General features: G+C 40.1%; 2 protein-coding genes across 2 annotated transcripts; both read left to right on the forward strand.

Annotated features, from left to right (window-relative positions):
- Positions 1 to 3498: 3498 nt before the first annotated feature.
- LOC145989219 (scoloptoxin SSD14-like) lies at positions 3499 to 30299 on the forward strand. The gene is made up of 10 exons (XM_083124526.1): positions 3499 to 3581; positions 6692 to 6871; positions 9842 to 10062; positions 12019 to 12211; positions 13466 to 13666; positions 14159 to 14384; positions 16011 to 16198; positions 27683 to 27923; positions 29101 to 29214; positions 29930 to 30299. The coding sequence occupies exons 1-10, from the start codon at positions 3538 to 3540 to the stop codon at positions 30086 to 30088; spliced, it is 1767 nt and encodes a 588-aa protein (XP_082980652.1). The 5' UTR covers positions 3499 to 3537; the 3' UTR covers positions 30089 to 30299.
- Positions 30300 to 62842: 32543 nt separating this feature from the next.
- On the forward strand, positions 62843 to 63304 carry LOC145988980 (protein CFDP2-like). The gene has a single exon (XM_083124282.1). The coding sequence runs from the start codon at positions 62843 to 62845 to the stop codon at positions 63302 to 63304; it is 462 nt and encodes a 153-aa protein (XP_082980408.1).
- Positions 63305 to 72089: the final 8785 nt, after the last annotated feature.

The raw sequence follows: 72089 nt of genomic DNA on the forward strand, positions 1-72089 counted from the left end.
ATTTGAAACAATTAAAATATTCTTCCATACGTGTAGTACAGTAAACGTTGTAAAGTATGTATTTAAGCAGCTCCATTGTTTTGTACCTAATAACGTTTTATACGAAACGTTATTCATCTCGGTTGAATAGTTATCGGCTTTTAAAAATGTGAAGTGATACATTGTTTACATCTCACGCGGCCGCCATTACAACTTCACTCGTGACCTAGAGGTCGCTTCTGATTGGTTATGCTACGAGAAATGCTACGGAAATAGGACGGGTTCTATCCTTGAATTTTTTTTCCCGAGTTGGTGTTTTAAGTCCACTTTATGCCAGTAAGGCTAATCGGGACTGGACCTAGAGTTTCAAATGGGATGCGAACCACTTGTGCCTCTACCGGGTATCGAACCCGGGACCCCTTTCCGTTCTATCCTTGAGAAATGCCATGAAATATGCCATAGCATCTGAAAAGCCATAAGATTTCTCACTTTACGCCATTTATTTGCAGGCTTTCAAGAATATTAATTTAATGGGGTGTCGATACTTTCTTAGGATCCACAGATATTTAGTCTTTTCCAGCTTCTCTTTTGGTACGTTCCGGGTCGAAAATATGTGGATAGCGTATCGCTAAATACAGTCCCCAAAATTTAATGTTCGAACTCTCTCTCCACTACAGAAATTTCTTGACAATCTAAAATTTAACACTTTAAAAACAGCTTTCTATCTCCCCCCTTTAAATTTAATACTCAATCCTACCACAAAAATTTCCCTGCCAATTTTAGACTTACTGTTGCCTCACCCAAAAAATTAATTCTCAGTCTCCACACCGGAATCTTCGCAACAGTATAAGACAACAGTAATGCACAAGAATTGGATAACCCCCTCAATGTAATGCTCAATCCCCTCTAACTAAAATACACGCCATAATCGGAAGGAGCTTATCCCTTATCGGCAGCCGCCATCTAAAGACGAAAAGGTTGGGGGAGGAGTAAATGCTCTGAAGATGAATTTCTCGGCATATTGCAACTTACCATATACAAGATGTTTAATCCTGTTAATGAAGTAAATTTAATTACTACTACACATTATTAAAATCAGATATTTGTAGGATTTCGGGAAAGGACTGCAGCCCCCGAGCCCCTTCCCTGGGTATGTGCCTGCTTGTATTAGTTCTTAAATTTCTGTGCTGTTCCAACATCGTGAGGACAATTTGGGAAGTACTTGAAAGCGATATGGAAGCAAATTCTGCTCTCGAAACTATGGGACTCGATGTGATGACCACGCGCAACCGAATGAAAGAACCCTTCGCAGGCCTTGTCTCTCAATATTAATTTTACTGACTAATTGTAAGTTATTTTCGGCCTCCTCGATGACGCAGTGGTAGCGTCGCCGTCTTGTAATCAAGGGGTCCCGGGTTCGATGCCCGGTGGAGGCACATAGTGGTTCGGATCCCCGATTAGCCTTACTGTGAATACAGTGGACCTAAAACACGAACTCGATAATTGGAAGGTTTTTGTAGAACCAAACATGGCTTTTGTGCATCGTACAACTTTCCTTCTTTTCACCCTACTTTTACAGTTTTTCTTCCTAAGAATTCCACTCACTATAACACGCTACGAAACCAGAGGTCCAAGGTTCGGACATTGGACAGGTATGCTTGTATCATGTCTGTCCCATCGCCCTTCCTTCCGCTTATCATTCATCTTCATCGTCTCATTTAACCTAAGAGGTAGAAAAGCGGCGTAATGTAGAAATATATAAATGATTGATTTGGTTTATTTTACTTCGCTTTTCTGACACTTTTTGGCTAATCGTGAAGATGAAGATGACAATGAGTGATGTGAAATTGATGAGAGGACCATCATAAAGAACACATACGTTCATACCTGGATTCGAACCCAGGACCCCTGGCATAGTAATGCACCTTGTTAACCATTGCACAACAAATAGAAAAAGAAAATGCTTGATAAGTTATTTGCTTTTCCAGAACTCATGATTATATTATGAGTATTATTCGCTGTATGACTAGGGATTAATTATATTTGTATGTCTAGCCAACCTAGCCACCTAAGCAGCAGCAGCTTCTGCATTTGCAGGTGGAGGCTAAATGAAGAAAAATTACAGAAAGTCAGAAAGATATACTTGTAACATAATACTTATAGAGCATGCAGACGGCTGTAAAAACAATTGCTACGTACCTAGTTTCCTTCCTTAATTGAAACGTGGTTTATTCTCCATTATACATGAGATCAACCACCCTGGGAGTCGAACCCAGAATCTTGTGTGGTAGTCGGACTCTCTTTTAGAATGCCAATATGTTGGATATTTGGTCGATCAGTCGATCCTCATCCATTGTTTCCAGAGGAAGACGATCTCGCAGCATCTCATTCGACATTTCACTCGCGATGTAGGAAAACGAGATCTCAAATACTTCTTGATGCTATCTTCTCGCATTTACAGAAGTTTACCACCGCTCGGACCACAAATCCTACTTCAAATTATCTGACAGATATCAATTTTGTACCAAATCAACAGATGAACCGACCGCCTCGATGTTTCTCCGAATTATCAAAAATTGGCCTTTCCCTCCTTTGCAGGACAGGTCATTAGCAGGAGGGGTGAGTGCATGTGAGAAGAACCACTATGTCATTCATTCCCGCGCCGAAAAAGGGACAAGCAATAGAATTCTGTTCTTGGAATTTGAAACGCGTCGGGATATCTTTTCTGAACTATAAAATAATTAACCCAGAAAGTTCTAGCCACCCGTAGCTAAATCTTCCTGTTTGTGTCGTCCTTTCGGCGACCATGGTGCCAGTTCAGGACCAGATGAAGAGAAAGTGCTGGTTTTGGGGGGATCCTGGATCTTGTGTGCAGCAGGGAGGAAAAGTGCATTTTCAATAGGTCTCAGACTTCCCTGACCGAGGCGGATCACAAAACCATTAACTGCATCCCCTCCCAATACATTTGTTTGTGTTCAACAAGCAAGAAACAGGGAAATAAGAAAGAAATGCCTTGCTTGTGTTCGTGCTACTGAAAATTGAAGAAGTGTTTCAAACTGCAAGCAAAATTTACTGAAGAATTATTTTGCAATATTTGTCATCCAAGTAAAATTTCCAGCAAATACAGAACAGTTTCCGGGGCCACGTAGACGTTTGCCGGGACCAGTGCCCCCGCGTGCCCCCCGTAACGACGTCCCTGGCTGTGTTCAGCAAATATTGGCAGAGATCTGCCAACACTGCACGCTACTAGTGAGCGTTGCAAATAACTTCACTACAGTGATCGCATCTAATTCGTCATCTATAGAAATAGTTCTTATTAATAGTAGATGAAAAGGGTCATGGAAAAAAAAAACACAAGAGCACGCCACTTCTAATATGTTCTGCTTGGGCGCTTTTCAAATTAAACCGTTATTTTTATGAACAGCAGCTTAGTTTAATATCTTTCTCGTACCACGTGACTCTAGTTTAACTACCTTGTATCATATTGTATTCTTTTTACGATTAGGATATATTTTTTGTGTTGTCAGTGTTCGATGTACGTAGCACAACTTGAAGAGAATGTTCGGAGATTCTGGAGAGATACGTCATTTCCTACAATTTAGGCAAGTTAAAATATTTATTTTTACTAAACACGATCAGTGAAGCACAGCGCGCTACGACGGCAGGGGTCCCGGGTTCGAATCCCGGAATGGGCATGGGTACTCTTTGTGAGTGTATCTTTATCATCTTTATCGTATCATCACTCATTCTCATCGTCGCGATTAGCCAGAAGTGGTAGAAAAGCGAAGTAAAATAAACCAAATCAATCATTCGTTTTTCCATAATGATAAAAAGAATATGCTATTTTAAGAGATGGGCTTGCTGGTGTTCGTTTTTTAAATTAGTGGCGATCTTATGAACTAGTGCATTCACTGTGCGTTCGTTTACTGAAGAAATCAAATCATGGTATTGACTCTCATTCACAACTCCACAGCACCAATTTGCAAAATCGCCAATAAAATTTAACCCTAACCGTCTCTTTGTTCTATCGTAATCTTCAGCAGAAGGTGAGGGTTCTATGTAAGTATGATTTAAATTAAATACAGGGTGCTCGGAAATTCACCTTACAAACTCCTAGGGCTAGTAGAGGGGACTGAGAAGACAATATTTGGAATAGGAGCCCATGTCCGAAATCGTACCGTTTCCGTGCTACAACCATGACAATGTGTCGGGTGTGCCTGTGTTGGGTATGCAACCGGGTAGGCAGTACATGACGTCAGAAGATCACCTGATGACTTAGAGTGTAATCATTTATTACAACCATGTCAGAAGAGGTGTTACGTAAGGCGCAGAAGTCAATGACGTGTGACTCAGTCCATAATAGAAACTAATTTATTTGGTAACAATGCCAAGAGAACAAAAAAGAAACGTACTATACATTGATAAACACCTGTATCGACAGTGGAACGCAACAATTTGTTTCTGTCTTCTGCACTGGATGTGTCGCATAGGCCACTGCTCAACTACAAGTGGCTCGATGTGACGACCACCAACGTCGTTGCACACATTGTACCGAAGAATCATGTTCCAGTACACTCGCTTCATCACACCTGGTGTCCCGTCAATCTCTTGTGTAGCGAGCATAACTCGTGCCAGCAGCTCGTCCTCTGTCTCTGCAGGAGTCTCGTACACCATACTCTTCATACGACCCCAATAGCTTTAAATCCGGCGATCGTGGGGGCCACGCGGTTGGACCACCTCGGCCTATCCATCTTTCCCCGAATCTTCGGTCAAGATGTCTCCGGACGTCACGTGTAAAGTGACGCGGTGCGCCATCGTGCTGAAACCACAGTTCCTGACGGATGTTCAATGGCACACCATCCAAGAACAGGGCCAATACTTCCTGTAGGAAGATCAAGTACGCGGCACCCTTTAGCCTGGTTGGAAGAAGGTACGGCCCGATCACATGACCGTCCAGAATACCTGACCACACATTGATAGCAAATCTGTGCTGGGATCCCCGGACATACGTCGCATGAGGGTTTTCGTCTGGCCAGACGTGGCTGTTCATAGAATTGAGAACACACTCCCTAGTGAATTTACATTCATCTGTGAACAGAACTCGACGTGGAAACTGGGGCTCGTCGATGCAGCGGTGCAGAAACCACGTGCAGAAGTTAACACGTGGTACAAAATCGGCTGGTCTCAAAGCCCGTTGCTCATGCAGAACCTCTCACACGATGCTGCGAGAAACACCCATTGCACGAGCAATTGTTCGCGTACTTGTTGACGGGTCCTGTTCAACGTGGTGCAGTAAAGCACCTTCCAATTCGGGCGTGCGGCGTCTCTTTGGAGCACCACAGACCTTCCTGTCAGCGGTGAAGGTATCTCGTTCTCGGAGCCGTAATGCTGACAAAAAGGTTATGCGATGGAGTCGCACGTTGTGGATAACGCTCTTGATACAGCCGACGAGCTGCTCTTCCATTCCCTTCCGCTGCGCCAAGGATCATGTCCGTGTATTCTGCAAACGTGTATTCAACCATGTTCATCGGAGAAGCACAGGCACGTGAATGGGGCTCCAGGCAGAATACCGCGGGAGGGTAGATTTCACGTGCCATCAGGTGATCTTCTGACGTCATGTAATGCCTACCCGGTTGCATACCCAACGCAGGCACATCCGACACATTGTCATGGTTGTAGCACGGAAACGGTACGTTTCCGGACATGGATTCCTATTCCAAACATTGTCTACTCAGTCCCCTCTACTAGCCCTAGGAGTTTGTAAGCGGAATTTCCGAGCACCCTGTATAAACAGATTTTGTAAGTCGCTTACTGTTCCCTCCAAAGTATTAAATACCTGGTACTCAAGGACTCATTTAGTGGGGGATTCCAGGGTATCTGGACCCCCCTCGAAAGACTTACTAATTTCAAAAATTAAATATTGAAAATAATGAAATAATAAAATAATTAAAATTATATAATGAAAATATGCTTGTTCTTTAATAGATGTTTATTTATTTCCGCCAAACTTATTGGAAGGGAAGGATTATATTGTAATCATACTTCTTTGAATGACAGGGGCAAGGTATATAGATTTATGCAAGATTTATTACTACTTACAACCTAACATTTAAAAAATATCACTAGGAACTTTACTTCTCGTCAACTGGACCTAATAACCTTTTCTTATATTTAATAAATATTCAAATCTTTATCTATTTGACATTAATTTCCTTGCCAGTGCAGTTTGTTTTACAAATTTTTGCCGACCTTAACTACACGTAAGCTAGATAATGAATACGTGCTGTTTAATCACTATTGTTTACCATCCTTTTACCTATTCATGTAATAAAATATAATATTAATTAATTTGAATATTTTAATTAATACTATTATAATTAATTTAATAAAATAATAATTCTTGTTTAAACATTATTATTATTATTTTGAGACACTTGGTTCGGACCCCCCCCCCCCTCCGCCCCGAAACATATTTCTAGATTCGTGCCTGCTGGTACTCGTGGATTTCAACAACGGAATTGACCTTATCTCCTCATTCCGCGTCCCGTAGGGACTGGTCCACTGCGGTGGGTGATACAAGGGCCTCTCTAAAGGACAGGGGAACATTTTCTAACAACCAAGGTACCAACCAATAAAATTTAATGTGCAATATTGATTATAATAGTTAATTTCTGTTTGTAAATATAACTCACAGTAATTTATGTTTGACTAGATTCACAATCCACTGGCGATATATTCTACTCTTCGTGTTCAAGATCGTTGTTTTATCACGATGTGCAAAAGGACATTGTAATGATTTCCAATCACTGCAAGCGAAATACTGTGGCATGTATGGGAACTACTCAGAGGCTGCAATTGCTGCGATGGGATATCCTTGTGCCACAATAGGAAAGTAAGTGGAGTTAAAACTGTTTTAGTACAGTGGAATCCGTTAGTATTACCGTGCAAATTGTCCGTGACTATTTTCATAAATTTTTCTCTTACATCCTATGTGTTTTTAAGCGATGGATTCTTATGTATGCTGGTGCAGAAGTTGTCAACAGCTTGTTTTGAGTTTTCGTTTAATTCTTGAAGCTCTTGTTGGGTCAGGCCTCCCCGATGGCGCAGTGGTAGCGTCGTCGCCTTGTATTCAAGGGATCCCGGGTTCGATACCCGGTGGAGGCACATAGTGGTTCGGATTCCACTTTAAACTGTAGGCCCAGTCCCGATTAGCCTTACTGTGCATAAAGTGGACTTAAAACACCAACTCAAACTCTTATTGGGTCAAATAAAGTGCACGAACATGGTGATGGACAATTTGCACGGTAATACTCATGGATCTCACTGTACGAATGATAAGTCTCTGGTTGTAAGAATTTCACTTGTGTGATGCACAGTTATTTCTCGGCAAATTGTCCATGACTATTTTCATAATTTTTTCTCTTAAATCCTACACATTTTTAAGGATTTGATCTTTTACGTTTTCTGGTGCAGATGTAGTCAGCTGCTTGTCTGGTGTTTTGTTTCACTTCTTCAAGTTCTCGTTGGGTAAAACAAAGAGAATTAACATGGTGGTGGACAATTTGCTTGGCAATACTTATGCATGCCACTCTACACGTATTATTTGCTTCTGTGCATGTACTCTCACTCTCTCCTTTCTAGAGATGGTACCGAGCTGAGGAATGCCTCGAACTTATCTCGAATTTCGAGACAACTACGATATCGCTTTAAGATTTGTCCAGACTAGGCCTAGACTTTAGTAACTTAGTCTATGAAAATTCCATCGTAATCAAAATCGATTTACTATGAAACAATGCTGCTGTATGATTATTTATAGATAGGAAAGCTATACGTGTTCTTTCTGCGAAAACTTAAGTTATTAGTATGTTTATATTACTGTACTTCTCAAAATTGTGTAATTTTTTCTGATACTCGGTACGAAATCGAGGGTTTCCCTCGAGAAAAAACTGCACTTGGTATATAGATACAGGACCGAGAATGAGACAAATGTTCTCCTTCGCAACACGAGATGAAACTGTAACAACTGTCGTCTCAATACCATCTATAATTTTGTTGTTTTTTCTATCGCTATTATTATGTCGATGGTGTAGTGGTAACGTCGTCGCCTGTAATCAAGGAGTCCCGGGTTCGATACCCGGTAGAGGCATATTGAAGTGTGGTTAGGATCCCAGTTTAAACTGTAGCTCCAATCCCGATTAGCATATCTGTGCATAAAGTGAACTTAAAGCAACATTTCAAACAAGCTATTATGGTGTCATTTAACGTGTTCTTGCTGTTATTTAATTTCTCCATATTCTTGTGTATTTGTCCCTTCAATCGGCAGTATGTTGGATCATTCTGTTCATAACATGTTATGTATTTTGCTTTCAAAAAAATAGAAACGAGTTTAAAATTATGTGATAGACTTCATAAGATAAAATGATTTCCTTTTTTTCTGCTGACGGTGTACGTGTCCCGTACGTCTTCTATTTATGTATCCGCGATGTGTGTTTGTACGCTATAACGAGACTATCAGTTAAAATCGGGTGGTTTCGGAAGTATTCGGCAGTGCGTGCACGCCCCAACGAACGGTCGGAATTAGAAGACAGAAAACCCACTTCGAGCGATTCGGTGTTGTGCCACGCATTACAAGTGGGTGAACGCTGTGCCGAACCGAGCCGAACTGCACCGAATAAGACCGATTTGTGCTGTTCCAAACCGCGTTGATCGTTCACGGATTTCGGCGGGGAAACATCGAAAAATCCGGCAACAGAACTTCTGTCGTCTGCTTCTATTGAAATCAAATGGCGTAACGCTTTCTACAGGGGAACGTGCGGAACCGAAGCACGGAATTTCCGGCTAGAATTCTGCAGGTTATCTTCAGGGTTAAGGCCCACTGCGACGCCGGAAGCGAAACTGTTCCGTTGTGTTGCCGCGCTTCCGGCGTCTCAGTGTGCGTCTCAGAGGATTCAGTCTGGAAGAGCCAACATATAAAGCCTGATGTCCACTTGTTGCAAACCAGCGTATCGCATCCCCGTGCCGTACTAATCATTGATACGATACGGATCCCGAATTGTCGCGTATCATCACTGCGTTCCGTATCATCCACCCTGGAGCACTATTGATGCGGGAGTGCGATACGGTTCACGGTCTGGTCTCAAATGACGATGAGTACACCGCAGCAAGTGGCAGCAGCCGCATATATTTTCATTAATTACGTTTTATCGAAAAAAAACAAAAAAAAAACAAAAAAAAAAAACGCAAATCATCACGTTGGTGGATGACAAACATGTATGCGAACCGTGAACTGTATAGTGGAAGCAGCTTATTGGCAGACTTGCGGTTCCAGCAGATCAGCGGATTATACAGAAACTTTACTTTATATCAACAAATACAATAGGAATTTTCTTATCCCACTCCATAATAAAGAATTGACAATGGGACGTACTGTCATTCACAGAACTCACTACACACTGAAGGATGATGCAACAAGGCAACGGAACGCGCGCATGTCCGTCCACACTGCCCCTGCACCGCGTATCGTACCCTTCCTTTGATGTGACGTGGAAAAACCGCCAAATAAGCGATCGGGTCCGTTGCGTATGTTTTCTCACATTTTGAAACGGAGCGTTGCAAGTTTTCTCGAATAAATTGATACGGAACGGGGATAAGTTACGCTGGTTTGCAACAAGTGGATACCAGGCTTAACGCCCCCCTTGCTCCTCCTTCCGGACGTCCGTAAGTCCATGTACGTACAATGGTTGCATTAACAGGAACTTGGAACTTAAAACACTTTAAAGTAAGACTTCAAATGATGCTCGAATACTTCTTACAAACAACTTAAAGAAAAGTTTTTTTCTAAAAGTCTCATCTCTGCTTCCAGACATATTTTACAAAATGGCGGAAGCGCCGTGGATGCAGCAGTGGCGGCGACATTGTGCATGGGAGTTGTCGCCCCGGAGAGCATGGGGGTGGGAGGAGGATTCTTGATGACCGTATACATAAGGGACAGACGGAAGGCCTTTGTTCTCAACGCAAGAGAAATGGCACCGCTTGAAGCCAACGAAGCCCTCTATGGTAGCAACAAAGAGTTAGCTAGTAAAGGTATGTAATGTTTGCATTCTTCTCTGGGTTTCGCACTATATCATCCAAAACTTTCACAAAGAATGGGTGTGTGTGTGTGTGGGGGGGGGGGGTTGGCTCAAGACGAATAGTTACTTTTGTTAAGGAATTATATTTGTAACTAGCTACTTTTAAAAGTAAAAGCTCTGTTCCAGAGTTACTATTTTGCAATTGAAGTGACGTTATCAGCACTTAACTTTACAGTCACTTCCCGACACTTAAAATGTAAACTTGAAAAAATTGCAACTATGTGTCATCTCTGGATGCTAAGGTGAAGAGATTTTCGTGGAACCGCCTAAAGCAAAGAAGTTAGGCTTCGTTGTGTGCCATATGTAGAACATCCACACTTATAGCAATTCGTAATTTCTAATCGGTTGGATTGCTGCATTCGTTTGAAATGTGGTAGCCGAGCTAGAAGGAAGTCATTGTTGAAGGAACGAATCTTCTTTAGCTTAGAATGGAAGCTAAAGAAACTGTTGCAAATTGAATTGATGCCATCACATGCACAGTCCCATGGCGGACATACAATTCATTATTCGAATTAGAATTATTAAAGCAAAGTTGACCCCATGTTCCATCATTTCATTTGTTGTAAAAATATAAATATATGAATACTAATATACCAGAAATAAATAAATGAAACAGATGTAAGTCTCTATATATTGATTTGTTTTTACAATTAATGATTATTGCTTGCGTGTAAATTGTTTGCAAGGATTGTCCAGTAGAAAGTAACTGTTACTGTTACTCAATTACTTTTCAAATGTAACCTTCCGAACAGTAGCACAAGTTCACGGTTGCCATGCCACTTACATGATTTACGTTTTCCTTTCAATAATGCATTTCTCAACAGGTGTAGACATCTAAAATTATATTTAATTTCCATCAAATTATCATTAGCCTCATAGATTTAAATATGAAAATATAGAGGTCCAAATCATTTGCCCGTAACAAATGTTTACATGAAAATTAATATTTTGATTAGAAGTAACAATAATTATGTTCATTTCTTGTGAAACGCACAGAAAAGTAACTCTCAAATTAACTCATAATTTAATTTTTCGATATCTAACAAACAAGATAGTCCCCACCGGGGAACGCATTTTCTTTTTCCAGTCAACTTGTGAATGCGGGTTCATTTCTTGCTCTCTGATTGGCTGTTGGAAAGTTACGGTGCTGTCATTGTGAGAATATCTTGTTTGCGCTGTACGATAGGTTAGGTTAGGTTAGGTTAGTTTAGGTAAGGTTAAATTAGATTAGAAAGCAGCTAATTTGCGTTAAAAATAGGAAATAAGACATTCTCACAATCACAGCACCGTAACTTTCCAACAGCCAATCAGAGAGCAAGAAATGAAACCGCATTCACAAGTTGATTGGAAAAAGAAAGTTCGCCACCAGGGAAGAGGGTGGACCCTAGCCCAGCTTCTGTCCATCCAGAACAATTTAGAGTAGTGCAAGAACCGGAGATAAAAAGAAAGAGAAAACAAAGTAGAGAGACTTCTAGTATCCACTGTTAAACATCTGCTGAATGTCAAAATTAATTCAGAACTTTCATGTTGTGAATTTTATGATGTTATTAAAACAAACAAGTCATTTCTGAAAAAAAGTCATGTCTAGTGAAAAGTTCAACTGAGTCAACTAACAGAACAGTGAACAGAGAGGCTTCCTAAACATCAGTCAATGTATTATTCAATTAAACGTTTGAAAATGAAGCGATTGACTTTAGAAAATAATGTTAATATTTTTTTTCTTGTACAATTTATAGTTTAATGTTCCAATAAAATGTTAAGGCTTTTAAGTAATTTCAATTTATTTTTGTAAAGAAAACTGAAATTCAGCAGTAACGAGTTGATCGCAAATATGTCCTGGGTTGGACCCCAAAAAAATATGGTAAGCCTAAACAAAAGTCGATGTGATGTAACTTATCCCTTTTCACAGGTGGACTTGCAGTTGGAATACCAGGGGAATTAAAAGGCATGTGGGATGCACACAATCGATTCGGGACACTTCCATGGAACGATCTTGTCCAACCAAGCATCAAGCTCTGCAGAGAGGGGATTCTTGTCTCGGGACATCTTGCAAAATCTTTGAAAGAAGTTGAACGCGATGTTACGGGCACCGAAACATTGAGGTAAGATCTACAGAGTCACATCATTGCACTACTTGTTCCTTTGCTGTAATGTAGCTTCCCACTTCACGAACTCTCCCTCAGAGAGTGCCTGGACATAAAACACAAAACAAGGAAACTTTCCACACTGCAACTCCCAGGCTCTCACTCGTTCAAGGTTCTTTATTTCATGGGCTTCCTAATCAGTTTAACAACATCTCAAACCAAATAGATATTTTCAGCCGTCGTTAGTCCTTTATCATCAACTTACAAAGAAATTTACATAAGTAATGCTAATTGTGAAACTGGTCTCTGTTTTTCTTGGTACTGTTTTGTTTTGTCTGTTGTTGTTGTTATTCTCAGCATTAGTTTTACTGTTTTGTGTTTTACTATTCACTCTTTCCGGTTTAAAATAGCTTCTGCTCTCCTGGAATGTCTATGGTGGCCGAACTTCAAACCTCCCACTTCCATTATATAAATTATCATCACGTTTTCTAAAAAGTAAGTTTGTTCGTTTGTTTGTTGGAAGTTCACTTTATGTTCAGATAGGCTAATCGAGACTGAATTCACAGTTTAAAGGGAATCCGAACTACAATGTGCCTCTACCGGAAACTAAACACTGGACTGTCTGCCACTGAGTTATACTATATCAAGCTACAACGTAACTCCGTTCGACTTGCATGTGTTAGGCCTGTCGTCAGCGTCCATTCTAAGCCAGGATCAAACTCTCAAATTTAAATTTCAACCTTTTATAGGTTGCTTACAAGGCGACAGCATTAACGTTATACCAAGAAGGAGGCCCACGTAGCTTACTTCAAAGGGTGGAAAAATATTGCACAGACTTGCCATAAAGGAAGCCATACCAATGCTAGGATTTAGGTGGGATGGGGCTCAGCCCTCGGCTTCTATATGCAAATAGGGATTTACTAGTGGGGGCGGGAGTGCGGGTACTTTAAAAGGAACACAAAATTAAAAAAGAAAATGTGTTGAACATATTTAAAAAAAACAATCCGTTGTAATTGAAAGGGCCAGTGAGAGCTTATGTTGTTTGCCACGGATCCAATGCTCATATCCCCATACTTTACAAAATTCCCTTCCCTGAACTTAAGAGTCATTTCAGTGGTTCACACTTCACCTTTAGCTCTAGGCCCAGCCCAATGTCGACACTCCCCCCCCCCCAATGTCAGCCAATACGTTACCCTACCGCCTTGCAAAGATGTCAGTACTTGATAATCAAATCAATATTGACCCTCAAAACACATTCTCTTTGCTTTTCAGGGAGATATTTCTGAATCCAAGTACGGGAAAAACATGGAAGGAAGGAGAAACAATGCTCCGACCAAAATTCGCCGAATTTCTCGAACGAGTGGCAGATGAAGGAGTAGATGTATTTTATAAAGGAGAATTGGGCAAACAGTTTGCGAACGATGTGCAGGAATTCGGTGGAATCATTACTGAGGAAGATTTGGCTAAGTATTGGTAATATATTCTTACATAGACTCACACACAAATTTATATGCAGGGTGTCCAAAAGCAACTTCACAACGGTTGGCTGCTGGTAGATATCATTCAAGTAACTATTTCTTGTGAACATTATCTCGAAAGCGTTTAGTTTATCCGTTATAAGCGCTAAAAATCAACCCAACACAGCAAACGACCGCTCTGACGTTATTTCCAGAGGCGCCTGGCAGGGTTGCCACTAGCATCTTTTGTTAAGACAGAAAATGATATTTTAAACTTTTCTTTAAGTTATTGCTTTCATTATTCATCATAATAAATTCCTGTGTAAGAACGCATAGATGAAGCAATGTGTGACATTCCCCTAAAAAGAAACCTAAACGTTTAAATCACATACTCTTGCTATGTATTAGATCTTTACGTGTTCTTTACATGGAATAATCGATGAAGATTGTAGAACAGCGCATGGTTTTGAACTCATTACGACGTAATTGTATTTTCTTGTACTTCTAGGACAGACTGGCAAAAACCGGTAACCACCAAGTTAGGAGATTTCACTTTGTATACAACTCCCCTTCCTGGGTCAGGACTTATCCTGTCTTTCATGTTGAGAATTTTGCATGAAATAATCCCCGACGAAGACCCCGTCGTTATGTACCAGAGGATTGTGGAGACCATGAAATTCTCGTATGCTAAAAGATCTTTCCTGGGTGATGACAATATCGTCGAAGTCAGTGAGGTTAGTACATGACTGATTGAGCACTGTGATTGGTAATTTTCGTGTGACGTATTTAGAAATCACCATAAATCAACACAAAATTACGATTCTAGAGAACCTTTTTCACAACTAAAATTTTACAGGGATATTATGATGCACATGCGAGATCATGATTGCAAAAAAAAGATAATTAATGATAGTACTTTTCTTCAGAACCTACACGTGATGACGTCATCTGCCGGAAGTTGTCGAATATACTACCTTTTGTGCGTGGAATATGGTTACTACATAAACAAAAGTTTACTTTACAACAATGATTTCTACAATTCCTTGGCTTACGAAACTTTTCACGGGTTCCTAATAAGAAATAAAGTCACTTAGGCCAAATGCATGTAATATTAAATTAAAATTTTCTTTCAGAATTAGGGCCGGCTCCTGTGGCGGAGTGGTTAGCACATTGCGCTACGACGCCAGGGGTCCAGGGTTCGAATCCCGGCCTGGGCAACGATGTTTGTGAGTGTGCATTCATCAATTTCATCATATCATCATTCATCCCCATCTTCGCAAATTAGCCAAAAGTGGCACAAAAGCAAAGTAAAATCAATAAAAAACCAATCTTTCAGAATTAGAGTAATTTGATGTGTTCATACATACATACATACACACACACACACGCACACACACATACACGTAGCCAACGAAAAAGAAAAGGTATAAGGCATTGAACACATTTTTTTTAAATAGAGTAGCAATTTAATTTCCAACAGAGGCAATAATTTTTTTATCCTTAAAATTCAGAAAAAACATGAATTATTGCATAAATTAATGTGAACACGTGTGCTGAAATCTTTGCTCTTTTAGCTTTAGTTCACACCAAACCGTCGAAATCGGCCATTATTTTTCACACCATTCTCTCTCTCTCTCTCTCTCTCTCTCTCTTCATCAATTTCATATCATTATACTCATCCTCATCGTCGCGTTTAGCCAAAAGTGGCAGAAAAGCGACGGTAATTAACAGATTAAATTAAATGTATGAAAAGTTAATTCGCGTTTTGCCGATTTTCTTATTTTACGTGCAATAACTTCATAGCCTATATACTTGCCTTTCTTGAATTTCTAAATGCTATATGCTAATTAATTTAACCAATATATTGAAGTAGCGAAATTATAGTAAATGGAAGTAGATTGTCATTATGTTGAAGATGTTTCTAAGTTTAAATATAGAAAACTGAAATTCGGTGGGTGTAGTGTTCATGCTAAATAGAATATGTTCAAATAACGAACTACTAGAAAACCTAAAACAGACTGTCACCATTTTGAACTCTTACAATTTTGAATATGGCGAACTGAAATTTAGTGTTGATTGCTTCTGCTACAAAGGATGTGACTACCTCTTTATCGTCCGCTTACCGTTGTGATTATAGCGATGAACCAGCGTCGTTTGAATCTGTTGTAAGTCTACTTTATGCAAGGACTGGACCTCCAGTTTCAAGTAAGATCCGAACCACTGTATGTGCCTCCACCGGGTATCGAACCCGGGGCTCTTTGATTATAAGGCGACGGCGAAAGAAGCCTCGTAAAAGAATGATGTGGATAGAAATGCATTCAGTGTTGCCAATTCACACGGAGAACCCTTGTTCATTTCAGATTGTTGCCAACTTGACATCGTCTGACTTTATCAGAAGCATCATTAATGACATCAGTGACACGGAGACACATAACGATCCAAGGTTTTACGGAGTGTACTATAATGAAGAAGATCATGGGACAGGACATGTGTGCGTGCTTGCTCCAAATGGTGACGCGGTGTCCATCACAAGTACCATTAATTATTTGTAAGTATCTGCAGTGTCGGGGCGAGGTGGGCCGTTCGATGTCAAATCGACAAGGTCCTCAACCTTACATTTTTGGAAATCTGGTAAACTGAAAGGACAACCTGAGGTAGGAAAATATGCAAAGTTGTAGATCCATATCTTTTGCATTTCCGAAATTACAGAGGAGCAAAATGTGCGATTTTGACCCTTTCTTTCCAACATCTTGTTAACTTCAAATTGCAATATTCGACAATCAGGGAACCTATAGAAGTGATTCAGACGGTGTCGGAAAGGACTTGAAGGGCTTTTCCACATGAGGTATTACATGCCCATGTGAAGGGGAAAAAGTGAGGGCAGTGTAAAGAAAATTTTGGTTTTGGTAGTAACTTCTCAAAAACGGGTCTTTTAATTTTTCAAAAAAAAATTATATGTTATGTACACATTATTACTCAATAGCTGTACAAAATTTAAAAATGGGATGCGAATGGGAGTTATGTCAGATTTAGGTTAGGTCAGGTTAGGGTAATTTAGGTAAAGCATGATAGCATATTTTGGTAGACAAATTACTACAATTCAAATGTAAAAGTATAACAGAAATTTCACACAGTGTTGTTTGAATAACGTGCAGTGGGATCCATGAGTATTACCGTGCAAATTGTCCATGACTATTTTCATTAATTTTTCTGTCACATCCCATGTGCTTTTAAGCGATGGATTTTTATGTATGTTGGTGCAGAAGTTGTTAACAGCTTGTTTTGAGTTTTCTTCTAATTCCTGAAGCTCTTATTGGGTCAAATAAAGTGCACGAACATAGTGATGGACATTTTGCACGGTATTACTCGTGGATCTCGCTTTCATGAAGCTGATATTTACATTCACATCTCTGTTATTAGCGTGCACATCGAAAAATTGAAAGAACGGAAAGTTGTTGGAAGTTGGTGAGTTTCTCTCTAAAGCACTGGCGTACACAGAGGGGGTTGATGGGGCTATAGCCCCTGCGAAATTTTCAGATAATCAATATTTTCAGAGACAAGAGTGGGGAACTGGGGAATACCACAGTGGTAAAATCAAACCCCTCTAAAAATGACCACCCATTGCCATTTTTGAGGGTAGAAAACTCTTAATATACGCAATATATTGTTGTGTATACCGCCCCCATAAAATATGTACTATCTATCATAGCTATTATCCACCTTTACAATTCCAGCCCCTCCCGAAAAAAAAATCCTGCACACGCCAGTGCTCTAAAGGGCTTGACTTTATACGTAGCATGCACCGTTCAGGCTGTGCACATAGACGAAGATATCATATGCTTGACCCGGAATACTGTGGCCGTGTCCGAAAGGTGTAAGACCGTACTTGAAGCGAGCATACTCCGAGTATGGTCTTGGAGTGCGGTCTTCAAGTCGTGGACTGGTGAATTGCACTTCGACTGCAGCGCCAAATACGATCAGTAGATAAAACTGAGTACTCGTTGTTTTCCTCGCGTTTTAAACACTTATTTTTCACCATAGAAATCACATAGCATTTTCAAATGTTCGTACACATACATTTCCACACATTAGAAGAACTATAACCAACAACATGCTGGCCATAACGTATATCTACCTGTGTCGCTGGCTTTCTACCTCCGCGATTTTAAACAAATGAACAACGAGTGCGGAAACCACGTGACCTAGTCACCAACCATCTGTACTGCAAGCTGTGCACTTGCGTACTTCTGTTCTTGGCGCTTTCGAACTGTACTAGGTGACGTCACTTCCGCCAAGACCATACTTCAAGTCTGTACTTTGTACCTTTCGGACAGAGCCAGAATGTCATCCCAATACTATACAGTACTGGGTAAATTAAGAATTGATTACGATAGTTACTGGTAACGTAAACAAGTAAAAGGCGTGAACATGTGACGAGCACTCCCTCCCGTCCCCAGACCATTAGAAAAGGACAACACACACACAAATGAGAAACACGCTACAGTACATGCTTCAATGAGCATCAATCAACTACTGCAAGATATGACGTCACTTCCGCCTAACTCGGAATGAGTTGAAATTCCGCGGTCTTTGTTGTTAATGAAACGTACGGGAGAAGTAGAATGTCAATACGGAAGCCGGGAGGATCCGGAAAAAAGAAATAGCTCTAATATGGGAGACTCCGGGAAATGCGGGAGAGTTGGTCATAATTTCGAATTATATTTTAGGGCACATTGTTACCTTCCTTAAATTCAGAGTGAGACGTTTGTATCAATTTTGCCACTGGTTTCTAAGACAAGCTTATATGTCTGTTGACGTATTGTTATTTTTGTGCATTGTTCACCAGCATCAAATTCTTTTAGTAATTGTGCGTGTGTGTCTAGAGGTGCCAAATAATTTGGTGAAAATTTCCAGATTTTTTATTATGGTTACAAAAGATCTTTCAAAAATATTAGTTAGATTCTCTTGGCATTTTTATATTCAAGCAATTAATTGTATTTTCTTGAAAATAAATTTTAATTTTAGATTGATATTCGTGAAAAACAGCTTGCTTGCAGTTATTAGAGTTTTAATTTATCTAGAATAATGCAAATGTAAAAGTAACTTATAGTTGCGTACAAATAAACAGTAACTATAACGGAGTTATTTTTCAAAGGGACTAACTGAAACCACACATAACATTCCCAAATTTTTCACAAAGGCCTATTTTTGTTCTAAATTTATCCACCGGTGATAGAAAAGTGTGGTTAAACCTCTAAATTTAACTGTAAGAGAATTACATTTTGAGTGAACACTGAACTGCAACTCTGTTACTTTTGAGAAGTAACTTTTCACAAAGGACTGGCGCAAAGTTAATCTGTTGGTGGCATCTATTTCCGCCGTCTCATCTAAGGTACTTGAGTTCGGTTATACGTCAAAACATCGACGCAAAAACATCGACAACAAAAACATCGCCTACATTTCATCGACAGCACAAAACATCGACAGTACAAAACATCGACAGCACAAAACATCGACAGTACAAAACATCGACGGCAAAAACATCGACGGCAAAAACATCGACGGCAAAAACATCGACGGCAAAAACATCGACGGCAAAAACATCGACGCCAAAAACATCGACGGCAAAAACATCGACAGCAAAAACATCGACGGCAAAAACATCGACGGCAAAAACATCGAAAGCAAAAACATCGACGCCAAAAACATCGACGGCAAAAACATCGACAGCAAAAACATCGACGGCAAAAACATCGAAAGCAAAAACATCGACGCCAAAAACATCGACGGCAAAAACATCGACAGCAAAAACATCGACGGCAAAAACATCGACAGCAAAAACATCGACGGCAAAAACATCGACGGCAAAAACATCGACGGCAAAAACATCGACGGCAAAAACATCGACGGCAAAAACATCGAAAGCAAAAACATCGACGCCAAAAACATCGACGGCAAAAACATCGACAGCAAAAACATCGACGGCAAAAACATCGACAGCAAAAACATCGACGGCAAAAACATCGACGCCAAAAACATCGACAGCAAAAACATCGACGCCAAAAACATCGACAGCAAAAACATCGACACCAAAAACATCGACGGCACAAAACATCGACAACAAAAATATCGACGGCAAAAACATCGACGGCAAAAACATCGACGGCACAAAACATCGACGGCACAAAACATCGACAGCAAAAACATCGACGGCAAAAACATCGACGGCAAAAACATCGACGGCAAAAACTTCGACGGCAAAAACTTCGACGGCAAAAACATCGACAGCAAAAACATCGACAGCAAAAACATCGACACCAAAAACATCGACGGCACAAAACATCGACGGCACAAAACATCGACGGCAAAAACATCGACGGCAAAAACATCGACACCAAAAACATCGACGGCAAAAACTTCGACGGCAAAAACATCGACGGCAAAAACATCGACGGCAAAAACATCGACGGCACAAAACATCGACGGCACAAAACATCGACGCCAAAAACATCGACGCCAAAAACATCGACGGCAAAAACATCGACAGCAAAAACATCGACAGCAAAAACATCGACAGCAAAAACATCGACGGCACAAAACATCGACGCCAAAAACATCGACGGCAAAAACATCGACTGCACAAAACATCGACGCCAAAAACATCGCTATTTTTTGTCATTAAAGCCGTTAATTTATAATGCAGTCATGTTTTATTATTATGGGAGGAAGGCGGAAAGTAAGAGGAGCAGAGTAGAAAGACTGGGGTGAGTAACAGAATGGAAAGTAGAGGGGCTCTAAAACTCCAACTCGCCCAGGTGAAATTTATATCTTGATTCGCTCCATGAATAGGATTTTGTGTTGTGATAATAGCATCATGAACTATAGCTCTTCTTTGTTTCGACCAAACATGCCTACATTCGTCGATCTTTTTTTAGATTTCTTATCAGCCATGGTTGTTGTGCAAGAGCGGCATTTTCATTGATTCGATTATTTCGCGCTGCATGCGCACCTTCTGACATCAAAACAATATTATTATTAGCACCTGATTCTTGCCTCAAAGCTCAAACAATGGAATCGTAAACAATGCGAAGTGTCATGTTTCCTTCTGCTTTCTAGCAAGCTGCTTTTAACTTCATAGACGGGATAGTTGAATGCTCGTTATATTGTGGATGTGGAAGAAATGTTCTTTTATGACTATGGTACGAACCGACTGAGGGCACCTTTGCTTTACCTCCCCTGCCCACCTTCACATAGCAGACCCCTTGTGACAGCCACTGGACAGAAGCCTTCAAAACATCGTCTCTCACAAACATCAGGGTTTATCCGCAACTGATATCAATTCTGCAATTCACACCAGAAGGGTTTCTAGAATTTTTGTCACAAATGTAGATTGTGCATGAAGGGTTTTTAACAAACAACGTGTTTTATTTTTTAAAATACACAGCCTTATATGAACTTAAGAAAATAAGGAGAATAATTTAGCTGTAATTTTTTGCTAGTAGTTTGTGTTAGACATAAATATACAGGTTGTCGCCATACACATAGGCGGATCTAGAACTTGCTTCTGAAATGATGTCCTCCTGCATCCACATATTTATAGGAAATTTTCACTATCTTTTCAGTTCTTACGTCGTGCGGTCTAGAAGCTGGCAGGGGAAGTGGGGAGCGGGGAACATGCCGCTGACCAACCAGAGAACAGACCACCTAGCGGTGGAGCCGAGAGTTAGGCAGTTGCGGGAGGAAGCTGCAGCGCTAACTTCGTTCTGCACGTTGCTGTGTTGCCAATTCACCGCGTTGCTGATGGTCTTTTGCCCCAGTGTTGATTCCTGTTTGTTATGAGCGGAATGTAGGAATAACATACGTGGGAGTAATTGTTGTCGCGTCGTGTATTGCCTAACTGCATTGTTTCTTCGATAAACGTGTATGTGGCATGTGATGTTACGTTTATTTGTACTCTCGCTGTTCCATTGTGACGCGAACTGTGCAGCATATTGTTAGGGAAGGCAAAGACAGTCTTGAATCACCGCGCAAACGAATCAAAAGGAACAGTATCACAAAGGCAATCGACGGTTGCGATAAAGATATAACAAGAAGAATTATCCTCGGGTATTATGTAAAGGGTGAATATCCAACACTGAACAAGTTTTCGTTGATTTGCATACATTAATAAGCTTTCAGTGGGGAGTTTCGTCATTGTGAAGGATACTGAAGTATATGGGGTTCAAGTACAAAAAGAGCAATGACGGTAGACGATTTCTGATGGAGAGAGCCGATATACGAGTTACAGCCAGAGTAACGTTTTTGAGAAAAATGCATCTTCTAAAAAATAAGGAACCTTTGCCCTATATAGGTATTTCATTTAGATGAAACGTACATAGATCAGAATTACGCTCCAACAAAAATCTGGCAAAATAAAGAGGGTACAGGGGGTTTAAAAGTGCCCGTGGGTAAAGGTGGGCGCATTATTGTTTGTCACGTAGGTTCCAGTCACACTGGTTTTCTACAGGCATGTAAATTATTTTTCAGTGGTTTTTGCAGTTTTTAGATACGCTTGACGAAAGGAATATCAAAGACGCAGTGATTGTAATGGACAATGCTAGCTACCATTCGGTACAGTTGGAAAGAATTCCTACAACGTATATACTACCCTTGATATCATACACTTATCGGTATTCTACTGACCACAAGATGGGGATAATACGCATTCTCAGGCCATACACGAACAATGGGACGTCTGTATTTCATGGTTCTTTCGATTTCAACTCGCCTTTCCCGCTACTCTGGCAACGCTGCAGTCTCTCTCTCTAACCGGCCTGTCTCGTTGCGCTGGATAGGTCGTTTCCCCGCTCTCCACTTCCCCTGCCAGCTTCTAGAGCGCACGCCGTAACAACTGAAAAGAGCTATAACACGTATCACTTCCTCTTTCGAAATGGCTTCAATTTATTTCTTCATACTTTCTTTCGATTCTTCTGATATATGGCTTCCGGTATAAAAGTTTGGCAGCTCGCAACGATGACGTTAGAAATATGTATGTTTCTTGGGCAAGGCATCGGAGAGATTTCTGAGGAATATGTTTCATTCGTGTTCCAACGTAGTCTAGTTTATCCTCAGTAAGCACATGCCGTTTTATCTTAACAAGAGCAGACACTATTTTCGTAAATTTGTTCACAAGTAACAGATCACTCTGTCTGTGTGAAACAGGAACATGTGGGAATTCTGCTGCAAAACGCCTTCTGACTTCCCTACAAGAATTCGTAATGACATAAGAGTCGTATATAAAAATTCGTTGTTTAAAATTGTACGGATAGCGTGGCATTATTAGACTGCAGAAAGAACTGGCAATACATAAAATAAAACAAAACAATCTAAAACACTTGTTAACAATTTAACACTTCACAAACACGGCAAACTTGACAACAGCTGTCTGGATACTGAAGCACAGACGTGCCTAATGTCAAGGTCAGCGTACAGTTGTGGGTTTAAATGCCGGCAGATGTGCTCTTACTTTCCGACGCGCTAGCCGCCGCCCAACGGCCACCTTGGCCGTGAAAGGCAGTGTATACGTATATCCTTATCGCTAAAAATTCCGAGAGAGAGAAATACGACGTTATGAAATCAAGGAGTTAACAAACTATGAATTAGAAACATTAAAATTAAGCTCCACACCCAGGTAGTCTGGCAATAAGACTGTTGCCTTGTAACCAAGTGTACCCGTGTTCGATCCCTGGTGGGGGTACATTTCATTAAGTGGCTCTAATTCCACTATAAAATACTGCAATTTGTGCAAAAGTCAGCACGCTTGGGCAAGTTAATGCTCTTCGGAGTGTTAGGAGTAGCTATGCCTACATTCCCCAAGCGTGCTGATTTTTGCACCGTATTGCAGTATTTAGTTGGTTGGATTTATATTAACCTCATTTCTGAGGTTAGAAAATAATTTGTGCACTGTCATAGTAGCCCATTTCGATTCCACCATGTGAAAGCAGAAGAGCTACCTGTGAAGAGAATATTAAAATTATGATTTATTAATTTCTAAATTAAGGGAAGGCTTTACTAATTGTTAATTGGATTTGGCCGTTTCAATTCAGAAAGTTCCGAATTTAAGAACTACGGAAAGCTGAAACGTTCAAAATTGCCTTTAACGAACTTTATAAGCTTTGTGTTATTCATTAACAGTTAAATGCAGTGGAGGCGATTGGGTTACAAAACGTTGGGTGGGGGGGGGGGGCAAGAACAATTTACTTTCTCTTCGTACATACGGTTTAGCATAATGCCGGGGCAAAAGCGGCAAAAAGTGTGTGTGGGGGGGCATCTGCACCCCCGTGCCAACGTAATCGCCGCCACTGCACTAATCGAGAATCAAAAAGTTGTTCCATCCCTTAAAAATAATATCCAGGACTATTTTGTTAAATAACTGTTACATTTGAGGGAATAAATACAGCACTCAACCTCCAGTTACCAATCCCATTACGAAGGTAACCCATGATTTGCTGCAAAGTAGAAAAATGTTCTTTCACATTTAACTAGTGGCGGAGATTATGGGGGCGTAGGGGACAGTTGCACCATCTCATACATTTTGCCACATTTTCTCTCGCACTATGCTAAACCTTATGTACCAAGGGAAAGTAAACTGTCCTTGTCCTCCCTCCCCCCCCCCCCAGTTTTGGAAAACAATCGCCGCCACATTTGGACATCATTTTGCCACGAATTATCTATTTTTTTTGTTTGACAAGGAATTTCTCTATCCAAGTTCATGGGCGTAACTTGGAATCTAACTTTAGGGGGATTAAGTTTTTTGGAGAGGATTAAAAAGTTTTCTAGGCCATAAAAATAGCGTCCAAGATTATTTTTATTTTGTGAAACAACTGTCACATTTGTGAAATCATAAAAATTGCTCCTCGGGCCCAAAGGTCAATAAAAGTACCATTGACTTGTAAATTTTAATAAACCTGAAAATTTTAGACGGCCAATGGCCCCCTTGCTTCCGCCATTCTCATTTGCAAAAGCAGTCCTTTTCTATTGCCTTTACTTCAGTTACTTTTGTGTTTGAGACTATTTCCTGATGTCAAATATTTACAGAAAGAATTTATGACTGTCGTAGCATTCACACAGCAAACCCATCTTGTTACAGATAGGATCGATCCTTAAAGGATTAAGTTTCTATCCTGCATCTCTTAAGATGCCTTCGAAGATACCATGCCTCGTTGGACTACTTGCAATTAAGCTATATATGTATTGCATTATTAAAAAAAAAAGATCACACTGTTTAAATTATATGTGACTTTAAATTAATCTCTCAGGTTCAGATTCAAAACAACTACACATATAGTATATACACAATATATACTGAGCTTGAGCCTCGAAATCTCTTGGCTACAGTTAAACATGGAGGTGGTGGCGTTATTGTCTGGGGCTGTATGTGAGCCTCAGGTGTTGGAGAACTCGTCTTTATTGAGGAAACTATGGAAAGATTTGTCTATTTGGATATTCTGAAGAACAATTTGCAGCAGAGTATCGATCATTTGGGTCATGGGAATGATTTTTACTTCCAGCAGGACAACGACCCTAAACATACAGCTGAGATTGTCAACATTTGGTTGTTATATAATACTCCCCACACACTCAAAACTCCACCTCAGTCCCCCGACCTTAACCCCATTGAACATCTTTGGAGCCATTTGGAAACCAGACTCCGAAAACATGACATAACAAGCAAGAATAGACTGAAAGAGGTCATTTTGCATGAGCGGCACAATATTACATCTGAAATAACCACGCCTCTTGTTCATTCTATGCAAAAGAGACTGACAGCTGTTCTCCATAACAGAGGAATGCATACTAAATTCTGACAACATGGTATTTGTTTCTTTCTTTTCTTCAAAGTGAACTTTTATGTTGGTGTATGAATACTTTTGTCCAGCCAAAGAAGCGGGTATTGAGAATGTATTGTATTTTATTTTTCTACAAGCAGCATCTGATATTTATTTTTGTTGTCAATATATTTTTTGGTGCATACATGGTACAGCATTAACAGTTTTGACTTCCTTATTGGTTTCCTAGCTGCTGCAATTCGTCCTTTCGTCCTTTCAGTTCCACTGTATGATTACTTTTGTCCATCACTGTATATTAAGAGCCCGGTCTCTGGCACCGTGAGCGATCAACAATGTAATTATTCTCGTGTGACCCACGAAGGGTTAATCGGAACTGAACCTATAGTTTAAAGAATCCATACCACTGTGAAACTTTACTCCACCGGGGATCGAACCTCGGACACCTTGATTCAAATACAACAGCGGTACTGATACACAGTGAAGGCGCTTCGTCGTGCGACACCCGGGGAAAATGTCTGGAGAGGAAGGGGGCAAGACAATATTGCGAGGGGGCAATTATATTACTTGCACACGTTGTATACCAGTGCATGAACCGAAAGAAAGTCACTACGGAAAAGTCAAGTTGTATATTGGTCCCTTCGGTCTCCTGCGTCTAATAAACAAGGAATAACAATAGTCGGTGGGCTTTTCATCTTTCACACAGAGGAGCCTTCCTTTCCCTTCCCCCGACCACAAACGCTGCCGACGAGAAGTGATAAATGGTTACCAGAAACTAAACAATCACGTTCACAGCGCAATCTCATTGTTTGTAATTTTATCAATAATAATAATAATAATAACGTCTTTATTGAGAGGTCGTGTTTCGGCATCGCGGACCGTTCTTACAACAATGACCATTATACATTGGCAGCATGGTTGCACTATAAGTTGGCAATTTGAGTTCGCTCATTACACATTGTTCGTTTCACTGAAACACTTTATAATTTAGGGTAGCCAATCTCAAAATATTCGGGATTAGATCTGAATTCATTAGTGTGGAAAACTTTGTCAAAAACTGATTTTCCCGTCGATGTTTTTGGTGTCGATGCTTTTACCATCGATGTTTTTGCCGTCGATGTTTTTGCCGTCGATGTTTCTACCGTCGATGTTTTTGATGTCGATGTTTTACCGTCGATGTTTTACCGTCGATGTTTTTGCCGTCGATGTTTTTACCGTCGATATTTTTACCGTCGATGTTTTTACCGTTGATGTTTTTGGTGTCGATGTTTTTGCCGTCGATGTTTTTGATGTCGATGTTTTTGCCGTCGATGTTTTTGATGTCGATGTTTTTGCCGTCGATGTTTTTGATGTCGATGTTTTTGGTGTCGATGTTTTTGCCGTCGATGTTTTTGCCGTCGATGTTTTTGATGTCGATGTTTTTGCCGTCGATGTTTTTGATGTCGATGTTTTTGCCGTCGATGTTTTTGATGTCGATGTTTTTGCCGTCGATGTTTTTGCCGTCGATGTTTTTGCCGTCGATGTTTTTGATGTCGATGTTTTTGCCGTCGATGTTTTTGATGTCGATGTTTTTGCCGTCGATGTTTTTGCCGTCGATGTTTTTGCCGTCGATGTTTTTGATGTCGATGTTTTTGCCGTCGATGTTTTTGATGTCGATGTTTTTGCCGTCGATGTTTTTGATGTCGATGTTTTTGCCGTCGATGTTTTTGATGTCGATGTTTTTGCCGTCGATGTTTTTGGCGTCGATGTTTTTGCCGTCGATGTTTTTGATGTCGATGTTTTTGCCGTCGATGTTTTTGATGTCGATGTTTTTGCCGTCGATGTTTTTGATGTCGATGTTTTTGCCGTCGATGTTTTTGATGTCGATGTTTTTGCCGTCGATGTTTTTGGCGTCGATGTTTTTGCCGTCGATGTTTTTGGTGTCGATGTTTTTGCAGTCGATGTTTTTGATGTCGATGTTTTTGATGTCGATGTTTTTACCGTCGATGTTTTTGTCGTCGATGTTTTTGCCGTCGATGTTTTGTACCGTCGATGTTTTGTACCGTCGATGTTTTGTACCGTCGATGTTTTGTACTGTCGATGTTTTGTGCCGTCGATGTTTTGTACCGTCGATGTTTTGTTGGCGATGTTTTGTCGGCGATGATTTGACGCTACACCCTTGAGTTCAAACCTTGACCAATTGTCGTACTTTTTTGTTTCTTCCGTAGTTTCGGGGCCAAGTTCCGATCCAGAAGCACGGGTATAATTCCGAACAACCAAATAAATGATTTTTCTTTCTCCAACTTCCAAAATGCTTTCGGAATCCCGGACTCGGCAGCGAACTTAATCGAGCCTTTGAAGCAACCCCTATCCTCCATGGTGCCGTCCATTTTGGTGGACGACGACGGAGATGTTAGACTGGTGGTAGGAGCAGCCGGAGGGTCAAGAATAATTAGTACTGTAGCTACGGTGGGTATTATGGAAGTTCTCCGGACCCTGTCTTGAAGTCTTTATCAAAATACAATTTAATATGCGTACATATGCTTTAGAGCTGACTTGGGCAACTCGCATGACCTTGTGAGGGCTGACGAGCGCTCTGTGCACGCAAGGTTCAAGCATATGCAATGCATCCCAAGGTCTTCTTCCTCTCTTCCTTCCTCGTCCCTCCTTTCCGCCCCTCTGCAACGCTGCATTAGCCTTGCTCACTCCAAAGGAAGAGAATAAATGAGGAGAGAAGGGAAGAGATTGATTGTTTTGGCTAATTGCGAAGATGAGGATGAACGCGAAGAGATGAAATAGATGAAAGGACAATGACAAACATACATAAACATAATACAGAACAAAATCATGTAATCTGTGTTTTATTGTCAAGTTTTCGATCTAACGTAGTTTTTACTTCAGTTATTCCATTCTGAACTTTATTTATGTTGTTTGCCCATACAAGAAATAATTTCAAATTTAACCTTCCACTCTGCAACACACAGGCATATCAGTCGTCGTTTTCATATTTTGCTGCAAAACTATGGAGTGCCCTACCTAAGACCATGTCGAGCATATCTAAAATAGAATCTTTTCGAAATGAAGTAAAGAATTTGCTTTTGGCAGAGCAGAGATTGTGTTCAAATACTATGATGTAACTTGTATGTTTATGTTATGTATTTTGTCTACATCTTTTTTTTAAAAAAATATTTTTATTCATTTTTTTTATGTTGTCTTTTCACAATTTTTGTATCATTTTATTCATACATTTGTTACAATTACTTTATCAATAGATCTTGTAACTAAATCATACAGTTTATTGTACACTGTATTAATACTGTAATAACATATGTATAAAAAATTTCAATTTAAATGTAATCGATGACACGGTTTAGGTGGCAGAACAGCCTCAGGCTGAACCTCGCCCACGCAAGTAAAGAATTTCAATTTAAATTTCAATTTGAATTTGAATAAGAACAAGCTACCTGATTTTGTAACCTGAACGATGCCAATTTCGAAGGGGGTCGATGAATCTCCTTACGCCAAGGCTTTAAACTGTGTGCAGCATTTAGAATAAAGCATTATCAATCAATCAATATTACAAAGATGGTCAAGTGATCACTTGGCCTTCCCCGTGGGTGTGACAATGTATTTAATTTCATTTCAGATTATCATCAATCATGTGTGGTTTAATCGGTCGCTGAAAGATGCTGTAAACACACCACGTCTCCATCATCAGTTGCTGCCCATGAAATTATTCTACGAGGAAGGATTCCCCAAGGTATGCTGTATGTTTTGAAGTATTATACGAGGGCAAGTCAATAATTACTGAGCCCGATTATGTTACGAAACAGTGTTCAAGGTAGAATTACATGAGATATAAATTTATGCAGACCAAGCCTTGAGAGAGATAAAGATAGAAAAAGAGAAGAGGATAGTGGTTTTATGATCCAAAAAACACCGAAATATGCAAAATACAAATACACTTGTGACTAAAATTTGCATAAACATATAAAATATAAAATTCATATCTAGCAAAAATATGTCTTTAGAATTAATTTTCTCATGGGGTGAACTATTATTATTTATGTAAGAATAACATACAGAAGGTTAACTTGTAAAAAAATATGAAGTTCGAAACTGTATGTGAACCTGTTTATTTTATTCCAAATATAAATATCATAATTGTTGTATCACGACCACATAGTAAGCATGAACACCCGCCTTGAGTAATTTCATAGACACACACACGTATTACACACAAACTAGAAGAGGGAGATTTTCTTTCATACGATCCTCACTTCCTTAGTACTTTGTCAGCTACCTTTCAAACACCTGTTCATAAACACTTGTTCAGTTTTATTTATGCAGCCTATTCTAAGAAATTACAATATTTTATGTTGACCTCCAGTGTTGTAGACGAAATTTTTTTCACCCGTCAGAATTAGTAGCCGTGTTTCAAACTGCTTAATTTACTAACATACTTTTTTTTTCAGGAATATGTAGAAGGTTTAGAGAAGATTGGCCACAAAACAGCAGAAGTCAACCTTTATTCGATGACGTCAACTGCGACTTCGATTAGTCGAGAGGAGGGTAAAGTCTATGCAATGGGAGATGCAAGGAGATTGGCTCCCGGAGCTATCGATGGTTTCTGAACCACACTTGTCGTCTGCTGAACGGAACTTCCCATATTTCCGTATCCTGTCACGATAGCGCTAGTGACGCCGCGAACGTGACGTCACACGATTTTGTCATACGTCTCCGTAACTGTTACTGCAACAGCAACCTGTGTACAAACGTTGAAGCATGTGTAAAAAAGATGACAAGAGACTGTATTGCATCCAAGAAATTTGAATATAATATAAACGATCGGAAAAGCAATGATACTCGTTATTTATTAAGTACCCATTGCTTCCTTATGATAATATGCTTAAGATGGTTAAATTTTCTTGAGATAACCACCGCGTACCCAGGAAGGTAGACTGAACTGTTTTTTAGCAGTCCCGCATTCGATTTTTTTTATTTTTTTTAAGAAAGCTGCACGAAGGAATACGTCCCCACCAATGCACCCCAGACACTACACTGACTAAATCAAGTACCTACATAAATACTCAGCTGGAAATAGTAACAATAGACAAGGGCGTCCGCAGATGGGGCCCAGGAGGGACACTTACTCTCCCCTTGAGATATTTGGAAAACGTTCACGTAATTCAAGTTTTGAAATCGTAGCGTTATTTTATTACAAAGAACATTGTTTTCTTCGATATAGCTACAGGCTGTAGTTACAGCAATTAATTGCCATGTCCAACAATATAACGAGGAAATGCTTTAACAAGAAACAGTGTAGTCATGTTGAAACAGTCGTGCAAGGTGTAACAATATTATCAATACATTATTCATGAACAGCATGAGACTCTATAATAGTAAACAAATGACACTTCTCAGATCACGGAAAAACATTAAGATTTGTAGTCAAAACAAAACTCAGAACTTAACTTTGGAAATATAGATTCAGGAATATATTTCTTTATTTCGATTATGCCGTTAATATTTCTTAAAAATTCAAAATGTACATGGGTGTACAAGGGCAAAATTATATCAATAAAATATATCAATTCAAACTGTCTGTCGGTGAAATAAACGTACCATGACCAAAAATGAAAAAGTAAAAACTTTAGGATATATCACACACCGAGACAGCGTTCTTAACAAGGATTTAGGGTTCGAGACCCGACAACAAGAAATCTAATAATTTTGAATTTCAATTTGAATTTAAAATTTTGGGTGCGTCAGCACTAAGGCTATTTTGAACCCGTCACATTATACGGGGTCCAGCCCCTTATCGTTACACATAACAACTCTAACGCTGCAGAACTAAAATCATAAAATCTTCTGACTTTCGTTAAAAGCTGAGGCTGTAAAAGAGCACTCACCACAAATAAGAACAAAACACAGGACAACACAAAATTATACTGGCCATGGGGCCAGTCGCCAGAGCCTCGTTAGTCTGCAGTCCAGGGTGTACTACGTGGAAGTGAGGTTGACTATTGGGTGCACTACGTGGAAGGAGCACCCCTTACACCCCAAGAAATCTAATAAATTCGTCATCTCAGACAGGCACTTATCCAATGGGGGGTTAGGGGGCTCGAGCCACCCCGAACGTTTTCGGTTTACACTAGATAAAATGTGTTTTTTTCTTGTGGTGTGAAATAAAATAATGTGAGGATAATTTAAGGAGAGAAATAATAATCGAAGAAAGATGGAGAATGTTTTGAACCCTGTTATTGATAGTGGCGCATATCCAAAATGGGGATCAAGGGGCTCGAACCCCCTCTCCCAGGAAATTTGTCAGTTTACACTAGATAAAATTAAGTTTTTGGCTTCTTGAATAATGTGACAATTATTTAAGGAGAGAAATAATTATCGAGGCAGAACGGGGAATATTTTATAACCTTGTTATTGTTAATAGCACGTATCCAAGGTGCGGATCAAGGAGCTCGAGCCCCCTCTTCAGGATTTTTTTCCGTTTACGATAGTAGTGGAAACCTATTGGTTTTACGCAACCCTTGTAGGTATGCCTAGTATTTAACCTCAGTTGTGACATACTTTGATGATTTTGATGATTTTTTATGGATTTTATTGCGTTCGACGATGTTCTAGCCCTATTTTTTGCTCAATCTTATTTTTGGAGCCTCACCTTTGTAGGTATGCCATGATCTTACATGATATAACTTAACCTATTCACTTTTTTACAGCCTTTTACGGGTTAAAATAATCTACAAAGTGTAAAATGGTTGTTTCTGTTATTGTTGTAGGTGGGCCTAGTATTTAACCTCAGTTGTGACATATTTTGATGATTTTGATGATTTGTTATGGATTTTATAGCATTTGACGATGTTCTAGCCCTATTTTTTGCTCAATCTTATTTTGGGGCCTTATTTTTTTAGGTGGGGCCCTCAACGTAAGCGCCTACGATGTATTTGGGGGTCTTATCTTTTTTGTAGATGGGGGGTCCTCAGCGTAAACGGCTACGATGTATTTTTTATGATGTGTGAGCCCCCTTTTCACGATGTATGTCGTGGCCTTTTTACAATGGGTTCAATACCCCCACTACTTTTGGAGGGGCCACAGTGGGGGCACGCAGTGTTGCCAACTTACTCCACAAAAATTTCACCATATGATATTTCACAGGCGAAGCTAACCTACAAATAGAAGTTGGCACTACTCAGTATTGCCATACATTTCTATAGTATAGTGATTTTTTTTATGTGTGAAGAATGTTTGGATTTAAGGTCAGTGTAATTATTATAGAATTATCCAATTTTCTTCTTGTATCTAAAACTGTTCAGTCACTCTTTCATTCTTGACATCATACACAAAAGTTTTCTCTGCAATAAGAATGACGCTGCATAGAGTATCGGCAGGCAAGGCGTCATGGAACTCGCACACAATTTTGATGTTGGTACGATCGTTAACAACCACCTGCTTTCTCTTCGATGTGTTAATGACGAACATGGGTCTGCGAGCTATGAACTCATTGGGGTTGTAGTACACGTCCACATTGCCGGAGGTCACTCTCTTGTAAGTTGTGTATGCCTCGTACAGTTTCAGGTAGTCGTTGTTTGCAATGTTCAGGTTGTAGTTCTCACGTGGGAATATCTCGTTCCTGCCATTTTTGAGGTAGATGTTCTTGATCTTACAGTTGTCGAACTGGCTCGAATTTTTTTCTTGGTTGTTGTCCTCCCCTGTCTGGAAGAGCACGACCACAAACTCTGGCATATCGTATCGGATGCTGTTAAACTGTGTGGTCACGTTAAATTCAAAATGGTTGCCGGAAGCAGGTTTCTGCACGCACTGGTAACCGTAAAATTGGATGGGTACTTGGGGATTCTTCAAAATGTCTGCTTTGTACTTGAGAGCGTAGTTAGTTTCGTATTCCACTACGGGCATGCGCAGCTCTATGGACTGGATGATTCACTTGGCAGGATCGGGTAGCGTGTTGGGAAGTGCTGAACCGTCTGCACTCAAGGTGCTGTAATGCATCAGCGCATTGTTGTCGTTGGCGCTTCTGCGAAAAGTGACGCGCAAACCACCCTTTCACATAATCTCTGTGTAGTCGGAGAAGAAGCCAGGAAGCAGGCGCATGGGAAACAGTACTGTGTGACTTTTGAGTTTTGATTTTTGTACCTGCTTCGAATCCCCCTGCTTGGTAGTATGCTGCATCGGTCCTGGAGAGTTTCAGTGTTCCCACAGCTGTAGAGGTAATCCCGGGGTAGTCAACCCTTTCGATGACGGTGCCATGCTTTCTAACTTCCACCTGCGAGAACAGGTACGGCACAAAATTATCTACAAGTCTTAAATTTGCATTGGCAAGGAATGCTTCGCCGTTGTCTCTCTTCACAACATCAAACTTGATATACAAATCAGCTCTGTGAGGGTGAATGAACCCGTCCCCAACGTCCACGTCGTATTCTATCTCTCGATTCGCTTCATTGAGGTTCGCAAACGTGCGACGATTGGGTGGGAAGGACTGCAACTCGTAACTTTTGATTTGCTCCATAATGGTTATTTATTATATGTTAATCTCCACGACGGCAGTGGTCGTGGCTCCTGCAAAATCAACCACCTCTCCCTTCTCGTTGGTAATTTCCAATTCTATGTTTTCTATGCGATTACGAGATACAGGAAAGTATATTGGTGGGGAGGGTGTGTAGATAATTGGCTCCATGAACTCAGAGTTTGGTTTGAACGTAGCGATAATACCTATCTGCTTGTGACTCCCTGGGATGCCGTCCGAGGATTTGGTGATCATACCTTCTGCCACATTGCAATGTATGTTCAGAGTCTCGATGGCTAGAAATTTAGGAATGTTAGCACCGATGTGCTTGATGCCAGGTTCGAGCTTTGTGCTGTTCTCGAATCCCAAAAGCTCTCCGATGGTACCCAGGTCTACGGTTTCCGTGGCAGACACCAGTTCCACCCTGTGAGTTACATAATTTTGCGACAGCAGCACACTTCTTGGCAATTGAGCCTGCAAGGTAGACAGGTTGTACTGGCCAGGGGGTGATGCTGATTTTTTCGCTGCCAATTTTGATGGTATTGTTGTGTACCGTCACATTAGGTATCAGGTACATGCTGTAGAATGCACGAAGAGCAATAGATTTAGGATAGATGATATCGTCATGCAATGCGAGTTTCAGAAGCGAAGTCTCGCTTGTGAAATGGAATACTCCCATAGTGCTTCAGGTACCACAATGCTTTCTGGATGCGTTCGTCATTGTAGTAGAGGTTGACAACACTGAGATATTTTACCAACCCAGCAGGTGGCATGCCTCCGAATGAATCGAAAACAAATGCTTTGTTGTTGTTGGCTTTGAGGTAGCATATCCAATGTGTACCTGGATTTTCGTAACCGTCTAGGTTAACCACACCACACTCATTTTTCTTCACAACAGAGGGTAGAGAATCAGATATGAAAACGCCCCTGAAGTGCTTGATCCCCAACGATTCGATCAAAGGTTCAATATCGAAGTTGGACAGGGGCTCTTCTTTCTTTAAAACTTTTTCAAAGCTTCGAGGTTGTTCTTTCGCTTTTTGGTCACACCTTTCCAGTGGCGAAGCGTCCTATGAGGCCAGGAGGCCGGGCCTACCCACGCCATTACTCTTTGAAAGGTGTATTTACTTATTTTGTCAAAACACATGTAATGCAATGGAAAAGTTTGGAATTTTCATTTATGATAATTACAAAAAAATTCTAACCCTGTCCAGTATACGAACTTTCCACGGAGTGAGGCACATTTGCTGGGGCCTCTTCTCTTTACATTCCGTCGTACGGTCGTATATGCGGGAAGCCTAATCTTACGAGTACTGTACGTATGCTTATAACGTGCTCCTGAGGCCGGCCTCGCGGTGTTACCCACTAGGACGAACAGAATATCAGCAACACTGCATTTCCGCCAGGGTTGGAAATTTTTGGTGTACAGGCATTTTTTGTAAACATTAGCCTGTGTTCGTGCAGAGATATTTCTATTTCATTGTACATTATCCATATTTTGTACGAAACTTAGGTTTTCCTTCTTTCATCGACAAGTGTAAGTGAAATTGAAAATTACGGAGTACTGTAGTTCTGACTTCGTTTTCTGGTCAGGGTGCTGATGGTCTTGTTGATTCAGCCAACACCGTAGCGTAAACAGAAAGTCTAAAGAACTTATATGTGTAAAGTAAGTCTTCATACCAAATAATGTAAATTAAAATGCTAGTTACGTCTTATATTTACAAAGTAGTTTTACTTTCACTGGAAATAGAATAATTCATTTTTATCGTGAACGGGGATTCCCTCGTTCGTTCCCTCTCTGTGAAAACTTGCCTCCTGCTCAGGACGCTACAAGGCAGAGTGGCTCGGAGCGCGAAGTTCGTGGCGGTAGAGCTTTGTTTGTGATTCGTGTGTTGTGCAGCGATCAGATTTACGCAAGAAGTGCCGGACTGAAATGCAAGAACAATCGAGTTCTTAATTCAGTGAAGACGTAATCATCGGTAAGGTAGGACCCACTTTTGGTCTTTCATGTTTCCTTCTTATAACAATCATTTATAAAATGTTTTCAACTATATTTTCCTTTGCAAGTAGCAGTGGCAAGTGACAGCAAAATATTTAAAAAAATCAAAGTTGTTGAAAGGTTATTTAATGCGTTAACACTGTCGTTGAATAAATATTACAAGCAGACATTTTTTTATGCGGCCGACACAAGCGAAGAGGTAGGCAGTTTCGTTTACCCTGAAGGGATAACAAGAGAAGAGGGCGGTCAATGAGAGTACAATATAGGGAAGACTTTTTTTGGGTTTAGGACAAAGAGTTTTGTGTTATGGGGTTATTGCGCGGGCCATGTCTGTTTCAGGTCTGGCGGAACAGGCCAGTGTTGTCACTTTGGATTGGCAGAAAAGAGCTGAATTGCGCCTAAAAATTGGGATTCTATTCTCTCAAGCAACTACATTTATTATAACCTGTTTATATGTTACATAGTAACCTGTCGTGTTGCCGGGTCCCAAACAAGGATCATATGTTCTATTATCACGTAAAGGTGTCTACTAACACAAGGGGTAGAACAAACTAGGATGCGAAGTATACACACTGAATGAGAGAGGTCACCTTTACTTACGTTATTTCTTGAAAGCCGCGTGGTGGTCATCCTAACACGTTACGAAGCCAGGTGACCTAATTGTGGTCATGTCAATGTTTCCTGATCATCTTTAATTCATTCTCCATACATTCTCATCGTCACGATTTGCATAGAGCAGAACAAATGAGACGAAAATATTCAAAATTTAAATTATGTTTACTTGCACATACAGGTGTTAGAAATTCATTTATCTAGAAAGCCAAGACTGGAATTAACTACAATCATTCCTTTAGTTAGACAACAGATAACAATGGTGTTTTCCTCGGTGGGAGGAAGTTTTGCTAAAAAAAACTAAGTTGGCAGCAGTAGAACGTACCAAACTGACAGTCGCTGAAAGTGCGGAATTCTGTCGTCTGCTTACGGCACAAACGTCAGACTGACCCGAAAATTATGGGGGGGGGGGTTTCTAGCCCTTTTCACCTCAATTGCAAAATAAATTTAGAATAAAAGTGATGAAGAATTGACAACAGTGCTCGAGAACGTCACGCCACTGGCAAGTAAAGAAGCGCCTGGAGAGACATTGAACCACTCTCCATGACATAGTCCCCCTCCTTTTTCCTTTTACATATTTAAGCAACTAATGGAAATTATCGCACTTTTGTGTCTACCCTGATAGGAAATCTACGCTTCGCCACTGCACCTTTCCCCTTCTTCTCCATAGCCAGGTTGTGGCGTTTCTGCTCTTCTAACTCGGCCTTGTTCTTTTTTGCATCGATGATGGTCTTGGCAATGGCGGCACTGCCTCCTGCCAAGCTGCCTACAGCACCCAAAGCTGCCAAGATAACCGGGATGGTGAATATGAAACCTCCTGCTGCTTTCGCGAACCTTGTAACGTCCTCAACTGAGGAATGCTGAGCAGCAATTTCACTCCATGACCTTTTGCCAAGCAGGAATGTTTCTTCTTGCGCTGCTTTTTGGTGAGCATTCCATCTAATGTTCCGAGAGACTTGAGGTTTGCGTAGGGTATTTGGTAAACGACACCTTTGGGCTTCATGGTGATAGTATGTTATTTTTATATCGTGAGAGGGTAAGAAAAAATGTCTGCTTTGCCTAATGCAATGAAGTGATGGTAGGTTTGTTATACAAGTTGCTTTTTTTCACAAGGTTTATTTAGTTACAATCCCCACCCTAATTTTCGTTTTGTGTTCATGGCAATGGTCGTACCCAATGCGGCAACCCGTTCACCTAGCGAGGCATCTCTGCTGACGATTCTCCCGAAAGCCGCATGCTCCAACTTTCTGTCAGCATCATGACGTGCGTCAAGATCGGTGTGAGCATTGTAGGCAATGTCGTGGTCCTTGCATGCAGCATCCAGTGGGTTCACTCCCTTGTCTCCTGTTTCCAGTCGCTGTTCGAGTTTCGTACCCGGACCGCAGTACTGGTAACCTGGCAGGTGCATCTGGAAGGGTAGCTTGTTGATAATATCGTTCACCAAACCTCGACCCTCGGATACATTCCAGAATTTGGGAGGCAGGGTGTTGATGATTTTGATAAGGTAACCTATACCTTTGTTGTCGTTGACAATGAAATTGTCAAGCTTGGTGCTAATCATGTCCATGATGCCCACCTTCTCGTTGTGGAAGTTGCGATTGCCTGCATTTTCTTCGCCTGCGATAACCAGTAATCCATCAACAAGCTTCCTTACGTCGTCTACCCAAACAAACTCCTTGGGCAAGGTGTTGTAGAGTTTGACACCGCTGCCAGTCTTGAGCTGGGTCCATATTGGCTTGATGAGGTTCCTGTACTTTTCGCCGCTGCTAGATTTCACGCGATTCTGTGTTGCATCGTTGTTTTGGTACAGTGCGTCCGTCATGATCAAAATTTCCGTGTAACTTTGGCAATCCTCGTCTGTATAATCTTTAGGTTGCTTCTTAGTGGTAAGTTCCCACAGTCCCACCGTGCCAGGATACGTAGTCCAGCTGTTCTTCTCACCCAAATTAACTTTTACATCGTCGCCCTCGAACGTGACTCTTGACTTTCCAATCTTCCAAACCACACCCTCGTTGGGTTCCATGGTCGGGTACAATCCGAATACCTCGTCTTTTTCGAATTTCCCAGTGCTTAGGTAATCCCTCGCCAACGGACCCAGCTCGAATAGCTTGTCCGAAGAGGTACTGTGCCTAAGGCCTGACGTCTCGAAGCCGGAGCAAGTTCGAACGGAGTAGTGTGAATGCTGGATATCGGTGTAGGTATGGTATAATTTCGAGCAGTAAGTGGCACAAGCTCGTTGATTAACTCTTTGTTTTGCTAGGTGACATCTTTGATTTCTTTACCAAGTCCACTGATGGCATCGATGATAGGTTGGTCCTGACGCTTTTTCTCTTCGTAAATTTCACGATTCTCGGATTTCCAACCCTTAAACCGTTTTGCCAGGTAGCTACGTAGCTTCAGGTTGTCGTCTGCAAGTTTGCGTTTCATTTTTTTTTTTGTATGTAGTTATTTATAATAGGTCAAGACGTTTCTTGTAACGTTGCAACGTTTAGAAAATTATTAATTTTGTTTCTGTATTTTCCGTTATTGGGTTTCCTCGTCATGTCTATTGTGACAAATCCGAAATCATCTTGGTTCTAGCATGAAGAGCAAAATTTGGAAAACTGATTGTAGTTTATGTCCCCACCTACATAATCATCGTAAGCGTGTTTTAAATTGGTGAAGTCTTGACGAAACAAACAAATGAAATTAGCATTGTTCTCTTCGCTGTATGGCGGAAGGCGGGAGCCGGGCGAAACAGTCGCCACGGATGTTGTCAGTGTTTTCTGTGACTTTGAAGCGGGAGGCTATATTTTTCTAGATGTGAACTCATTTTATTGTTTTTTCGCAAGTCTGATTTTAGCTAAGTGGTACAAATTGTTGACTACAGCTAAATAATAGTAAGTGTTATGCTCTTGTGCTGTTTGATCAGCGTGAAATAACCTTTTAAATGATGTGTGTTTGAAAATGCTAAGTCATGTACGTTAGACGTTAGACCACATTTTTTGTAATGGCGTCATTCCGGGCAAAGTGGCCACGAAACAGACAGACTCGAAAGGCAATGAAGGATGGATTAGATGTTTAAAATGTAAGAAGTGGGCACATGAAGAGTGCGCCGGTTGTGACGAAGAAGATGATGAGTTTGAGTGCGAATTTTGAAAATAGGCCTACTCATAATCCTTTATTGATAGACTATTGATTACGAATTACTATTTACTTTATCTTGTAAAGATTTCATACTTAAGATAATACTTAAAAAACATAATACTTATTCTTAATGTGTATTACTTCAGCTTGTGTTGATTAAATACACACTCTGAATCAATGTGATTTTTTCATTACCTATTCAGGTAAAATAGGAAGGGGCTGGCCTCTTTACCCAACTCAGGCGGGCAAAGTGGCTGCTTCGTACTTTTTTTTTTAAAAAAAAAGTAACGTGTACATTTCTAAACAACAAATTTTTTTAAAAAAAATAGAAATTGGAAGTAAAGTTATTATACTTACTATTGGTCTATGTTTCTATAATTTTGCTGATTAAAAAGGTATGATAAGAATTCATCAAACCTTAGAGTGGCCACTTTACCCTTCCAGCCCCTAATGTTTTTGATGCTACTATTATTACTAACACTACCACTACTATATTACTATTATTATTATTGGCACGTTTGTCCTGGTACTTCACCCCCCTCTCCAGATAAAAAATTGTGGTTTCGCCTCTGCTCACAAAGAACACTCATGCCCAGGCTCGAAACTGGGACCCTTGGCTTCCTAGTGTGTTGTGTAACCATCCCACCGTAGAGGCCGGCTGGTGACAGATGTAGGACAGCTTAGTGGGTCAAATTATTATCAAACATGATGAAAATGTGATAGTGTTTCACATTTATTATATTGGTTAAAAAGCGACAAAATTTGTAGTTTGATACTGGTTACACAAGGCATCTTGTGGAGTGTAAATATCAATTTCAAATCTTATGAATCATTTCTTATATGCAAACGCATCAAATATGATAAGCAACATAGGTGCGTGTTATGATATGCATTTTGTAAAGGAAAAGGTAAGTGATAACCCTGACTGTTGGCTTGATATCGTTTCCATAGCATGTTATATCCATATTGATCTTAGAATTTAAACGGCAGTAAGAATAAATGCATTTGCAACTGCGAAGCTATCAATGAGATTGCATACATTAAGGACAAACGATGCCATATTTCGATTGCTTGTTACATCGAAAGAAGAATTGGACTAGCAAATAGTTACTGAGAAAAGTTGTTTGCCTTGATGCCCTGTAGACACTGAAATTTGTCGGTGTTATCAGGCAGCACCATATAAATATAGGTTCAAGAAAATGACAAGTAGAAAAATCTGCAGTGAATAAATACGGTTGAAAATCTTATATTTATAATATTACACTGTGTCTGTAACAGATGTCTGTTAAAATACCTCAGGCACAACCTATTTTTTTGACAAATAATTTTGCCAACCCTCCTACTGTGGAGTGGCTTCCCTTAATTTTATTAATAAACCTTAAGCCATTCTGTGACTGGCAGAAATCAATATCAGCATAAAAAAGACTGATATTTGGGGTTTGTACGCTTCTGCACAAAAAGTGGTGGTGATAAGCGGCCCAGAGACCTCGTGCTGCGGGGATGGGGTGTGGCGAAGGAGTCCCCTTATATCGTTTGGTTTCGTACCATAGTCATTAAGGAACATATTTTTCATGTTGTAAAGAGGATACACAATTTATCTCTATGAAACTTAATATGAAATATTAATGATGACAATGTCATCCAAGAAGTCATTGACCAAATAAGGGATTTCTATTTGTTTGTCGGGTGTCAAACATGTATTTCAACAATAAAATAATACAATTCACACAACATTTTGCAAAATGGTAACCAGTAGGCAAACATTGTCTGTAGTGATGCAAGAATCTCCCCTTTGAAGCAAATAGAATCCGTGGTGGACTAAGGGACCCATGTTTCAATGTTTTAGCAAGTACAACATAAAAATCAAATTTTTGCACAATTAATCAAAGTGTAGATAATATGTAACCATTATTATTTAATTAATGCAATTTTCCTTGCATAACACAACACAATGGTGGTGTTGGATTCTTATTAGATTCTTTGTGTGTAAAAATCTTGCATACTGGAAACTAGACGGAAACATTATGAAGCACGATTTATAAAGGGCTCCCTTAATCAGCTCTGCAGAGAGGTTCAGAGCTGTTGGTACATATTAATCGTCTATTAACATTATCGACCTGTAAATATCAAGTAGATACATTCCTGATTAGACTGTTTATGTTAGTTATGCTTTATCTTTGAATTCTTTGGCAGTCCAAAAAGGTCATTATCGAAATATTGTTATTTAATGTTGCTACAACTTTTTTTTTGTTCGTTGGAGTTTCAATATATCATCCCTTTCCTGTTACTTATAGCTTTTGGGGGAGTAAGCAAGTACCTCTGTGCACACTGCTTATATCTGCCAATGCGACACAGTATATTAAAAATTTGCCTCCTCTGGGATTTACTTTGCTCCCCCTACTAAGAATTCCTGGCTACAGGCCAGGTCAAGGTCATCTACAGAATGAGAATCACTGATCATCTAAAGCAAGCAAAGGCAGCTTTGAAGTGATCGATATCGTTTACTTGAAACGTGCAAATGTTTTCAAAAGACTAGTTTTTTTTTAGCTTTTTAACTGCCCTTGAACACTGTTTGAGTACTTCTATCTGAGACAGTTGTGCCATATATATATTATCCTTGGTTGTGCACACAAGTACATCCATAGAATGGTAAATCTTCACAGCTCTGCACATTTGGTATTAGTCGTCGCCTTGCAATCAAGGGGTCCCTGGTTCGATACCTGGTGGAGGCACAATGTACAGTGGTTCGGTTCCCACTTAAAACTGTAGGCCCAGTCTCCCAATTAGCCTATCTGTGCAGAAAGTTGACATAATACGAAAATTCAAACTATTACATATTTTGCAAGACGTCTAGATTCGGGTTGGTTCATCAGTTCATTTTGTGCGTTCGATAAATTTCCGGTGGTGTTTGTTTAGCATTAGATTGGATGTATTTATTTCTTATTTGCAAGAAAATATATAGTTTAAAGGAAATTAACGTTTATGTAGGGAATATATTACATAAGACAATGAAAATACAGGTATGATCACTTGTAAACCAATTATTGTCAACTTCTACTGATAGGACCTACCTGTATACAGATTTCTTGGATACCCAAATAGTAATACATAATTTAGACATCGTAATATTCATTTACTTTCTGCCATCCATTGTAAATTATCATCCTTTGCAAGAACTGATGAAATAATTTCAATTTTGACAAACTTCGATCCCATGAAATAGAAAACACGATACTTAACGCAATCTAACAACATTTTTTTATTGCATCCTGCACAAGTATGCTGTATATGTATATGCTAGCGTAAATTGTACGATTGTGAATGTTTTGGAGAAAAGATGAAAAATAAAATAAGTATGAACTTATAGGGACCATAAACCAGTGTTAAGAAGAAACTGTAAATTCACATGCACAATGGTTGTTCAAAAACTATAACAAACACTGAGATTTTTATCCTTGGAAGCAAAAGAGAAAGAACAATCAAGTTATTGAGACAAAATTCTGAATAGAATTTCTGTGTTTTGCTTCTTATGACAAAGAATACTTATAAAAATATTTTATATACAAGGTGTTTCTAAAGGTCGTTTACAACGCTTGGGAAGTGATTCCTCCCACGAAAACAAACCAGAAGTGTGAGTTCCATTTTTACGACTAAGGCCTCGTTTCCGAGATAGGAACCTCGCAAAAGGTGAAAAAGTGAACTTCACACCTAACTGGGACGAATACTATCACAGATAGAGATGCGGTTCCAAGGGAATCATCAAGGAATCGTATGTGCTCAGTCCGGAAGTCACTATGAAAAGTTCACTGCACGTATGCGCAATGGAGTCCTCAAAGGAATTGGGGATTTCCAGCAAGAACAATGCATGGAAAGGGTATGTAACGCAGCAAGAAGGACCGTGACAATGAGAAATGCGTTAAGGACAACACATCCCGACCTCAAACATCAAAACATGTGCACGGAACACAAAATCCGAAAAGTTGAGCACGCTTGCATACCCCAGTTACACGCGAGGAATGAACGAATCATGACATGTGGCATGCGAGAGACACATTACTCCACCAGGAGGAGGGAAAGAAAAACACAATATCAGATGATTGCGACAACGTGTATTTTTACACGCGACAACTACGTAATATCCCCCTCCCCCACACAACAAATAACAAATGCTACAATGTCTTACGCACAGACAGTGCGTGTCACTGTACACCAACTGAAGATGTCACTTTCACTACACAAAGGGGGGTGGGGAGCAATACCAAGAGTGTTCTCACTGGGATTTGCCGAGGGCGATAATCACAGACGGTTTTCAAAATGTCTGCCGTTCACTTCTATGCAGAGATGACAGCGACGAATCAAGGATTGTCGAGTACGAGTAAACAAGCCAGGTGTATCTGCTACCGTCGCGGCGGCGACGTTGATGCGAGCAACGAGGTCCTCAGCTGATGTGACAGGGGTGTCGTATACCAGGGTTTTCATTTCTCCCAAGAAGAAAAATCGAGACCTCGGTGGACAAGGCACAGGCTCATTCCTACCAATGATCCTATTGCGAAACACGTCATGCAGGAAATGTCGTACATTACGATCGAAATGAGCTGGTGCCCCATCGTGTTGGTACCACATTTCTTGCCGCAGTGCCAAAGGTACGGTCTCCAACAGTTCAGGCAGAACCTCACTAAGAAATGCATGACACGTGCGACCATTCAGGCGAACAGGGAGAATGTATGGTCCAATTAAATGATCATGTACTATCCCGCACCACACATTCACTGAAAACCTGTGCTGGTGATGGGCCTCAAAATGTGCATGTGGGTTGTCAAAGTCCCAGACATGACTGTTTCTACTATTGAAGACATCCATCTTGGTGAAAATTGCTTCATTTGTCCACAATACCTTTGCCCCGAAGTGAGGGTTTGTGTCCAGCTGATGCAACAACCATTGGCAAAACTCCATGCGATGGCGAAAGTCACGAGGTAACAGTTCTTGTACTTTCTGCAGTTTAAATGGGTGCATTCCTTCCTCTGACAACACTCGCCAAACATTAACATGAGACGTGCTTCGTGCCCGAGCGAGCACGCGCGTACTGGTGCCAGGATGTTCTGCGACCGCTGTTAACACATCTTCTGCAAACTAATGTGTGCGTACACTTCGGGGTCTTCCAACTTCATGCCGCGGTGTTAACACTGACCCTGTTTCACGCAGTCGACTGTCCACTACCTGAAAGAAGGCGTGAGACGGTAAACGTCTATGTGGAAAGCGTTCTCCATAAAGACGGCTTGCCTCACGGCTATTACCACGTGCCCCCCCATACATGAGAGGCATGTCTGCTAGCATCTGGGTCGTATACGCAGCCATCTGTGTAATAGGGAGCTGGAACTGCAAAGTATCGCTTTTGTTTAACACTGGCACACTGCACAAATTGGCCGTATCACCGTATGAACACCACAGACCAACTGTTGGGATACTTGACTTGCCCACTCCACCACGTCAACTTTTTTCAGTACAACATACTAGTACTCTTCAATGCGTATGACAACCTAGAGCGAACTACTGATCAAGTAGTATAAAAGTATATAGGATGAGCGCATTATAGCGTAGAAAAGAAGAGTTCATATGATTAAACAGCCCGATTTACCCACACTTAAAATTATGCCAAGATGCCTATAAACCCCAATTCTTCAAGTGTGATATGCTCTTAATCCTAAGAATTTTGAATCCTAGTGTAGAAAAGAAGAACCCCCCTCAGACAGATTTGCCCACACTTAAAATTATGTCAAGTACCCATATGATTTTATTGTTTATAGTGTGTTATTCTGTCAAAATCCCAAGAATCTTGAATTCTAGTGTAGAAATGAAGAACCCCCCTCAGACAGATTTGCATATGTGTGTAAAAGCTACATCTGCCAGATTGTTGTCCATAAACTTGTCAAAAATATGCCCCTCTTGATTTTGTTTTGGCTACACTTAAAACTAAGGCAAAAAGCCACCCTCACCCACCCACACCCATTTATATTTACTTCCGGTAATATGGAGAAATCTTCTAGAATTGCTCTGTGACTCTCTCATTTCTTACATCATAAATATATGATTTTTCCCCTATAAGAATAACACTACATATAGTGTCATCAGGGAGTGTATCGTGGAATTCACAGATAATTTTAATGTTTATCCTGTCATTAACCACAACTTGTTTCCTTTTTGAAGTGTTGATGACAAACATGGGTCTCTGTGCTTTGAATTCATCTGGTGTGTAATACATGTCAGTATTGCCAGTAGTGACCCTTTTGTATGCTGTAAATGCTTCATATAATTTAAGGAAATCATCCTTGGACATGTCTAAATTATAATTTTCTCTAGGAAATACCTCATTTCTGCCATTTTTAAGATATATGTTCTTGATGTTGCAGTTATCAAATTAGTTGAATTTTTTCCTGATTATTGTGTCTTCCAGTCTGAAACAGTACCACCACAAAATCCGGCATGTCATATTGTATACTGGAGAATGAATTTGTAGCATCAAACTCATAATAAGTACCAGTGGCAGGCTTCTGTACACATTGATATGTATAAAATTGTAAAGGTACCTGTGGATTTTTTAGGATATCAGCTTTGTATTTAAGAGCATAACTGGCTTCATATTCAACAACCGGGATTCTTAGCTTCATAGTCTGAATAATGCATTTGCCCTCATCAGGTAGGGTATTAGGCATAGCTTCCCCTGTAGAGTTTAATGTACTGTACCTCATCAAAGCATTATTATCATTGGCAGCTCTTCTAAATGTGATTCTTAAACCACCCTTCCACATAATATCTTTGTAATCTGAGAAGAATCCTGGCAACAGGCGCATAGGGAACAGCACTGTGTGGCTCTTAGATATAATTTTATCACCAGCCTCAAATCCACCTATTTTGTAGTAAGAAACCTCGGTTTTGGATAATTTTAGTGTAGCCAAAGCTGTTAGAATTAGAATTAGAATTAGAATTTCTTTATTCATGGGCGAAGTTCAGCCTGTGGCTGCTCTACCACTTAACTACTACCACTTAATGCCGGGATAATCCACTCTGTTTATAACAACACCATGTTTTCTGATCTCAATTTCAGAGAACAGATGCGGCACAAAATTGTCTACCAATCTTATATTTGAATTTGCCGGATAATCTGTACCATCGAGCTTTACAACATCAAATTTGATGTATAGATCTGCTCTGTGGGGGTGTATAAAGCCATCCCCTACATCAAGATCAACCTCAATCTCTGTGTTGGGTTGATTTAAATTTGCAAATGTCCTCCTGTTTGGGGGGAATGATTGTAGCTCATAACTCTCAATATTTTCCATTTTTTTTGTATGTATTTTTATTTAAATATTAATCTCTATGATTGCAGTTGTTGTGGCTCCAGCAAAATCAACTAATTCTTCTTTTTCATTAGTGACCATCAACTCAATGTTATCTATTCTATTATGGCACACAGGAAAATATAATGTTGGGGATGGAGTGTAGATGATTATTCAGAGTTAGGTTTGAATGTTGCAATGATGCCAGTTTGTTTGTGAGTGCCTATGCCATTTGATTTGGTGATCATACCCTCGGCCACATTACAGTGAATATTCAGAGTCTCTATGGCTAAGAATTTGGGTATATTAAAAGCAGTGTGTTTGATGGCTGGTTCAAGTTTTGTGTTGTTCTCAAAGCCTAACAGCTCTCCTATAGTACCCAGATCCACTGTTTCTGTAGCAGATACAATCTCTACTCTGTGAGTGACAGAATTTTGAGTTAATACTATACCTCTGGGTAATTGAGCATTTAGAGTGGACAGATTATACTGCCCTGGAGTGATGACAATATTTTGATCACCAACTGCAATTTTGTTGTTGTGGTGTGTAATATTAGGGATCAAGTACATGCCATAAAATGCTCTGAGAGCTATTGTTTTGGGATATACTATATCATCATGTAATTTGAGTTTCAATATTGAATTTTGGCTGGTGAGATGGAATACCCCCATGATGTTTTAAATACCACAAGGCCTTTTGAAAATCTTCAATTGATGGTTTATTTATTTGAGACATATATCTGAGAACAGATAAACACAAATGTCCACAATTAACATCTTTGAAGTTTTGAACACGGGCATTATTGTAATAAAGATTAGCTGATTTTAGATATTTTACTAAATTTTCAGGTGGAACACCTCCAAATGAATCAAACACAAATGCCTCATTTTTTAAATATTTAAGATAACAAATCCAGTGAGTGCCCTGATTTTTCTACTTATCCAAATTAACAATGCCACACTCTTTGTTGAGTGGTTGTTCTGGTAAAGAATCAGACATGTACACACCTCTAAAATTTTTGATGCCCAGTGGCTTGATTAAAGCTTCAATATCTTGGTTTGTAAGCGGCTCTTGTTTTTTTAAACTTATTCATGGCTCTCTTAACACCTTTGCCTTGTTTCTCCATGGCCAGGTTATGGCGCTTCAATTCATCTAATTCTGCTTTATTTTTTTTGGCATCTATTACTGTTTTTGCTATCGCAGCTGATCCCCCAGCCAAGCTCCCAAGAGCCCCAAGTGCTGCTAAGATGGCCGGGATAGTAAATATAAATCCACCCACATGTGATTTTTTTCTAGATTGTTGTAATTTTTTTTAATTGGGGGGTGCTAAGCAACAATTTCATACCATGGCCCTTGGCAATACAAGAGCTTTTTTTCTTGCGCTGCTTTTTGGTTAAAAGACTATCAATAGTTTTAAGAGATTTAAGACCTGCATAAGGTATTTGATACATAACACCCTTGGCCTTCATTGTAGGTTTATTATATATATATATATATTCACAACCCCCACCCCAGTTTTTGTTTGGTGTTCATAGCTATGGTGGTCCCCAATGCTGCTATTCTCTCACTCAAAGAAGCATCTTTGCTTACAAATCTACCAAATGCAGCCTCTTCTAATTTCTTGTCTGCAACATGTCTCTTGTCAAGATCAGAATGTGTGTTGTATGCTATGTCATGGTCTCTACAAGCAGCATCTAGGGGATTAACACCAGGATCCCCTCTGTTTAATCTATGGTCCAATTTTGTACCGGGACCACAATACTGATAGCCTGGAATGTGTAGTTCAAATGGCAGCTTGTTTATATTGTCATTAACCAACCCCCGGCCTTCAGAAATATTCCAAAATTTAGGTGGTAGAGTATTAATAATTTTTATAAGATATCCAATCCCCTTAGTGTCATTCACTATAAAATTAGACAATTTTGTGCTTATCATGTCCATAATTCCAACCTTTTCATTGTAAAAATTGTGGTTGCCAGCATTTTCCTCCCCAGCTATCACCAATAACCTATCTACAAGTTTCCTGACATTATCAACCCACACAAATTCTTTAGGCAGGGTGTTGTATTGTTTGATTTCACTACCAGTCTTGATCTGTGACCATATGGGCTTGATTAAGTTGTTATATTTTGCTCCACTGCTAGACTTGACTCTTTTTTGTGTGGGATCATTGTTCTGGTATAGAGCATCTGATTTTATTAATATTTCTTTGTAATGCTCATAATCTTGATCTGTATAGTTGCCAGGTCTCTTCCTAGTCATCAGTTCCCACAATCCAGGTGTGCCGGGATATTTAACAAAAGCACCTCTTTCTCCAAGATGAGATTCTGAATATACAATTATATCATCTCCCATAAATGTTACTCTGAAATTGCCAATTCTATGTATGATGCTACCATCACGCTCTGTGTCAGCATATAAGCCAAAAACCTCATCTTTGTTGTCTTTAGGTGTGCTTAAATATTTTTGAGCAAGAAGACCCAATTCAATAGGATCCTGAGTAGCTTCAATTCTTCGAGGAGCAACAGGACTAGGTGTATGAATACTAGAAAGTGGGGTGATTGGATAATCTAATATGTTCCTTGCAGCTACAGGTACAAGCTCTGTGATCAAATTTTGATTTTGCTCTGTAACAGTTTTGATATTTTTACCTAATTCACTAATAGCATCAATAATAGGCTGTTCTGTTTGTTTGTGTTGTTCATAAATTCGTCGGTTCTGTGATTTCCATCCCTTAAATCTTTTTACAAGATAATCTCTTAATTTAAGATCATCAATGATTGGCTTTTTCATGGTTATTTATATATGTTTCAATTTCTAGAAAATTGTTGATTTTATTTCTGTATTTGCCACTATTGGGTTTTCTTGTCATATCAATTGTGACAAACCCATAACTGTCTTGAATCCAGCACCTACTGCAAAACTTGGAAAAATCATTGTAGCTCAAGTTCCCACCTACATATTCATCATGTATGTGTTTGAGGTTGGTATGATCTTGATGAAACACACATATAAAATTGCTGTTGTCTCGGATCAGCTGCTTCGGTATTTTTGAAAAAGTCTGTGCCAGGTAGAAGCAATCAATGTTTTTGTGTCGGCCCTGTGTAAAGAAATTTCTAACCTTGTTTTGATTATCCAGTATAATGTCATCAAACACAACAACAGAATTATCGAGACATTCATGGAGTGGCTTAACATCTGGTTCAAAAGTGGCTATATCCAGTCCATCATATAGCTTCATCAGCTGCTGATATTTTAATTGTTCCAAGCTCTTAGAGAAGACATACAAGTGCCTGTTTTTCCAATCTAACCAGTTGGGTGCTAATAAAAAATTATCAATCATTAGTGTAGTTTTACCACAAGCTGATGGCCCAACAATAAGACATCTAATATTATCAGGCAGCAACTTGCCATTTCTCTTAATCTGCTGTTCAGGTTCTGGCAGCCTTTTTATAACATCCCAGGTGCTCATATTATCACTTTGTCTGCATCGATCCAGCTGTGTTCTGGAAGTCCTAGCCATTTGACAAATAACTTGTTGCCTTTTCTGCGGATGATTTTTTCTATGAGATATGTGTCAGGCTGTTTAGTTTTGTTGAGTTCTTCTTCATAGAACCGGCCTTTGAGAATTTCTCCTCGGTGGTCTTTTATTATATATGTGTTAAGGGTCCAGAGGCCTGCACAAGACCCGGAGAAAACCCGTCTGCGAGGAGGCGCGCCTACAATAATATGCAACACGCACATCAAGCCCAGGTGTTCGACATCGCTCAAGCGAGCTTCACGTCACGATGTTGCACAGGCTTCGATGCCTGCCAGGTTTTTCTATTACCCGGGTCTTAAGAAGACCCGTGAGACTCGATGTAGTTCTTGCAGGTAGACGGCGAGCACTACTGTCAGTGTTGCCAACGGCCATTATATTTCACTACGCATGGAAATATTTGAATTTCTGCTAGGCGCAGGTGCCTTGAGGTTGTAGAATCATTGGCGTAGCAAGGGGTGAGCGAAGTGGGCGACCAACCTGGGCCTCGCGCATATAGGGGCCTCGCGTCCTATGAGGTTGATACGAAAAACGTAATAAATGGAAGTGAGAAAGATAGAAAAGGCTAATTTTTGTGGGCAATAAAATTAAGACATTTTTAACTGGCTTTATATTCTAGTTTAACGTTATAATTTGAATGAATACGTCAAATCAGAGGCGGGCGGGAGCTCTAAGCCTAAAGGGCCCCGAAAAAGTCAAAATAATTCTAATTTCTCATGTGAAACATCAACGCAAAAATTGCTTGGACAATTTTATCCATTTTTCTTCTGTGTCGTGACCTTGCATAGTCTACCCGATTTTAATATGTTAATGGTAAAGCACCTCAAACTGCCACGGAGCAAAGTATGGGGCATTTAAATGCTTCTGGTATTTTAAACTCAAGAAAGGTGTGGATAATATTAGCAGTTCTTCCTTCGTTCCTACAACTTCAGACGCAGCTATTGCCTGCCCTCTGTAACGGGCACGAAGATGATTTATCTTCCGAATTTCCTGATCAAGTTCTATGTTTCAGGAATGTGCTTAAATCTGAAATCAAGTGCTTTAGGAAAGTTTCTTCTCCTTGATAGCTCTACACTAACTTCCAGTGTTCTCTGTATCCTGTACCGCCTTCTGTTTGGGGGAAGGGATAAGTAAGTATTTGTATTTTCTTCTTTTGAATACATAAATGTCAAAGAAAGATATGTTGTAATATGTGAAAATTCAGAGTTAGAGCATCGATTTGTATAGTTATTAATGTAAGTGCAGCCACAACCAGCCATTCTAAGTAATTACGTAAATTTCCTGGAAGAAGCTGACTGTACTTGAGGGACCCAAGTTTATTTCTTGCGGACACGTACTTTACGATTTTATTACGCCACTGCGTCAAATATTTAATATTACAAGAACATTAAGACGTAACAACAATATGAGATTCACAGTTATTATTATCATCTAAGTCCTAAAATTCAAAGTTAACTGGTACAATTTATGTGCAACAAAGTCAAAATTGCTAATTAAAAAAAGTCAAAATTGCTAATTTAAAAAAAAGTCAAATTAGCTGTATCATTTGATTACACCAAACATTTCACATTTATTGTGCAAATTACTATCGTTTTAAGATTTGCTGATGTTGAAACCGATTGTGTAGAAGAGCTTGTAGGTAGATACATTGGGCCCCTATACAGGATTGTGATTTAGCGCACTCCCTTCCCCCCGCTCTATCAAGCACTGACATTTTATGTGCGTCCTTCCATATTTTCTACTTAAGCCATGGTTTGTGACATTTACATCCTACAAACTTCGAAATGAGGAAACAAAGAACGACTCATTAAATAATATATAGGTTATATTTCAAGATTCTTACTTTGTATTTCTGATTTTTTTTAAAAAAAAGTTTAGCACACTTAAGGATATTTCAGTTATGTTACTGCCTAAAGAACATCTTAAAAAACGTACTATTACTACTACTTTGGTTAATGAAAATTCCAGCAGCGTGTTACTGTAGCTCTGCCAAGTGTAAATTTCTCTGTCGCGTACTATTAAATATAATTTTCGTCAGAAATTAATTATTATTGTAGGCTATTATATAAATATGATAATTTGCTGACGTTTCCTTGATGACTGTGTATCGATTTACATTGATATTTCAAACTTAAAGAACGATGGGGCCTTGCATTCAAATCTCGCCCAGGACCTCGCGATATGTTGCTAAGCCACTGCACCTAAGATTTTGTAACTTCTCAAATTAGTGTCATTATTATGTCAAACCAACTACCACATATTTTCTAAATTTGTTTCGATGGTCTTGAAATAGGTTTGTGTGTCTTGTTCATTTTATGTCACCTTTCTGGTCTTGAAATCGTAAATCTTCTGTCGGTTTCATTTTTACGTTGTTTGTTTGTTGAAATGTGTAAGTAGCATTGCCTGTTATTTGCACCCGTGTGAAAATACAAGCTAACAATTATATTTTGTATCGTATTACTATCAATGCGGTCTGAGAACAAGATAACTAGCAACAACACTAGCGAACGACGATTTGTTGAAAGAGATGACAATATTCAAAAACCTTTTATAATGCAAATTATGATTTCATGTTCCATTTTATGGACCATCGTGCCTTAGTGTTCAGGGGGGGGGATCTTGAGCAACTAATTCGGATATTGAATTGGCAAAATTACACCAGAGAGAAAATCTGTTTGATTGATTGATTCATTTATTTGGTCAATTTATGCACAATAAGGCTAATCGGGACTGGACCTATAGTTTAAAGTGGGATCTGAACCATCATGTGCTTCCACCGGGTATCGAACCTGGTACCCTTTGATTACAAGGCGACGACACTACCACTGCGCCATAGGGGAGCACCCCGAAAAAAGTATAATGTAGAACAACCACCAGTCACACAAAGTTCCAAAGTATTTACGATGGCACTTTTTGCGAAACTTGGTTCGTACTCCTGTACAGGTCTCAGCAGTGGCAGCAATTAGGGGCGGGGCCGAGAGAGTGCAGTTGCCCCCCCACTTTTTGCTACTTTTGCACCACGCTAACCTCATGTACCAAGGGAAATTAATTATCCTTGCCCCCCCGTACATTTGCACTTTGGCCCTCTAGTTTTGGAACCCAATCGCCGCCACTGGGTGTGAGCGATACAAATGTTTTCTAGCAAGGAATAAATGTCTGCAATTTCAAATTGATAAAAGTGATGAACATTTTAAGTGCTCCTAGAACAGTTTAGAATCTAAAAGTTGGCAACGGTGACTGCGTGACTCATTTATCTGGAGACGGTGCAAAACCGGAATCAGCGTTCGCTGAAGATAAGCGAGCTTCGTCTTGCAAGGCCTTCCAGTTACCCGTGGGCTTTCGATGCTTGACGGGTCAAAACCCAGGTATATAGTTTTACTCGCCCGCCCGACCAACCAGGCGGGCCTAGTAAGCGATTCTGGCCGTTGTGCAGCCCTCTGTAAGGGTCCCAGGTTTAATTTGAACCACTGTAAATTATTCAGTGCTCCAGTTTCTTGTAAAGCCTCTTTTGAATAAGTGCTTATATTTGCTGATTCTTACTTGATCACCCACCTTGTATTTGGCTTTTCTTGTTGTTGGCTGGTATCTAGTATAATAAACAGTCCTGATCAATTTTTGCTCATCAGATGAAGTTACTTCAGAGGGTTTCATGTTGATTGTGGAATGGACCGAGTTGTTATATTTATGTAGAAGTTCTGGAAGAATATTAAGCCATTTATAATTACCTTGAAGTGTAAATTGTTTATACATAAGATTTTTTAGGGTTTTGTTGAATCTCTCTACAATTGAGGCCTTGAGATCACTGTAACTCGAATAATGTTGTATTGACTGGCTTTTAATAAATTGTTGGAACACAGAATTATAAAATTATTTGCCATTATCTGTTTGCAAATAGCGCGGTGATCTTCCACTCTGATTGATGATTGTCCTGAAGGCTTCTGTAACACATTTTCCAGTCTTGGATTTGAGTGGCACAGCCCAGGCAAATTTTGAAAATGTATCTATGACAGTGAGTAGATACTTGTAGCCCTTGTTGATTTTGTCTAAGTTTTTCAGCTGTCCACTTGCCATCTCAATCAAGTCGCACTGCCATAAATCATCTATGCCTTTTGTGACTACTGGCAGTCTCTTATAATTATGTCTGGCTTGTCTGTGTAATTCATCAACAATAATTTGTCTAGACATAATATGAAAACAAGAATATTGCAACTATGGGGTGTTCAGCAGCTGATACTACAGGATTTTCTAAATATAATTTGTCTCCTATTTGTATATGAAATTCCAGAGTGCCATCATCTTCAGCATAAGATGTTTCTAATGTATTGGGATCTGTAAAATCCTCTAACTCTACACTGGTGATTTTTGGTTTGTTGTCAGCATTTGTTATTGATAAGGTGGGGTAGTGGTGTGCCTGTGATTGAAGCCAATATTTGATCTTGATTGGTCTCAGTGTGCCCCCAACAAAAAACTGGTAATAAAATTGTGCAGGGGACAGCATATACAGGGTGTTTCTAAAGGTCGTTTACAACGCTTGGGAGGTGATTCCTCACACGAAAACAAGCAAAAAGTCTAAGTTCCATTTTTACGACTGAGGCTTCGTTTCCGAGATAGGAGCCTCGCAAAAGGTGACAAAGTGAACGTCACACCTAACTGGGACGAATACTATCACAGATAGAGAGGCGGTTCCAAGGGAATCATAAAGGAATCGTATGTGCTCAGTCCGGAAGTCACTATGAAAAGTTCACTGCACGCATGCGCAATGGAGTCCTCAAAGGAATTGGGGATTTCCAGCAACAACAATGCATGGAAAAGGTATGTAACGCAGCAAGAAGGACCGTGACAATGAGAAATGCGTTAAAGACAACACATCCCGACCTCAAACATCAAAACATGACCACCGAACACAAAATCCGAAAAGTTGAGCACGGTTGCATACCCCAGTTACACGCGAGGAATGAACGAATCATGTCATGTGGCATACGAGAGACAGGAGGAGGGAAAGAAAAACACAATATCAGATGATTGCGACAACGTGTATTTTTACACGCGACAACTGCGTAATATCCCCCCCACACACACACACAACAAACAACAAATGCTACAATATCTTACGCACAGACAGTCCGTGTCACTGTACACCAACTGAAGATGTCACTTTCACCACACAAAGGGGGTGGGGAGCAATACCAAAAGTGTTCTCACTGGTATTTGCCGAGGGCAATAATCACAGACGGTTTTCAAAATGTCTGCCGTTTACTTCTACGCAGAGATGACAGCGACGAATCAAGGATTGTCGAGTACGAGCAAACAAGCCAGGTGTATCTGCTACCGTCGCGGCGGCGACGTTGATGCGAGCAACGAGGTCCTCAGCTGATGTGACAGGTGTGTCGTATACGAGGGTTTTCATTTCTCCCCAGAAGAAAAAATCGAGAGGGTTGAGATCTGGCGACCTCGGTGGCCAAGGCACAGGCTCATCCCTACCAATGAACTTATTGCGAAACACGTCATGCAGGAAATGTCGTACATTACGATCGAAATGAGCTGGTGCCCCATCGTGTTGGTACCACATTTCTTGCCGCAGTGCCAAAGGTACGGTCTCCAACAGTTCAGGCAGAACCTCACTAAGAAATGCATGATACGTGCGACCATTCAGGCGAACAGGGAGAATGTATGGTCCAATTAAATGATCATGTACTATCCCGCACCACACATTCACTGAAAACCTGTGCTGGTGATGGGCCACAAAAAGTGCATGTGGGTTGTCAAAGTCCCATACATGACTGTTTCTACTATTGAAGACATCCATCCTGGTGAAAATGACTTCATCTGTCCACAATACGTTTGCCCCGAAGTGAGGGTTTGTGTCCAGCTGATGCAACAACCATTGGCAAAACTCCATACGAGGGCGAAATTCACGAGGTAACAGTTCTTGTACTTTCTGCAGTTTAAAAGGGTGCATTCCTTCATCTGACAACACTCGCCAAACATTCACATGAGACGTGTTTCGTGCCCGAGCGAGCACTCGCGTACTGGTGCCAGGATGTTCTGCGACCGCTGTTAACACATCTTCTGCAAACTGATGTGTGCGTACACTTCGGGGTCTTCCAACTTCTTGTCGCGGTGGTAACACTGACCCTGTTTCACGCAGTCGACTGTCCACTACCTGAAAGAAGGTGTGAGACGGTAAACGTCTATGTGGAAAGCGTTCTCCATAAAGACGCCTTGCCTCACGGCTATTACCACGTGCCTCCCCATACATGAGATGCATGTCTGCTAGCTGCTGGGTCGTATACGCAGCCATCTGTGTAATAGGGAGCTGGAACTGCAAAGTATTGTTTTTGTTTAACACTGGCACACTGCACAAATTGGCCGTATCACCGTACGAACACCACAGACCAATTGTTGCGATACTTGACTTGCCCACTCCACCACGTCAACTTCTTTCAATGCAACATACTAGTACTCTTCAATGCGTATGACAACCTAGAGCGAACTGCTGATCATATCCCAGCACCTGCAACACGATTGGGACGACTGCCGGAGAGAACCAACCCTTCGAGCTCCTCTTGCGGGAACAGCAGTCATGAAGGTCAAACGTAGACTACGAGAGCCAGACTTGCCTGTGCAGCGCTTCCAAAACTGGTCTCTTTTACGTCACAATGATCGCGTGCGAACACTTTTGGTATTGCTCCCCACCCCCTTTGTGTGGTGAAAGTGACATCTTCAGTTGGTGTACAGTGACATGCACTGTCTGTGCGTAAGACATTGTAGCATTTGTTGTTTGTTGTGTGTGGGGGAGGGGGGATATTACGTAGTTGTCGCGTGTAAAAATACACGTTGTCGCAATTATCTGATATTGTGTTTTTCTTTCCCTCCTCCTGGTGAAGTAATGTGTCTCTCGCATGCCACATGACATGATTCGTTCATTCCTCGCGTGTAACTGGGGTATGCAAGCGTGCTCAACTTTTCGGATTTTGTGTTCCGTGCACATGTTTTGATGTTTGAGGTCGGGATGTGTTGTCCTTAACGCATTTCTCATTGTCACGGTCCTTCTTGCTGCGTTACATACCCTTTCCATGCATTGTTCTTGCTGGAAATCCCCAATTCCTGTGAGGAATCCATTGCGCATACGTGCAGTGAACTTTTCATAGTGACTTCCGGACTGAGCACATACGATTCCTTGATGATTCCCTTGGAACCGCATCTCTATCTGTGATAGTATTCGTCCCAGTTAGGTGTGAAGTTCACTTTTTCACCTTTTGCGAGGCTCCTATCTCGGAAACGAGCCCTTAGTCGTAAAAATGGAACTCACACTTCTGGTTTTTTTTTCGTGTGAGGAATCACCTCCCAAGCGTTGTAAACGACCTTTAGAAACACCCTGTATATATATATTTTTTTTTAAAAAAAAAAAAATACTCTCTGTAACATGTTTGATTTCATGCAACGATTGCTACTTGATTCTTGCTTTCAGCTTTGCTTTCAACTTATTCAATTGTCACGATTGGCGCGATTGGAGCTAGCATGTTCGGTTGTTCTTGGACCCATCATTCACGAGTCGGTACTCGACGATAGGATGTCGTGTCAGCGTGGGTTGTCTTCGCAGAAAATTGGGCTGTTTCTCGAGAAATCTGAGGAAGAAGGAGGTTCTCGAGTGCAGATTCAGGAGGATCAGATCTAAAAATATTGTCTCATCCTCTGTCATCATTTCCCGATGAGGAGGCAGCGGTGAGAGACTGAAGCCGGCTTTAGACGAAAGCATTTCCTTTAGCATATTTGCTAGCATAAATGCTCTATGTAAATGCTTCCAAAAATCTTATAGCAGATAGTATTTTACATGCAAACATTTAATGTAACTTTTAGGCTAGCTTTTGCTATTACAATGTATAACATAGACAGCATGAAAGGCACATCGAGTTACACCATCTATGCTGAGTGTTTACATTTGAAAAAACTAAAATATTCTTCCATACGTGTACAGTAAACGTTGTAAAGTATGTATGTAAGCATCGCCATTGTTTTATACCAAATAACATTTTATACGAAACGCTATTCCTCTCGGTTGAATAGTTATCGGCTTTTAAAAATGTGAAGTGATACATTGTTTACATCTCGCGCGGCCTCCATTACAACTTCACTCGTGACCTAGAGGTCGCTTCTGATTGGTTATGCTACGAGAAATGCTACGGAAATAAGACGGGTTCTATCCTTGAGTGTTTTTTTCCGAGTTGGTGTTTTAAGTCCACTTTATGCACAGTAAGGCTAATCGGGACTGGACCTACAGTTTAAAATGGGATGCGAACCACTTGTGCCTCCACCGGGTATCGAACCCGGGACCCCTTTGCGTTTTATCCTTGAGAAATGTCATGAAATATGCCATAGCATCTGAAATGCCATAAGATTTCTCACTTTACGCCATTTATTTGCAGGCTTTCAAGAATATTAATTTAATGGGGTGTCAATACTTTCTTAGGATCCACAGATATTTAATCTTTTCCAGCTTCTCTTTTGGTACGTTCCGGGTCGAAAACATGTGGATAGCGTATCGCTAAATACAGTCCCCAAAATTTAATGTTCGAACTCTCTCTCCACTACAGAAATTTCTTGACAATCTAAAATTCAACACTTTATAAACAGCTTTCTATCTCCCCCCTTTAAATTTAATACTCAATCCTACCACAAAAATTTTTAAGCCAATTTTAGACTTACTGTTGATCTTGAAGAGTGGATATTGCCTCCTCCAAAAAATTAATTCTCAGTCTCCACACCAGAATCTTCGCAACAGTATAAGACAACAGTAATGCACAAGAATTGGATACCCCCCTCAATATAATGCTCAATCCCCTCTAACTAGAATACCCGCCATAATCTAAGACCTATAATTGGATACTGTCGCCCATAACGTATAATTGTAAGAGTTGGATATTTCTCTCCCCACCCATTCGATAATACACTTGAACACTTTCTTTTCTTCATCTAATGGATTAAATATGGTGTATTTAAGGTGCACAATTTTTACATGTATTTTGGAAAAATATATAAATGTTGAATTTTATATTATTTGAAGGTATAAAATCCTCCAAAAATCTCGATGGCGCATACTGCGCCATAATCCTTCCCTATGGGCACCCCTGTCTGTACTGAAAGAACACGGTGGTCCTACAAGCTACGCCAAAAGAAGTATTTGTGAAGGGGAAGTTTGATGCGCTTTTCGCCTACCGTTTGATGAAGCCATGTAGCGTATAATTCGTAGGTGTACAGAACTAGAGGCAATACGTCAGCTTGGAACAAACGAATGTACCCAGGGGGAACGCCAGGGGGGCGCGAGGGGGTGCTTGCGCATCCCTTAATTTTATTCCGCACCCCCTTCAGCACCCCTATCCAAAACCTATATTGTACCGAAAATATTACCTCTTACAGTGTCATATTATGTCGTGTCGTTGTCATTTTATTAAGGGCCGAATGTTAGGTACTGAAGTGAGACTGCTGTTATTATTTACAACAGGCAAGCATTGATTCTACTTTCAGAGAGATTCCGCATTAATTTTCCTGTAGTGTAAGATCAGCGGCCCTTGTCTATATTTCTTCAGATTTGTTGTTTGTGTCTGTTTGTGCTTTTCGATAAATGTATATAGCTCAGTGAGAGTTGTATGTTTTCCTTTGCACTGTTAGCACGGTTTTGATGTCCGCCTATTTGTTCTTCCTCTTCTCTTCAATTCGCATTGGAACAAAAATTTCAGTTGCTTTCAAGTATCATCAGGTCGTTCTCGGAAAATTATTTAACGCGAGTTTTATCGTGACGGTAGTTTCCTTGTTAATTCGTTCTATTTGTTATAGTAAACGTACCATTTTAGACTTTTTCAAAGACTGTTACGAAGAGGCCAAAAATTCGCGAAGAAATGTTATAATTCGTTATTGGGGACAGTGAGAACCAAGGGAGTTTAACTAAGAAGTTGCTGTGCACTTACCGATTTGTCCTGACACCACAGCATCTGTGCAGACGAAAGGTAGGCTATGCATTATGTAAAACAAAGAGAGGGTTAACATAGCAACGGAACATTTTCAGAAAAGTGAAGCAGTAAAAAAAAAAATAGTGTATTGATAATTACATAAAAGTGACTACATTATTTCGTATTTATTGTGTTATTTTCTTTTCCAAACTGCAGAACTTTAGGTTGAATACGAGTAGTACCGATTTCTTTCCTTTACCCAACGCACGCAAACTGAACACTCAACAGTTGTTGTTAATTATACAACGTATTTGACATTTGATTAATAACTGAAATGCGTACCTCAACTGCTTGTGCCTTTTAATCAAGGGATCCCGGGTTCAATACCCGGTGGAAACACACAGTGGTTCGGATCCCATTTTAAACTGTAGGCCCAATCCCGATTAGTCTATCAAGTGGACTTAAAACAATGGATGTCACTCTAAAGTGTACATTTCAGTCACGATCATGTATGTTAATTATTATTAGAGCGTTGCAACAACATGGTAATTTGAAACTGAAGATTTGTTTTATAGATTGAGCAACGCTATTTGGGGGGGGGGAATATTCCTCTCCGTGGAAAAATGCCTTGCCTTGCTTGCCTCTCTATGGAAAAAAATCCTCAAGTCCTCTATATATGCCATTGGCCTCCCTTGAACAAACTGTTCTTTTCAAATTTCCAAACGACGTTGTTGTGCTAAAATCAGGCAAAAATGAAACAGTTTCATTAGCATATTATCATAGATTCATACTAAATGTTGATTAGTATTTGATTTAGGGACAGAAATTTTATGTTGTTTTTTTTATTTTCAACGTTGCACCCCCTAAATTTTATTCCGCAACCCCTCAGCACCCCCAGGTGATTAATCCTGACGCCGCCGCTGAATGTACCCTAACTGGAAGCTGCAATGTCTCTGATGTGATGTATGTGAGGGGTTTTCCACTGTGCAAGGGGAATATTAGTCGAGGATCTGTAGTCTTAGAAGTGGGGAGCCAGCTTCTGCCGAGGCACAATGTCAAGAGATTCCATCAGGGAGCTATTGAAATACTTGAGTATCGATGAAAAGACGTCTGGAAAGGATAGACTAAAGACCGTCAACCTTGCACTGCTGACGGAAGTTTGGAAAGAAAATGTAGAGAATGTTGAGAGAGTAAGCAAAGTGCCCCACTGTGCTTTGCGCTACGGGGATGTGAAGTTAGGCCCCACATAGGGCAGTTCTACTTTGTTACATTATTGCTGTTATTCCTGCCACTTACGGTGGCAATGTACTCTTGCACTGAGTAAAAATAATGTACCTTTAGGAATCTTTTTATATGTTGCTTGTATACTGGGAATGACTTTATATTTTTGAATGCCTTTGGTAGCATGTTAAATAAGCGTATAGCATTATATGTTACCCCTTTTGGTAGAATGTGGTATTGTGTAATTCCAAGTCATTCTTTCCCTTGGTGTTATAGGTGTGGTAGTCCTTATTTGCTCCTGGGCTGGGTTACCTTCCCAGTGGCAGAGCTGCATGCCACCAGGCGCGTCCCCAGGTTGCGGATAGAGAAACGGCCAGCAGATATGTTGGCTAGCTGGAAACAGTCGCGGACAAGCAGCAGCAGGATTGGAGGAGGCAGTGAGATGTGGAGTGGCAACTGCATCTCGGTAAATGCTGCAAGTCTCCGAAGAAAATCCTGCGATGTGGCGAGGAGAGCCGCCACTAAATAAGCTCAGCTACTGCTGCCTTGCAGTAAGGGGAGGGATCCCCAAAGGCTAAGGGAAGGAAACCCTGACAGAAAACCGAGGGGCAGGAAGGACTCCGAAGGCACGCTAATGCCAACCTACCTAGGGGAGAAAACCCTATACAAATCCTGGTCCTCCAGGTTGGGGGTTGGGCGTGGGGCCGACAACCCCACCCTGGAAAGAAATAAAACCGTTGTGAAACCAATGCAACAGCCTCGGATGATGGATGGACGTAATGGAATTCGAACCTGGCGATATTTACGGACTAATGATTTATCACTTGCAACATGGAATGTCAGGACTTTGTTAAGACCTGGGAAAATGAATGAAGTGTCAAACGAGATATTAAAATTTAGGTATGATCTGGTTGCACTTCAGGAAATTAGATGGCAGGGACAAGGAAGAATTGATAAGCCAGGGTACACATTATTTTATAGTGGACCAGAGAGGAGGACCGGACAATTCGGTGTAGGCTTTATAATAACCAAAAAGATGAGAAAAAGTCTTATGGAATTTGAAGCAATTAATGAAAGGATGTGTAGAATACGGTTGAGAGGAAGATTTAGAAACATAACAATTATAAATGCACATGCGCCTACAGAAGAGAAAGATGAGAACGAGAAAGAAGAGTTCTATGACAATCTGGAACAAGCATGTGGAAAGATCCAAAAGTACGATATGGTAACCGTATTGGGCGACTTTAATGCTCAGATAGGAAAGGACAAGAATCAACAAGGGGTTTCAGGGCGGCATACTCTACATGCAGAAAACAATGAGAATGGGAACCTTCTTTGCCAGTTTGCTGTCAGGAACAACATGATCATAACAAGTACCTGTTTCGAACATAAAAGAATTCACTTAGGAACATGGAAGGCACCTAATGGAACAATAAGCCAGATTGATCATATACTGGTTAATGCACGTCATGCCTCATCAGTTATTGACGTGAGAAGCTGCAGAGGGCCCAATTGTGATAGCGGTGCAAAGGCCTGGTAAAATTAGTAATGAGGGAAAAATTGATAGCGGTGCAAACAAACGAGATGGCCAAGAGAAAGAAGTGGAATATGAAAAAAATGAAAGACGAAGAAGTAATTAGTGAATATGTAAGTAAGGTACAGAGTAAACTGAAGGAGAAAGAGAATAACAGACTTCGAGTGGTTGAGGAAGAATGGGAAATAATAGAAGGAGTGATAAAGGAGGCAGCACAAGAAACTTTTGGAGAAGAGAAAACTAAAAGGAATGAGTGGTTTGATGAAGAGTGCATACAGGTTATAGATGAGAAGAATAAAGCTAGAGAGAGAATGCTACAGAGGGAAACTCGAAGTAATACTGAGAGGTATAAAGAACTAAGAAGGAAAGCACATAGGGTATGCAAGGAAAAGAAGAAAATGATGTATAAAAAGAAGATGCAAGAAATAGAAGAACTAAATCAGCCAAGTGAAATAAGAAAATTCTATAGAGCTATAAATAGAATGAGAATAGGATTTGAGCCAAGAATAGAAGTATGTAAGGATAAGAATGGGAAAGTAATTGTAGAGGAGAATCAGATACTCAATAGATGGGCAGAGCACTTTAAAGAGATTTTGAATAAAGTGGAAGACCAAGAAGAAGAAGAGCAGTATAATAGGAATATACAAAATAGGGATGGTCATGAGGTACAAGTACCTAGTATTGAAGAAGTTGAATTTGTAATGAAGAAAATGAGTAATAATAGAGTTCCAGGCGAGGATGAGGTGATAATTGAACTTATCAAACTTGGTGGTAACGCATTGTTGGCAGCAATACATAGATTGATTGTAATGATATGGGAAAATGAAACAATGCCACATAAATGGAAATCTGGAATAATATGCCCAATTTATAAGAAAGGTGATAAATTGATATGCGGAAATTAAAGAGGCATCACACTTCTTAGTGTGGTCTATAAGATCTTGTCAGGATTGATCAGTGAGAGAATAAAATGTTACACAGAAGATATACTGGGAGAGTACCAATGTGGATTTCGCCCTGGCAGAAGCACTACTGATCAGATTTTTATAATTAGACAGATGATGGAAAAGTTTTATGAACATGATGTGGATTTGCATTTTTTATTTGTTGACTTCAGGCAGGCTTTTGACAGTGTTAATCGAAATGAACTGTTTAAGGTACTTGAAGAGTATAATATTCCCATCAAAATAATAAGACTAATAAGAATGACTATGAGTGGTACTAAGGCACGAGTGAAAGTTTGTAGTAAACTGAGTGAAGAGTTTAAATTCAATACAGGAGTGAAACAAGGGGATGGCCTTTCGGCAGTATTATTTAATCTAGCATTGCACAAAGTAATGAATGTAGTTCATCAAAAGGGAACCATATTTGGAAAATCCAGTCAAATATGTGCATATGCAGATGATGTTACAATCATTTCTAGAACAATAACAACACTTAAGCAAATCTATGAGCAAATGGAAAGAGAAGCAATAAAAATAGGGCTCAATGTAAATGAAAAAAAGACAAAGTATATGAGAATGTCTAACTCTGAGATCAGAAGAGCACCTCAAGATCTGACAATTGGAGATAATAAGTTTGAGGGAGTTCCTTGTTTTAAATATCTGGGGACAATGGTATATAGTGATAATGATATGAGTAAAGTAATAAAGGAAAGAATACAGGCAGGCAATCGTGCATATTTTGCAAATATGCAGTTGTTTAGAAATAGACTGATCGCAAGAAATACAAAGCTTAAAATTTATAAGACACTGGTACGACCAGTTGTCACTTATGGATCAGATAATTGGACTTTGAAACTGTCAGATGAAAATGCCCTCAGAATATTTGAGAGAAGAATATTAAGAAAGATATATGGACCTGTGAGGGAAGATGACGACTGGAGAATAAGATATAATGCAGAGCTAGATGATTTAATAAAAGGCCAAGATATAGTGAGATTTGTCAAAGCCCAGAGAATAAAGTGGTTGGGGCATGTGGAGAGAATGACGGACGATAGGATGCCAAGAAGAATGTTGAAAGAAAAGCTTCACCACGCAAGAAGAAAGGGCAGACCACGACTTCGATGGATAGATGACGTAGCTGCAAACTTGCGGACAATGAAGATTAAAGGATGGAGGAGAAGAATTGATGATAGATTGGAATGGAGGCTGATTGTGGAGGAGACCAAGGCCCACAAAGGGCTGTAGAGCCAGAAAGAGAGAGAGAGAGAGTCCTTATTTGCTGTGTGTGGGCGCCAGAGCTGCTTCAATAAATGGAAAAAATCACAGTTCTCCCCCCGCAGGGGATCGAACCCGGGTCTCTCGCATCCTAGCCAGACATCCTGACGACTGTGTAAAGAGTGCAAAAATAAAAATGGCTCCGTTGTTCTAGGATGGTTTATTTCCTCGTTGGTCTTCTATGGAGTTGAGTGTTCGAATTGTTCGGATGCATATTTTAAGCCTAGAGCTACTGTAGTGTTTATCGCAGTATCGCTAACGCAAAGATTAACCGTGTTGTAGGCATGTAATACTCATAATCCCAATCTATATCATCAGTGGAGGGGATTGGGTTCCAAAACTGGGAGGGGGCAAAGACAGTATATTTCCCTTTCTCTGTATATAAGATTTAGCATAGTGCGGGGGCAAAAGTGGCGAAAAGTGTGTGCTGGGGGGGGGGGCAACTGCTCACGCTAATCGCCGCCACTGTATATCATGAAGGATGGACTATACTAAAGTGTGCATGGGATTAATTCTTATCTGCATGTGTAGTGGTAGCGAGTCTGATATCATCAGTAATTATAAGCACGCCTGAACACCCCAATGAAGACAATTGCTACGCTGTGTTCAGCAAATATTGGCAGAGATCTGCCAACACTGCACGCTACTAGTGAGCGTTGCAAATAACTTCACTACAGTGATCGCATCTAATTCGTCATCCATAGAAATAGTTTTCATTAATAGTAGATGAAAAGGGTCATGGAAAAAAAACCAGAAGAGCACGCCACTTCTAATATGTTCTGCTTGGGCGCTTTTCAAATTAAACCGTTACTTTTATGAACTGCAGCTTAGTTTAATATCTTTCTCGTACCACGTGACTCTAGTTTAACTACCTTGTATCATATTGTATTCTTTTTACGATTAGGATATATTTATTTGTGTTGTCAGTGTTCGATGTACGTAGCACAACTTGAAGAGAATGTTCGGAGATTCTGGAGAGATACGTCATTTCCTACAATTTAGGCAAGTTAAAATATTTATTTTTACTAAACACGATCAGTGAAGCACAGCGCGCTACGACGGCAGGGGTCCCGGGTTCGAATCCCGGAATGGGCATGGGTTTTCTTTGTGAGTGTCTCTTTATCAACTTTATCATATCATCACTCATTCTCATCGTCGCGATTAGCCAAAAGTGGTAGAAAAGCGAAGTAAAATAAACCAAATCAATCATTCGTTTTTGCATAATGATAAAAAGAACGTGATATTTTAAGAGATGGACTTGCTGGTGTTCGTTTTTTTTTAAATTACTGGCCATCTTATGAACTAGTGCATTCACTGTGCGTTCGTTTACTAAAAAAATCAAATCATGGTATTGACTCTCAATCACAACTCCACAGCACCAATTTGTAAAATCGCCAATAAAATTTAACCCTAACCGTCTCTTTGTTCTATCGTAATCTTCAGCAGAAGGTGAGGGTTCTATGTAAGTATGATTTGAATTAAATACAGGGTGCTCGGAAATTCCTCTTACAAACTCCTAGGGCTAGTAGAGGGGACTGAGTATTTTTTTTAAAAAATGAATTCTTAATGAATTTTTAAATGCAAAATTTCAAAACTTCCAATCATACTAATCAATGCACCTCTTACTACATGATTTAAGTGGTACTGCTCAGAGGAGACAATTTTTATCAAAATTTTAGGTTTAGTCAAACTGTATATTTATGCTAGAGTGGACAGTCAAACTGTTTGAAATTATAGGGACCAGTACCAAACATTTCACAGACTTTATGAAAAAATCATTTCTCTCGTGAGTCTATTGTGCTGATGGTAATGAAAGTACTCTCTCAACATTTGAATTATGACCTCTAATGGCAAACAAATATTCAGCAATTATCGTAATTTAAAATTGTTCCAGAAGTTTCATCTAGGGTAGTTTTTAGTTCAATAACAGGATGTCTATCAAAATAACACATGCAGAATTCTTGACTTTTTGTGGACTATTCTAACCTTTGTTCCGTTTTTCTTAACGTTTATTTATTCGACCCCTTTTTAGGTAAAGTTGGAAATTAGTAATTAAGAAAATAAATATTTATTTAATGAGAACCCCTACCATAGGGTCAGTTAAGATAAAAACTGAAGCTGAATTTAAGAAGAGAATTAGATCTGCTTTCTCGTATTAATGCATCCTGAACTGTGTTTGGCAGATAAGCGACGCTTTGGCGTCTGGACTTCACAGCCAATATAATCTTATGTGGGGTTTCTGTTTGTGACTGTCCCTTCATCCATCTTTGCTTACCACCATTCATCCTCATCTTCGCGATTAGCCAAAGGGACAGAAAAAATGAAATAAAATAAACTAAATCAAGCATTGAGTCATTATGATAGCAAAAATTCTTGACCACAAGAATAATTTATTGCCTTCTTATTGACTTCTTGACCTACTTGTTGATTTCTTTACTTTTTCTTGACTACCATGACTTTCTTCACTGGCAGACACCCTTAATAAGTATGTTGTCTATACCCCTGCTTTACAATCAAATTATATTGAATAAGAATGGGCAACACCTTGTTCCATCAGTATAAACCCTAAGGCAAGAAATTCTGCTCAGGCATTGAAAAGTGACGTTATCAGAAAGTGGTCCCAAAACTTTGTTAATTAATTGCTTCCGTTTTCCCGTTTGTTTAATAGCACAACAAACTTTTTCTTTCTTTTTGGGCAATGACTGAATCAAAATAAATTTCACTATTGAGTTTGGAAGCGCAGTTCATAGACTTGTAACTTGCATAATTTTTTCTGTTGCCTAGTTTCCTAATTAATATTATGTGACGCTCAAAATGTAGGACATTTATGATATTTTTCAAATTCCTCCCGGATGCCGGATATAAGGCTAAAATGTAGTACATGTCCGGGAAAAACCGGACATCTGGTAACCCTCGTATGCCGACACATCCAGTGCAGAAGACAGAAACAAATTGCTGCGTTCCGCTGTCGAAACAGGTATTATTGTGATCAATGATAGTACGTTTTTTTTTGTTCCCTTGGCATTGTTACCAAATACATTTGTTTGTATTATGGACTGAGTCACACGTCATTCACTTCTGCACCTTACGTAATATCTCTTTTGACATGGTTGTAATAAATGATTACACTTTAGGTCATCAGGTGATTTTCTGACGTCATGTACTGCCTACCCGGTTGCATACCCAACACAGGCACATCCAACACATTGTCATGGTCGTAGCACGGAAACGGAACGTTTCCGGACATGGGTTTCTATTCCAAATATTGTCTACTCAGTCCCCTCTACTAGCCCTAGAAGTTTGTAAGGGGAATTTCCGGGCACCCTGTATAAACAGATTTTGTAAGTCGCTTACTGTTCCCTCCAAAGCATTAAATACCTGGTACTCAAGGACGCATTTAGTGGGGGGATTCCAGGGTATCTGGACCCCCCCGAAACACTTACTAATTCCAAAAATTAAATATTGAAAATAATGAAATAATAAAATAACTAAAATTAAATAATGAAAATATACTTCTTCTTTAATCGAGTGTTACTTATTTTCGCCAAACTTTTTGGAAGGCAAGGATTATATTGTAATCATAATACTTTGAAAGACAGTGCCAAAGTAGATTTATGCTAGATTTATTACTACGTACAAACTAACATTCAAAAAATACACTAGGAACTTTACTTTTCGTCAACTGGATCTAATAACCTTTTCTTACGTATATTTAATAAATATTCAATTCTTTATCTATTTGACATTAATTTCCTTGCCAGTGCAGTTTCTTTACAAATTTTACCGACCGTAACTACACGTAAGCTAGATAATAAATATGTGCTGTTTTATCACTATTGTAATTGTACACTATTCATGTAATAAAAATATAATATTAATTAATTTCAATTTTTTAATTAATACTATTATAATTAATGTAATAAAATAATAATTCTTGTTTAAACATTATTATTGTTATTTCGAGACACTTGGTTCGGACCCCCCCCTTCCTCCGCCCCGAAACATATTTCTAGATACGTGCCTGCTGGTACTCGTGGTTTTCAACAACGGAATTAAACTTTCTCCTCTTTCCGCTTCCCGTAGGGACTGGTCAACTGCGGTGGGTGATACAAGGGCCTCTATGAAGGACAGGGGAACATTTTTTAACAACGAAGGTACCAAGCTTGACGCCCACTGAGGCGCGGAGAAACAGAAAGAAACAGAACTTCTGTTGTCTGCTTCTACTCAAATCAAATGGTGTAACGCCCACTACAGGGAAACCCGCGGAACCGAAGCGGGAATTTCCGTGCCAGAAGTCTGCACGTTATCTTAAAGATTTTCGACCACTGAAACGCCGCGGTTCTTTCCCCGCGTCTCAGTGGGGGTCAAGCTTAAGGGGGAGAGGGACAGTTTCCCCTAGGTCTTTCTCGCTGGGGCAGCTGCCGATCACTGTTGCCAACTTCGCTCTTTTGGAGCCAGATCTGCACTCGTTTGACTGTGAACTGTGGCACCCGCTCTCTGCCCCACCATGATGCCACCACTGGCTCTGGCCCATAAAGACCAACCTTTGCCATGAGTGTACATTTTGCACGTGACGTGATATTCATATATAGGCTGCGTCACCCACCCCCTCTTTACTCCCCAACTATCTTTATACAGGGTAGTAGATAGTAAATATGCCTTTGAGCACAGTTTTGATTTCTTGACCAAACGACCACAAAAAGTTGAAAAACTCACTTTCTCTCCCTGTTCCGCGCCTTATTTATTGCGCTGACGATGTTTCACGGGCGCAGAAAAGCAGTGATGAGTGAAAGATGAGCTCTCATCCTCTCATCCTCTCATCTTCTCATCTTCTCATCTTCTCATCTTCTCATCTTCTCATCCTCCAAAATGTTTGTAGATCGTGACCTTTGTAAACCTCTCTCTCGAGAACGATGTGCCACACACACACACACACATACACACATACACTCATTTTCTCTCCACGTTCCGCGCCTCATTTATTGCGCTGGTGATGTTTCAGGGCGCAGAAAAGCAGTGATGAGTGAAAGATGAGCTCTCATCTTCTCATCTTCTTATTCTCTTATTTTTGAAGGACCAAATGTTTGTAGATCGTGACCTTTGTAAACCTCTCTCTCGGGAACGATGTGGCACACACATACACACGCGCGCGCGTGTATCATTTTCTCTCCCTGTTCCGCGCCTCATTTATTGCGCTGACGATGTTTCACGGGCGCAGAAAAGCAGTGATGAGTGAAAGATGAGCTCTCATCCTCTCATCCTCTTATTCTTGAAGGATGAATGCACCTTATTGTAATTTTCCAAATCCCGGTCAAAATATTTGTATATCGTGACCTTCGTAAACCTCTCTTTTTCGGGAACAATATGGTGCACACACATAACACGCATGAGGTGGAAGTGTCAACGGGTTCATTGCCATCCGCTTCCGCAGTGGACGACTCCACCCTCGGCAACCACAAACGGCAACAAACTCCCCGAACCTAATTATCTCGCATCCGCTTCTGCCCGAAGCGAATCTGTAAGAGGATGCGAGGAAAAAAATGATCGAATACTATGATAAACACGCATGAGGTGGAAGTGTCAACGGGGTTCATTGCCATCCCCTTCCGCAGTGGACGACTCCACCCTCGGCAACCACAAACGGCAACAAACTCCCTGATCGAATACCATGATAAACACGCATGAGGTGGAAGTGTCAACGGGGTTCATTGCTAGGACATTGACTATAGCCCTCATTGTGTTTTCACCAAGGGGGGGTCGCGGTTCCTATATAACGCACCAGTTTCTCTTTTTGTACATCATTATCATAGTGAACGTCAATTGTGGCAGTTCAGTATTTCTTAATTTGTTTGTCTGGCAGTATACATATATATCATCGTGGAAGTTTTAGTGAGCTACAAGTTTTATTTTGAAGTCTCTCTATTTTTCTTGAAAGGTGAACGTCAATTGTGGCAGTTCAGTATTTCTTAATTTGTTTGTCTGGCAGTATACATATATATCATCGTGGAAGTTTTAGTGAGCTACAAGTTTTTGAAGTCTCTCTATCTCTCTTGAAAGGTAAGTTTTTTTTCATGATATATATATTTATTTTGTTTTGCGTCTGACACACACACACACATATTCAGAGGAATCATAAAAATTGACGCACACACCTCCTACAACAGTGTGTGCACTGTTCGCGTCTAATATATATATATGTACTTGTGGAAGGAAAAAAAAATGTTTAACATTTTTCAACTTTTTTTCCTTCTGTTTCAGTGCGCTTTCCCCTACCACCACCACCATCACCACAACCCCCCAAAAAATTTCTCTGTATATATATATATAAATAACAGAGGGAAAAAATGGAATCGCAACCAGGTCCCTCCGGTCTTTGCGGGAAAGTGGCATGTCGCAACTGTGGAATATTAATTTCTAAACCTAACATTGCTAGGCATTTGAAAAAATGTCGTCTACTGGATCATGATGTCGTAGTCCCGCCGGCAAAGAAATCTCGCATTGATGGGCATGAAGGCGGTGCTTTGAATAAAAGTGCACGCATCATGACCTATAAATCTGGAAGTGAAAAGTGT

This window comes from Lepisma saccharinum, chromosome 6 (genome assembly GCF_977018435.1).
Source record: "Lepisma saccharinum chromosome 6, izLepSacc3.1, whole genome shotgun sequence".
Taxonomy (NCBI): Eukaryota; Metazoa; Arthropoda; class Insecta; order Zygentoma; family Lepismatidae; genus Lepisma; species Lepisma saccharinum.

Excerpts from the sequence above, each read along its gene's own strand:
- LOC145989219 (XM_083124526.1), top strand. The coding sequence starts at position 3,538 with ATGTTCGGAGATTCTGGAGAGATACGTCATTTCCTACAATTTAG. Across the intron at positions 13,667-14,158 it reads GAAGATTTGGCTAAGTATTG|GACAGACTGGCAAAAACCGG; the intron begins GTAATATATTCT and ends TTGTACTTCTAG. Across the intron at positions 29,215-29,929 it reads ACGAGGAAGGATTCCCCAAG|GAATATGTAGAAGGTTTAGA; the intron begins GTATGCTGTATG and ends TTTTTTTTTCAG.
- LOC145988980 (XM_083124282.1), top strand. The coding sequence starts at position 62,843 with ATGTGTAGAATACGGTTGAGAGGAAGATTTAGAAACATAACAATTATA.